This window comes from Benincasa hispida, chromosome 8, assembly GCF_009727055.1.
Source record: "Benincasa hispida cultivar B227 chromosome 8, ASM972705v1, whole genome shotgun sequence".
NCBI classification, from domain to species: domain Eukaryota; kingdom Viridiplantae; phylum Streptophyta; class Magnoliopsida; order Cucurbitales; family Cucurbitaceae; genus Benincasa; species Benincasa hispida.
In genome coordinates, this window is record NC_052356.1 from 15,000,017 (window position 1) to 15,072,105 (window position 72,089).

The 72,089-nt window shown below is 36.6% G+C and overlaps 2 protein-coding genes and 1 long non-coding RNA gene across 7 annotated transcripts in view; 2 read left to right on the top strand and 1 right to left on the bottom strand.

Annotated features, from left to right (window-relative positions):
* The window catches only part of LOC120083892 (28S ribosomal protein S29, mitochondrial), a 5,591-nt gene extending 5,139 nt beyond the window's left edge, over positions 1 to 452 (top strand). Inside the window, exon 7 of the mRNA XM_039039801.1 lies at positions 4 to 452. Coding sequence (XP_038895729.1) covers positions 4 to 115 — 112 coding nt within the window. The 3' untranslated portion in view covers positions 116 to 452. The remainder of the gene's footprint in view (positions 1 to 3) is intronic.
* Positions 453 to 4,226: 3,774 nt separating this feature from the next.
* LOC120083311 lies at positions 4,227 to 6,519 on the top strand. The gene is made up of 2 exons (XR_005483401.1): positions 4,227 to 4,634; positions 6,343 to 6,519. It is a non-coding gene; the product is annotated as an uncharacterized LOC120083311 (long non-coding RNA).
* A 5,892-nt stretch (positions 6,520 to 12,411) lies between these two features.
* Positions 12,412 to 49,220, bottom strand: LOC120083551 (E3 ubiquitin-protein ligase listerin). Of its 5 annotated transcripts, none has more exons than XM_039039354.1 (17): positions 48,826 to 49,220; positions 48,587 to 48,704; positions 48,411 to 48,473; positions 42,011 to 42,088; positions 34,502 to 34,593; positions 33,402 to 33,504; positions 31,530 to 31,682; positions 30,410 to 31,074; positions 29,792 to 30,257; positions 28,788 to 29,314; positions 27,422 to 28,151; positions 26,009 to 26,705; positions 15,892 to 16,937; positions 15,315 to 15,767; positions 13,686 to 13,916; positions 13,306 to 13,347; positions 12,412 to 13,166 (listed from the first exon to the last, which is right to left on the bottom strand). In XM_039039354.1, the coding sequence occupies exons 1-17, from the start codon at positions 48,879 to 48,881 to the stop codon at positions 12,939 to 12,941; spliced, it is 5,748 nt and encodes a 1,915-aa protein (XP_038895282.1). In that variant the 5' UTR covers positions 48,882 to 49,220; the 3' UTR covers positions 12,412 to 12,938. The 5 variants fall into 5 exon arrangements, with proteins under 5 accessions (XP_038895282.1, XP_038895279.1, XP_038895280.1 ...); XM_039039351.1 differs by having other exon boundaries at positions 30,347 to 31,074; XM_039039352.1 differs by lacking the exon at positions 13,306 to 13,347 and having other exon boundaries at positions 30,347 to 31,074; positions 48,826 to 49,219.
* Between the last annotated feature and the right edge of the window lie 22,869 nt (positions 49,221 to 72,089).

Below are 72,089 nucleotides of genomic sequence, written 5' to 3' on the forward strand. Positions count from 1 at the left end.
CAGACAAAGACTGATACGCCGTGAAGCCTTCTCGGAGGATGGCTGGAAAAAGATATACTATTTGTCGAATGGAAATGGAGCGGAAATGCGGTGGTTGGTACCATTGATGCGGTGACACCAATGACGCCGATTTCCTCTTGCCTGCTCGATTGTGGACTCGGTACCGGAGCTCAGTTCTCATGCAGATTCCTTCCCTCAGAATTGGATTTCCCTTACCCTCTCACTCAAGATTCTACATATCATAGGTTTGCTGCCCTCAAATATGGAGTCCACTGTTTGTATTTGTAGTTTTAGGGCCACTTCGGAGAATTAACCTTTTGTAAGGCATTATTTTTATACTCTATTTGGTTACACTTGTGCTCTTTCTTGTTTTTTAATAATATATTTTTATATACATTCTTCAATAAGCTGTCATCTTTAAAGGAACAACTTAAGATACTTGCCCATTTGGCCATTCATTTTGCAATTTATATTCATATTCTTCGGCACTTTCCTTTTTTGTTTTGTTTTCTTTTGTTTTTTAATTATTGGTTTAAATACCATTTTATCCTTTAAAGTTCTAATTTTATTCTATTTTGGGTGTGTATCTTTGACCAAAATGTTAAGGTTTAAAATTTTCACTCACATGTGGTTGAAGTTGAACTAAAAGCAAAAAAATCATATTGCCCAAAGGGGCTTCTACCTAAAAGACCTTAAAAATAAGTCCATATTATGTTAATGTCTTGAATATTTTATTTTATATATATATTTTTAATAAAAAAAAATTATTGGTTTCCCTATTTTCACTAATATCAGTAGCGATTTACAATTTAGTCCTCACCTACGTTATATACATGTTATTTTCTCTCCCTTATGCATATTATCTCTCATGCATATATTCTCTCCCTCTTCAATGCCATTTCTTCCTCCTCCCTCCCTCTCTTTTTTCCTTCTGACAATGTGAGTTACAAGCGGGAGACAAATGGCGTGGGGTGAGCACGGGACGGCAAGAACGGTGATGAAGAACTTGGAGCGGTCGAACGACAATGATGGATTCACGCAAATGAACGGCGGCGGCAGACTCAGAGTAAATGAGCGGCAACAGCGGACTGAACAATAGACCCGATTCAACTTTTAGTTTTAATTTTTTCCTATTTTTATATTTACTGTGATATATTTGTACCCTTTTTAGCTTCTATAGGAAATTTGATATATATTGTAATATATGTATTCGTTTATTTGATATAAAAGAAAGTGTTCTTTTTATATTTAAACTTCATATTTTATGATATAAATACTGCGATGTAAATGAAATTTATGAAAATTTATATACTGTGATATATTTTATATATTGGTTTATACTGTGATTTATGTCAAACATTGAGTCCGTCTCTAATTTGTAAATTGTAGTATATTTCATATATTTGTAGAACATTTTCAAATATCTAACAAAATGTTCTAAAATATATTTAAAATAACCATGAATCCGTAAAAAAATATTCTAAGGTATATTTAAAATAATTATTAATTTGTAAAAAAAGTCAATAAGTTGATACGTGAAAACCAACGTAAATAGAAAATAAATTTTCATTAAATGCATTTTTTTTTTCAAATTGGAAAATGGAAAAAAAATATAATAAATATAATTTATCTCTCCAATTGAGAAATGATAAAAATTATATTAACTACATTTTCTCTCTCTATAATAAATGTATTTTTTTCTCCTCATCATTAAAGTAGCTTCGAAAATAAGAATAAATGAAAAAGGGTATAATTATCCAAAATTAACCCAAAAAACCATATTTGAAAAAAACAAATTTAAATTTTAAAATATTTATGAAATATAAGGTTTTCTGTAGGTTTTCTATGTAGAAACCCATTGTCCAAAAGATTCATTTTAAAGGTCCAAAATGTCAAATGACCCAAATTTTGAAAAAAAAAGTCAACTTACCCTTTGATGATGTCATGATCATGTGAAATTACAACAATGCCCTTGCTTTCTTGTTTTCTTCTCCATGTTTTTCCCCTTTTTTTCTTTTTCCTCTTCCTTTCTCTCGACTTCTTTATCGACTTCTTCCGCTGCATCTTCTTCTTCGTTGTGTCTTCTTCTTCTCAGACACGGTGAGTTCACATGAACAGCTCCGAGGAGAGTGATTATTGATGTTAGGTGCTTGACAAGACTGTGTGAAGAAAGGAAAAGCGAAATCAGTGGGGAAAGGAAGAGCGAGACCAACAAGAGTGAGACCGATGAGAAGGAAAAGAAAAATGGGTCTTTTCCACGTGCGAGCGAGAGGAAGAGGGAGAGCGAGATGAGCAAAAGCGAGATTGCTTTTCTGCGTGCGTGCAAGTATATTTTGGTAATTTCACCCCAATTGGACGTTAGCAAAGGGTCATTTGACGGGCATTTCATACCTAATTTTTGGATCATCCATCCGACAGACCCGTCATACAAATTAGGTGAGATGAGTATTATAAGTATACTAGACAACAAGGCATTAGCAATATATGTATAAATTATTTTTTAAAAAATGCTTAGAAACTCAAATAAAGATTAGAAGTTTAATTAAAAAGAAGTTGAGCAACAATCATAATCATTTAAAAAACTTAGGGTTGTTTGGGGCACTGACATGAGTTAGTTGAATTTTTAACTCAACTCAATGTTTGGTCCACCAACTTCACAAGTCGGAGCTAAATAACTCAATTCTTCCTACTTCAATAATGTTTACTATTGAAGTTTGCACATTAATCAAGGAACTCCATCTTTTTCTCTTTCTCTCTCTCTCCCTCAAATGTTTTGAATAAGTCCATCCACTGATCACTGGTAATGACCAACTCCAGCGATAACCATCATTGGTGAGATGCTCTAGCGATCACCTCTAACGTCCAACTCTGATAACGACCACTATTGACAATATGCTTCGACGGTCCCTCCTGCAACCAAATTCGGACAATTACTTCTGACGACGACCACCTTCAGCAAAGATCACACTCGACAATTATCTCTAGCGATCACCTTCGACTTCCAACTCCACGCAACTACCACCTTTAGTGATCAACTTTGACGATCACCTCCGATGACCAACTCTATCGATCTTCTCCAAGGACTAACTTTTACAACCAACTCAACCAATTATATACTAAAAAAACAAAAACTAAAACAAAAAATACTTGGTCGGTGAAAAAGTTTTTAAATAAAAAATTAAAACTATTAGTTTATGTTGTTTAACAGTCGTCTTATATAGTAGTTTATACCTTCATGACTTTACTTCTGGTATGACCCAAAATGCCTCATACAATTGATGATAGTTGATTGCATTCTCAACATCAACATACATGCATATAAACCCTAAGCTACAATTGACATAAGAAGCAATAAAAAGCTTTAAACACCTTGATGACTTTTTTTTTTTTTTTTTTTCATGTGCGTGCACAGGTGGGTGTATATTACACTCATACGTTCCACTAATGTGAAAGTATATTATATTTTTTTTATTTGTATAAGACAAGAGTATTTTGTTCACCTCAAATACAATGGTTACATGTAAAAAATTATAAAATATATGTGAATAGTTAAGTTGACATCTCAATTGAGTATTAAAATTTTGAAAAAATGTAAACTAACAAGTTAAGAAAACTAAAATAACCACAAGAAAACCATACTTTTATAGATTAAAAAAAGAAAAATTTCATCAGATACCAATTTTGCACCCCAAATATAAACTTCCTAATTTCAAACTAAACAATTCTGCTCTCCGAACACAGGCTTCCTAATTCCACAGACATATTAACTCTGGACTTCGTAACTCATTTTAGCGCCCAAACAATCCCTGGAAAACATATAATATAAGTGGGCCAAAATAAACCTTAAGAGTAATGGTAGTAGATGACTAAGTCGGCCAAAATATTTATAAATATTATAGAAAATATATGCCCATTAGTTGCTCATGCTTAATGTTCATTGGCCATGGGTCATGTAACACTCCGGGTTTTTCATAATTCAAATTCTATAATTTCGTAAAATTTGAGGACAATTTTGTTAATTTCGAAATTCAGTTTTGTTTAAAGGAAAGATTTGGATTTATGTCACATCAATTTAACTTTAAGTTAATATCGAGAAATTATTTTAAATTGAAGAAAAGGGGTTTTAGAAATATATGTTTATTTATATATATGTTTGGGAAGGAAAGAATGAAATAAGGATAAAATAAAATAAAATCTTCTTTTTATTTTATTCTTATTCTTTTTAGTTTTTTTTTATTTAATTATTATTTTATCTCCCCCTCTTCTTCAGCTCGTGCGCACCACAACCAAAAAAAAATAAATAAAAAAAAGAAGAAGAAGAACCCTCGCCGCCGCTCGCCCTGCACGTTCGTCGACTCCAATCACCCCTGATCGCCGCCGTCTGGATCCGCTCAAATATGAGGGCGAACGCGCAGCCCAGCGCCAGTTGTTCGCCTCTTCGCGCCGCCAACCCGTCGTTCGTCTTCCAGCCGTCAGATCTGTGGTGCAGCATTAGATTCGACGTCTAGCTGCCCAGCCACGCAGGCTTCTTCTGGCCACTGCTCGTCGCACTGTCGCTGGAGACCACGCGGTGCCTGACCTCTCTCTTTCGTTCGCCACCATCTTGTCGGTTTTTGAGTGTTGAGACTGGTTGGGTAAGTGTTTTTTTTGAACTTGGAAGATTTATTGTTAACTAGGATTAAGTATGGATTGATTAACCCATAATGTTGGGATTCTAGAATCAAGGTTTGGGAGGATTTTGAGGTGGTCTACCAAGTTTGAAGTTTAAGATCAATTTCGATGGAAAATTTGTTAAGGTTGGTAAGTCTTTGTGAGACTTGAAAATTAACCTTGGACCAAGCCACAATTTCATTATAGATAAAATTGGAGACCTTGAGTAAATTGGTTAATTGGAAAGGACTTAAGGGATTAATTTAAATATTGGATTTATTATAGGTGTCGCTTCAAGGCTTTGCTTGACAAGGAGGGGATAAGCTTGCTTGAATTAATTAAATTTATGATTTATTTTGAGGATTTTAAGACTAATTACAAGGATAATTTTGACTATTTTGAGATTTAATGGACTACTTAGAAAAGATATATGAGCATGTGATAATATGTCTGAAGCGTTTTAATGTATGAGCATGATTTAGAATTTTATGAGACATATTAAAAGTACGATTGAGCATGACCTTAAATTATGAGTTAAGAGGCAATACTACTGGAATGTCTTAAAGCTAGGTGAAAGTTGGAGCATTTGTTGATGTACATATTTATGTGATTTATTATGAAAGTGTGTAAGCTATATGATGTATTATGAAATTTCAAATGTTTGATTGTTTACATAAGTTAGTGCATGAAACTGATGTACTAGAGTTGACCCATTAAAACTAGATTAAAACATGTACGTTGAGGTTAATTAACATGACCTTGATGAGGAGATTTTAGTGGACTCAAGATTATGTGAATGTTATATGTAATATGAAGTTAGATGCAATCTCTTTTCCTTTCCAGATTATGTGACTGCATGAAAGTGATGCATGTCCAAGGGCGCTAGTACATGAAAGAGATGTACTAGGGTTGGTGTATATGAAAGTGATACATACTTCGAGGGTACTGGGGTGTACATAAGAGGTGCACGCTCAGTGTACGAAAGAGGTATGCATCCCTACATTCATAGAGAAGATCTGAGATGTACGAAAGAGGTACACACTCAGTGGGTTGTGTATACGAAAGAGGTGTATACATAACTAGGTGTACGAAAGAGGTACATACTTAGTGGGTTATGTGTATACGAAAGAGGTGTATACATAACCAGGTGTACGAAAGAGGTACACACTCAGTGGGTTATGTGTATACGAAAGAGGTGTATACATAACCAGATGTACGAAAGAGGTACACACTCAGTGAGTTATGTGTATACGAAAGAGGTGTATACTTAACTAGATGTACGAAAGAGGTACACATTCAGTGGGTTATGTGTATACGAAAGAAGTGTATACATAACCATGTGTACGAAAGAGGTACACATTGAGTGAGTTATGTGTGTATGAAAGAGGTGTATGCATAACCATGTGTACGTAAGAGATTGTGTTTCCTTCGGGATTCATCAGAGATTGCGTTTCCTTTGGGATTCACCAGAGGTTGTGAGTCCTACGGGACTTACTAAAGGTAGTGGACATACTTAACTACAGTAGGATAGAAATAAGTTTTTCATGTATGTATGTGTCTTAGGAGGACTAGAGCAGTTTATATGTTTCATCAGAGGTAGGCATCTAGATGACATAAATGCTTAGCCTGCCCCAGTAGTGGGGTTACTTACTGAGTATTTTATACTCATATTTTCTCATGTTGTTGTTTCAGGTAAAGGTAGAGATGCACCAGCGATTGACAAGTGGAATTCATGATCCAGCCACTGGACCAGTGTTATGCTTCCGCTCATGATGTTTAGATTTCTTTCCATGTTTTTTTCAATTTTCAGTTTTGCTGTTTGAAACTTAAACTTACTATTAAGAGTTGTTTTCAGACTTATTATTATCATTTATGATTTATGGGTACCCTATTATTTGTTTTAATATTTGAATTTAATGAAGGACTTTTGAACTTACCTTATTTACTTAGCATTTATTTCATCGTAAAAGGGTGTCATTTTAAGTTCCATGCATGCATGTATTTAGTAACGACCTAACTTAAGTCCTAGGAGTCGGGTCGGGTCGGGTCGATTTTATTTTATTTTATCCTTATTTCATTCTTTTCCTTCCAAATATATATATATAAAATAAACATATATTTCTAAACCCCTCATTTTTTTTTCCAATTTAAAATAATTTCTTGATATTAACTTAAAGTTAAATTAATGTGACAAATCCAAATCTTTCCTTTAAACAAAACCGAATTTCGAAATTAACAAAATTGTCCTCAAATTTTACGAAATTATAGAATTTGAATTATGAAAAACTCGGGCATTACATGTCATGTCCCCCATTTTCCAAAGTGTTATCTATGTGTCTTGTAAATACTCATTTTTAGTGGTCATGTAATCCACCTCCTATTTGTCAAATTGTCTATAGTGAAATTTGGTAGATTTTGAAAGACATGCATGGGGCAAATTCCAAAAAGGTTTGGAAAAAGTGGAGAAATCCATAATTTGTGTATTTTATTTGCTTTTGTTATTTTATTTATTTTATATATTTATATATATTATGTTTAATTTATTTTATTATTTATTTATTCCATATATTTATATATATTTATTTATTTTAATATTATATTTTATTGACATCTTTTTTCTCGTTGTGCTTCTTAAATTCACAAAAACAATTACAATAAATATTCTAAGGATATTGCAAACATGGTAGACTAGTTTTCCTTTATATTTAAAATTTTCTCAATTCCAATTTAAACTCATATATAGTTTAATTAGTGATGGATTAATAATATTAACATGTGATATTAGTAGAAATTTCCAAAAAATCCATAGGGTCGGGGTCCCACGGGGACCCATCCCGAACGGGACGGAAAATCTTGAATACAAGGGGAATGGGGGAGGGAGTGGGGAATTTCTTTTTCCGCATTTTGTAGTTTGAGACCGGATGGGGAATATATTTCCCCGCCCCCATCCCTGTCCCGCCCCGATTTTATATGTATGTTATAAATTTATAATAATATATATATATTATATATTAATATTAATATTGTAGACTTTGTTAAGATAATTATGGAGGTTTTAATTATTTAAGTTTAAGATTTTATTATTTTAATTCTTTAGATGTTGTAATATTTAAGATAGAATGTTCTAATTATTGAATTTTAATTTATAAAAATTATGAGAATTTAACATTTTAATTATATCTTTTTAAATTGAATGTGTATTATTAGTTTTATTACCAAAATTGATAATATTTTATTTAAATGAAAGTTGTATTGGATATGTTTAAGGAATTTTTAAAAATATATATTTAATTAAAAAAAATTGTTAGAAAAAAAATGAAGGTGGAGAAATTTTCCCTACGCGCGATCCCCGCAAAATCCCCGCCTCATTCCCCGTGAAAAAATTCGTGGGGATGAGAAATTCTATCCGTAAACTTTTATCATGTTACTAGTTGACTTACCCTTAGATGTATCACTGGTTCCCTTGTCATAATTAACTTGCATAATGATTATGATATTCCCTTGTCATAATTAACTTGCATAATAATTATGATATTAACTTGCATAATGATTTTTTTCTTTCAAACATTTTTTTGTAGTGATTTGAAATTATGGTTAATCTTCCCCCCTTTTTTGTGTGTATGAGTGCTAGACTACAGTCATAATTTTTAGGATTAAGAAACCAAATGTAGGGGGTTAAAATTGAAGGAACTCTTATACAAGAGTACCTACGAGCGAAAGCAGATCTTTCCAATTCATTGTGACAAAATTTTCACATATACATTCAAACATATAGATATGCATTCATAACACTAAATTACTGGCATGCTAAAAGGATAAATAAACAAAAGACCGAGAGAACATACCAGTTGAAGACTTTCTTCACTTGAAAACTCGTTCTCTCCACAAACGAACTTCTTTCGCTAGAATGTTAAACTAGCAAGTAATCGTCTAGCAACACCCCAGTCTTCTATACAAACATCTTTGCACGAACACAAGGAAACGGGGACGACACCACCACTCAGAGCCCTCAGTATTCTCGGAGTGAGAATCCAAAGGGTGGACTTTGAAGGAATTGGTAGATGTGAGGAAAGGCTATCGTGTACTAAGATCAAGCAAGTGGGAGAATGGAAAGATTATTGTATAGTCGAGTGCTTGATCGTTTAGTGCGCGATACACGATCGTGTAGTCAAAGTTGGGCAATCGTCTATACGACCATTTAAAGTAGCTCAATCGCTAAGAGATCATTTAGTGAACGGTAAGCGGTCATTTAGGAAAGTGCGGGTGCGAGTGTGTGATCGTTTAGTGAACAGTAGGCTATCATATAGGCTCTCAAACACTATGCGATCAAATGCTTAACACACCGTGAACAATTATGTGTATATCTTATAAAAATGAAAACCATTTTCATTTTATTCTTCATTTACTACAATTGAATTGAACTTCCCATTAACGCACGAATTCAAAGAAAAAGTCGGTCAATTATCTTATAACCGTCCAATTAATAAAATAATATATATAATCATATTATATTCATCACCTATAGTTTGATATCATATATCAATTATAATGTTTTCTCCTCTACTTGATATAAATCATATTTATATCCAATTTCCTCCAAAATAATGAATCTCATACATTTAGTCAATCATATCATATATAATTAACCAGTTCAATTATATCATATATAATTAACCAGTTCAATTATATCATATATAATCAAACTCCCTCTTGTCAATTTGAACATTTCAAACTGACCCAAAAACTGATTCTCAACTTGTATCCAAACTACCAAGGGGACCTTATATTGACCTATGGCTCGAAGCTCCAACGGTACATGAATAGCTGACTAAACTCTTTAGCCACGAGATCTACCATCCATTAACCGCCAGACATTCCACTAAAGATTGACAACTAAACTTTTCTTACCACAAATATATTTCTGTGTCCATCGGATATAACCAATCATGAGTACGATAACCCTTCACAAATGCTCGTAAGTACAACAGGACCAATTTACCGTTTTGCCTCTATAGTTACATCTCACTTCTTAAGTACCACTGATCCCTCTAATGAACAATACAAATAGTCCAACTATGTGTGAACACCTCTCGGGCCATGAGAAGGTGTGTGGCACCACATCGTTCAAGCCCTGGGATCAGCCCTTAAGGGAGCTATCTATCTATTTACCCCTGCTTCAGGGAAGGAGTGAATTCTATCGTGTATAGCTGAGTTCCCAGCTCCCAAATCAGACGAATCCCTAAAGTGGTAAGTTTGAGTTGGCGGCCTGGCCACTCACACCCATGAAAATCAAAGGACCGCCCTCAATGGTAGGAGTTCCTAACTCACTCAGGATTGAGGTCATGTTACCTATGGTCATCCTAGTGAAGTGAAGTCTCTGTCATGAATGGTGTTATATAACGAGACGTTAGCACTTCGTGGTCAGGTCTTATACAGACTCTTTGTATAGGACGCCCCCGCTTGCATGTCTCCAACACGAATGATTAGGATCAGACCATCTACGACAAGTCACAACACTTATAACTATTCCACAAAGCGGTCCGCATCAGTAACGTTACCAGGATAAAGTTTCCCTCCTATATCCATATACTATAGATCATTTTGGTTATCACTAAAGACATGATCTACTTTATATCACCACATACATGCTTAAGTTACATAAAGACAATCAGAGATTTTAGTTTATTGGCTTGTGTTAAAGTAAATAAAACATTTAAATGTGCAAAGTCAAGAAGTGAAGTAAATATCATATATTAAACATTACAAGCATTTGTAGAAATTGTTTACAAACTACAGGACACGAGACTTTAGGGCATCAACCCCAACAAAAATAGATTATTTTTTTTAATGAATGTAATAGGTTTGAGAAAAATTTCCCTTCATTTCCTACCTCTTATCAATGCTAGCTAATGACTATTAGCAATAACTGTCGATCGATCGCTTGTAACCTCTAGATTGATTGTTGATCATCAGTAACCTTCTTTCTTGACCGTCGATGACCAACCACCAAGAACCTTAATCGTCTTGTGATTGTTAGCCACTGACCACCATGACCGTTGGCCAGTCGTCATAACTACCGCTGATCGATCATGGTGATTGTACTGTAACAGTTGACTACTGGTCACCATGACCGTCAATGGCTGATGACTAACCATTTGTGATCGTTGTCAAATGATTGTCAATGACAGATTGCTCGCCACTCATAACCGTCAGCTACTAACCACCATGACTGTCAACAATGGACAGTTGGATGTTTGTAATCGTCAGGAACTGATTGTTGTAAGCATTGACGACCGACGTTTGGTCGCCTGTGTTCATTGACAACCGTCATTAGCCAACCACCCGTTATCGTTGGTTTGTTGGTGACTTTTTTTTCCCTCTTACCTCCTTCGTCATTTTCCCTTTCTTCCTCCCCTTCTCTTGGATTTTTCATTCTTATACATTTCTTCATTATAACAAAATTAAAATAACAAAAACAAACTCCTTTTCCCTTTCTTCCTTCCCTTCTATTGAGTTTAAAGCAAAATTAAATTTGTTATAACTAAATTTCAAAGTTATGTTATTTTGTTACCAAAAACTAAATTTATTATATAAATAACCAAATCATTGTCATTCCTGCACTAAACACACACTTTAGAAACATAGGCTTCCAAACCTTGCACTCCAAACACAGATCTTTGAGATTCCCAAAGTTCATAACCCCCTCAAATAAGTCCTTAGACATTTGATTCCCAGACATTTGATTTCAAACCCTACATACATTTTGATTGAACTCTATAAATGATTGAGCCATTATTGATAGATTTCAATTAAAACACATGTAGTCTATCCATGATAAAATATGCTATTGTTGATAAATTGTCACTATTCTATAACAACTCACCAGTATTATTGGACATGAAAAACTTTCATGACAAGTCAACTATATGCACAAAGTATGTTGTGTGATAAACTATATTCACAAGAAATATTTTCATGGCAAGTCAACTACATATACAATGGATGCACAAAGGATGATATGTTATCAATTATGTTATCAACATGCCCACGAGACTGATAGGCTTCTATTAATGATAGAAGTGTTTATTAGTGATGAAAACATATCACCGATAGATGTAGACCACAAGTTTAAGTGAGAGACAATTAAAGTCTCATTTGATAACTTTAATTTTTAAAAATTAAGTTTTTAAACACTATTTTCATCTATGATTTTCTTCATTTTGTTATCTACCCTTTAAAGTTAGTTTTAAAAACCAAGTTAAGATTTGAAAACTAAAAAAATAGTTTTAAAAACTTGTTTTCATTTTTAGAATTGGACTAATAATCAAGAAAGATGAAAACCATGAGAAACCAATTAAAAACAAGCATAATTTTCAAAAAATTAAAATAAAAATCAAATAGTTATTAAATTTATTTTAAATTTGGCTACATTTGCCATATTATGGTCACGGCCATGTTGGATACACTAATTTGAGGTGTAACCCCTATGAATTTTAAATATTCGATCGCAAAATTATTTAAAATTTCTGACTGTCAATATGAACATAACACAACTGCACGATGTGCCATCTACCATAAACCTAAAAGAGAAGAAATATATATAGATATCTAACGGCATTTTAAGGTGTCAATACACAATACAGTTATCTCAAATAAATTGCCAATATTGAATTCCCAAATTTGGATCCGAAAAAATCCTTTTAATCCATGACCAACGTTTGAGACAGGTGCTCCCCGTCGGCCGTCACCATCAGAGCAATGAAACACAATTACAGATATTATCATTTTAGTGTAAAAATGGATCACATGAACTACTGGAATTGGTAAAACATATAAAACTCTGGCATTCAGACTTCAAAGTTCTGAATTCTTGCACTTCCATGGAGTTGGTTAGCTCGAGAAAAAGTCCGAACAAAAACCTATATGATAACTTATATACAAATCCAGTAAATTACAAAAGCAAACTTTACCCAGCCTGTATATTACACTTGGGTTGGGTAAAATAAATACAAATAGAAAGTAAGTTAAGAACAGTATCATCGTCTGTCTTGATCCCCTATGTCTATATTGTCCAAAACTGGAGAGAGTTGGTAGTTCTGTTCTTCCCCACATTCATTTCTTATTTCCTTCTTTCTAGGATGGGGACAGAGGCCTCTTTGCAAGAGAATACAAGAATTAACGCTTCGAGTTTCTGATTGTGTGTACCTCTCAGCTCAGCTTCACCATTATTTCAGCGCGGATGCAAGAATTATCCTCAAAACTGGTCGTCCCGCTGGAAGGAATCCAGGTTAGAACGGAGACTGGCACAGAGGACAGGTGGATTTATGTGAAGTCGAAAACCATTTATAAAGGCAGGCTGAATGGAACTTGTGCTTGCAGGTCTTGCATGCCAAGCGGGGAATGCTGTGGTTGACTGTGTGGATTACACTGTAACAAATGGGACACTCTTCAACTCCTTCAAACTCCTTGTCAAAATTACGCTTCCATATCCTTATTGCTTCAGCTAAAGCACCATTCTGCATAACACGAGAGAAACCTATATCATCCACTATTGCCCCAAATGCCCCTATATACATAACCCTAATCATGCAGGTTCACTCATTTGCCTTAACAAGCAATCTTATTATTCTGTTGCCACTTGTCAGAGCTATCTACCTCTGACCATCTATTGGTCTCTCCACACAGCATTGCCTTCGCCTAGCAAATTTTGTGAAACAGAAACAAAACTTTTCATTGATGAAATGAAAAGAGACTAATGCTCAAAGTACATGAAGCATAAGAGTAAAGATACAACAAATCAAAGAGTCCTTAGCAATTCATCATTCACATCTTTCACACCTAACCTAATAAATGAAATATCTGATCTGGAGCTTCATATTTTAGTATAGATCTATCAGTCTGTCTATCTATATATAATTACTTACCTTTTTTTGTTTTAAGATTTAAGATGACAGAGCTAAGATTTTGAATCCTTTCAGCAAACCAAAAAGAAAAGAAAAGAAAAGAAAAGAAAATACAGATACAAATACAAATACCTGATTACGGACAAATGACATCATGGATAATAACCACTTCCGCTGCTTAACTTCACTGATTCCCAAGCTCCTCATACAATCAACATCAACATGCCTTAGTGGATATGATGAAGGAAGGCGAATTACTAGGTCCATCCCCGTCTCATCTTTGGTATATGTAGCAATTACCTCATTGGCTGATTTACTTACAACAACTGAGAAATTTTCATCAGCAAATTCTGCTTTTTTTATCTGCCAAAGAAAATATTATTGTAAAAGAATGATAGCATTGAACTTTAATCCTACAAAATAATATCCACATGAAGGTTATAGTTTTATCCCTTTATGCGACTCTGCGTTAGCATTTAAGCACGGTGCTTTGGTTGATTGACCAATTTCATGCAAGGGTATAAGCATATGTTGAGCCTTTACATTTTACATTACAAGCTAAGAAAAAATTGCACCAATGGCCCATTTGACAAGGCCTAAAATAAAATTTGACCCTCCTAAAACTTAAGTTCCATAACTTGTTGTTTGTGTCATCAGAAGTTAAATTACAGAATTAACTTATGTATGCGTGTTGATACTCGATGCTCGTGTTACTCATTCTCGTTACTCATTGAATTTTACTCTTTTTGACTTTTTTTCGAGTTCCCCTTCCTTCAAATGTATGGTATAGCGAGAGTAGATAGCGAGTAATGAGAATTCAAAAAAAAGAAAAAGAAATATATAATAATAAAAAAAGAGAAACGATAATTACCTTAATAAATCGCGAAGGGGGGATAGAATTTTTTAAAATAGGAGTGAGTAACGAGAATCGAGAGCGAGAGCAAAGTACCAACATACATACATAATAAGACAATTCCTTAATTGCACTTCATGATGACATAAATAAAATGTTATAAAACTTATGTTTTTAGAAAATGAGACGAATTTTATTTGGACCGTGTACAAGTACAAAGGGTCATCAGTACCCCCAAAAAAAAAAAAAACCCACAAGCTAAGGCCCCGTTTGGTAACCATTTGATTTTTAGTTTTTGTTTTTGAAAATTAAGCCTATTTCATCCACATATCTTACCATAATTTACATTTTTCTTAAGTATAATAGTTGAATTCTTAGCCAAATTCTAAAAACAAAAACAACTTTTTGGAAGCTACTTTTGTTAGTTCTCAAAATTTAGCTTGATTTTTTAAACCATTAGTGAAAAGTAGATAACAAAGGAAGAAATTTGGAGGTGGAAGTAGTATCCATAGACTTGATTTTAAAAAATAAAATGGCTACCAAATGGGATTTAAGTAATTAGTCGGTAAAGGGTATTGGCATGTCTTGCATGTGCTACTGACATTGATAAAGGAGGCAACGGTGCAGACTTAGAACAAGTATCTAAAGACTTTTATGATGTGTTTTGGATTATCCACCGGGCCCACCCCCATCTCTAGTCATACTTTTGCAAAATAATTCTGAGCACCACTCAAATGAAGCCTTCTAATTGAGCGACTAAATTCAAGGAGCTTAATTTCACCTATCTTAGATAAGTTTAAAAAGTAAAAATATTTATACTGTCAAAAAAATTAGCTTCACCACAAGACTTCCAGAAACAGAAAATAACCTGCCTTGGTCACGCAAAAGAGAGTGAAGAGAGCACATACCTGGGACAATTCATTTGCAATAAGAGAAGGACTGCACCATGCTTTTGTAAAGGATTCAATTGCAGTAGACTTTGAACGGTCACGCAAATCACTAAACCACCCTCGAACATAAGCAGGAAGAACACGGAGCATCAAGCCAAATATTGCTCCAGCAAACAATGACAGTTTCACTGGTTCAATGGGCCAAAGAAATTCCACAGAAAACAATAATGAACCTGTGGTAATGGCTTGGTTTGCTGCAGTTGCGGCTTCTGATAGCCCTGCTGGAAGTTCTGTATCTTTCTTCTTCTGAAGAGCCATGCCTTCGACAGGTATATGCTGGAAAAGGCAGTCTAATATCCTTGAACTAGCAGAGTTCTGAATGTATTGGACTAATCTTTCCCTTGCAGATGAGGATGGGGGCAATGACCATAAGTGTGACAGCAACAAAGACCAAGCAAGATATATATTCACCTATGAAGATTAAATCGTTTGTATCAGAAGTTCCTATTAAAGAAACAACTATCAACAGAAATTAGATTGTGCTACAGCTTTTGGCATTTCAATGGCAAGTAAATATTGGAGACAATGTGCTCACCCTTTCTTGGGCAATCAACTCCATGTCAAAAACATCATCAGGGAGTTTCTCGATCAATAATAATATTTCCTCCTTCAAGAGCACATTATATTCTGATGAAAAATCAACTTGAGTTGACCCCTGTTCGGTTGTGATATCATAATCCAGGTAGCAAGAAGTATTTTCATGAATAATTGCGGAGTAAGAAATTGGTTCAGTTGAGAGCATAACATAGGCAGCATATTGTAATGAAGGAAGCGGTTTAAGGGAAAAAAGGATGCCATATAAAGAACTAACAGCCCCTTTACAGAGTCCCCAAAATTCAATTGATTTCACGGCTCTCTCTCTAGCATCTTTTGAGGATTTAGTAACACTTGAAGCTATCAAGTCCCAGAAATAAGGAAGTTCAAGTCTTGAGGATGATATAATGGATGCAGCCTTATCACTGCAGGAGCATGCAATGGCCTCAGAAATTCCAGTGCAAAAGAACATGCGAAGAATACCTTCAACAATGCGATCATTGACATGGTTCAATTTATCTAATCTCTGGGGGCTTGAACTTTCCACATCTTTCAGGCCTTGTAGCCCAAGGGAACCATTAAACAAAGAAAATGATAAAAGGGCATTTCTTGAAACGCAAAAAGGGATTGGGTCCGAAATCTGAACACTTCGCTCAAGCTTTTCTAAAATTTCATTTAAATTCATAGCAGTAGAGCTTTTGACAATAATATCATTCACGCTTTCAGCAATTTCCTCCATTATTACAACGGCTGATTGGATCCAACTCATTAACTGGACCAACAGAAACTCCCAATCTTCATCATTGAATAGCTTCCAGCAGTAACCGACAGAAACAACCATAAGCTCTGACAATAACATTTGTACCCATGGCGCATGATTAACTGCAGGTGATCTACCTGATGTTTTCCTCTGTTTCCGAAATAATTCCAATAAGAGGCTGCCTTCCTCAGTGCTTATGTTTCTGTCCAGCTTCAACGTTTGTAAACCTCCCATGGAACTACTGAAGGGATAGCAAGATATCACCAACAAAAGCCAATCTTCCATATCTGCCAGAAGAGATCGAAATCCATTACGGATAACAAATAATGTCCACGCAACAATAAATAGACCACAAATCACAAAAATGATAAAGCAGGTTAAATGTATATTATATATAGACCCGAAGATTTTTGGCCTTTTTTTTCAATTTAGTTCCAATTGTTTAAAAGTTTTCAATATGGTTCTTTAGTTTTAATATTTTTCAATTAGTTTCTCACTATTGGCGAATCTTAAAATGGATTGATAATAAACTTATGTGACATAATATATAGTGAATTTATGAAAATTTTAAATAAAAAAAGATGCCCAATAGAAGGAAGATAAGTTCCAATTTCCCCAAATTTTAAAAGAAGTTTCAGGTTCTCTCATCTTAGATGAGCTTTTTCCTCGTTGAGAATTTTGTGAAATCATTAAACATTTAAGTCAAAGAAAGTTTATCATCAATCAATTTTAACATTTACCAACGATGGACTAAATTTGAAAATATTAATACATGAAGGACTAAATGGAAACTTTTTAAACAATAGAGACTAGATTGCAAAACTACACAAATATTAGGGACCAACACACATATTCATCCATAAATTATTAAAAGAAATATCCATATTCCATAAATATAAAATGAAAGCTGTAATTATCAATAAGCATTCATAGCAAACATTGCACCCATCACTCCAGATAAAGAGCAAGGACTAAAAGAAGAGTACAATCAGCACCGACATATCAAACTGCCGACTTTTGCAATTTCATGTCATTAAAGAAATTATTGGTTTCATACACATACACACGTATAAAGAAAACTGCTGCACTTGAGCCTTATATATTTGATGAAAAAAATGAAAGTCATCAAGATAAATTAGAATATTCATTTAGTAGAAAAAGGATGCTCCCTCTTTTCATTTTTCCATTTATTCACAGGTCATCAAATATTGTATAGATTTCTATTAGGATACCATGTTGGAATAAATGGTATGTGACCATTTGTGTAGAGTTGCATTGTTTCATGAACGAATATGTTCTTTAAAAAATAACTAACTTTAAGAAACAACATGACAATTCGAATGGCCACGAATAGTCTACAAATATACCTCCAAATTGCATTAAAAAAAACTATTTTATAATCACTTTTCTCCCATGAAACTTTCTGCCGTTTTATCAAGTTTTTTAAGTTCGGTTTATTTCCACAAAGCATAGTTCGTTGGATCTTGTAGATGAGGTGCTGCTTCCATAAAAAAGTTAATCTGTTCTACCATGAGAGACAATTACTCAAGAAACTCAGGCACTAGAGTGAGTACAATTGTCTTAAGGAGACAACGTGAAGTCGTTGGGCTTAAATTCTCTGTGTTTACAAGGTTATATACTTTCTCATATTTTTGGTTAAATTATTCATATAACATACCAAACACAGAAAATATATCAAAACACTAAAGATATTGCAATGTTAGATGATATAATATTAGGTTCGTCTCCACCCATTCGCTTAAGATTTTGTTGTGATAGTGTATGATGATGATATTATTCTTACAGAAAATGATGAAACAGGGCTGATTATTTTAAAGACAAACCTAGCTAATGATTTCCAAATAAAGGACTTGGGAACTTTGAAGTATTTCCTAGGGATGGAATTTGCTAGGTCCAAAAATGGCATTCTTGTCAACCAAAGGAATTATATTTGGGATAGTATTTCCCAAAGATGGAATTTGCTAGGTCCAAAAGTGGCATCCTTGTCAAACAAAGGAATTAGTATTTGGGATAGTATTTCCCAAGGATAAAATTTGCTAGGTCCAAAAGTGGCATCCTTATCAATCAAAGGAATTATATTTGGGATCTACTTGAAGAGACATGATTACTTGATGTATGGCAGCAGAAATCCCTATTGAGCAGAACTTAAAATTGCAAGTTGCAACAAAGAAAGAGGTAAAAAAACAAGGAAAAGTACCAAAGACTTACGGGGATACCTATATACCTCTCTCACACAGGCCCAAACACTGCTTCGCTGTTAGTGTGGTAAGTCAATTCATGCATGCTCTTGAGTCAGCTCATTTTGAAACTTTTTATAGGATCCTGAGCTATTTGAAAGGTACTTCGAGAAAGGACACATTGTTTAAAAAGCATGGCCACTTACATGTCGAAGTTTACACCGATGCTGATTGGGCAGGTAGCACCACAATAGAAGATCTACTTCTGCTAACTGCTCCTTTGTTGGAGGAGAATGCGTTACTTGGCAAAGTAAAAAAACAAAGTGCAATGACCACGAGTAGTACTGAAGAAGAATTTAGGGTGTTAGCCCATGGTATTTTTTAGGGCATATGGATAAGAAGACTATTGGAGGAATTGAAATTCTCTCAAATGATGGCTATGCGCACTTATTGTGACAACAAGGCAATCTCCATTGCTCATAATCCAGTCTTTCATGATAGGACAAAACATATTAAAGTTGACAAACACTTCATAAAAGAGAAGATTGATGCTAGAGTAATATGCATTCCCTACTTTCCTACGATAGAACAAATTGTTGATGTGTTAGCTAAAGATCCCCAGCTAAAGATCCCCAAAGTGACAATTCAACAAGTTAATTGACAAGTTGGCAATGAATGATATCTTCACACTAACTTAAGGGGGAGTGTTGATTGTTTCCTTTTGTTTTAAATATTTTCTTTGCATTTATTATATTATATTTGTTGTTTCTGTATTTTCCTTATTTGTAATGGATATTTCTTTTATTCAAGAAACTCTCTCTCGGAAAATATGAGAGAGTATTATTTTCAGCATATTTCTTATTTCTTATGTATCATGATACATCTTACATTGACTGAAATATCTGTGATTTAACATGCAACATCAAATTATTAATGCAGAAATTATAATATCAATAGCTTTTCAAATCGCGGACAAGCCCCAACTTGCATAGGTCCTTGGTTTGACCTCCTGTTGTGGTCCTTGCTTTTAATAAAGCCAAGGGGGATTACATCTCTCTACAAGAACTAGGAAAATTCAGATAGAAAAATGTTCTTTCCTCTCTCCTCTACACCCCTATCTTTCCTTAATTAACTCAGGCCACCATGTCTCGTCTGTCGCCCACTACGTCCTCTGCCATCACCCAGTCATATGGAAAAATTCTCTCTCTCCCCAATTGTGCCGATCAATGGGAAGCATTTCAAATTAACTGAGGAAAGCCGATCAAACACCCATTCCATCTTTGTTTCATGGAAGAACTCTTGAATGACTTGCCCCTCATCTTTCTTCTACGAACCATGTAACCATAAGTTTTTTTAGAAAATTGAATGATGAAGGCGACACCCTTTGGCTTGAAAAACACAGCAATAAGAATGGATACTTTGAGCTCACTCTCTTGGAATACTCTGGCCATTGCACCAACATCCTTATTCCGTCTATGGAAAATAAATTGGGATGGCTGTCCTTTTTCACACTGGTCTTGAAATACCCTAGGAAGCCCTGCCAAAACAACATTTCAGCAGTAACCTCCAAACCACATACAAAGCTGCTATTCAAACAACCTCCATCCAACCAATGCTACTCAAACAGGCCACAACACCTCTAATACGAGCCAGCACCTCCACAATTCCAGCCCTGATTTATCCGCAATTTGATTGGGATGCAATGGTGATTGTTCAACGATATAAACTTGGTGACTCATGGCCGTCTATTTGTGATTCAATTCAATCATCCCTCTTGATTCGCTGCACCATTAACCCAATTTCTGATGACAAAACACTGCTGCTAGTTTATAAGAAAACCTCCAAAAGTCTTTGCAAAAATACTGACTAGGTAACAATGGCCACCAAGGAGACTTTAACTTAAGTTTCTCTCACTTCCTTCTATATCATTCAAGCAGCTTATGGTTGCCTCACATGGAGAATGGATTGATATCTACGACATTCCTCCAACATTGTGGTTAGAAGATATCTTCAAGTGCATAGGTGATTTATGTGGTGGTTATCTCCATCCATCCATTCAAGTCGAGAGAGGCCTTAATCTCTCTTTTGCACACTTGAATATCAAAGAAACAATAGGGGCTTCATACCATGCGAGGTGCATCTTCCAAAAGAGTTGGTTGGCAGTGACCTTATGGTCAGAATTTAGGCCATGGATGTTGGATCAAGGAGCCGCTGGAGGGGTCAGCAACCGTCAACGGAATTGCATTGATGAAGATGATGTGCTTGGGAATCTACTTGATTCCAGGGTTGTTGAAAAAGGTAAATCTCATGCTATTAAATCCTTGCAATCGGATTCTCCTTCTCTCTCCCCATATTTGGAGCACACCAAATCTCCTAATTTTAAGGAGATGCCAAACTAACAACCTCTCCTCTCTCTCTTGGACAACCAACCAGTGACCCCACCATTTTTTCCTAAAATAGTTGAGCCCCTTCCTACCCTAATCCATCTGAATCTTTAAACCATCATAAATTAACCAAGCCAACAAATCTCCCCCTCCATCTGAGCCATCCAACTCTTCATTATTATCCGATCCAACAACACGCCTTAATTCTACCAACCCAACCAACTCATCGTCCTCTTTCAGCTTCCAACCCCAAAATCCTAGCCCTACCAATTCCACCTCTCCATCCTTCTCACAATCTCTCTCTCCACAGTAATTTCCATGAGGGCCCACCTCCCTACATGCTGGCACTACTTTTTCCACCTCAGCCAATAATTCCAATCTCCCTTTTGCTGGATCTGATACAGAAGGATACCTCTCCAGCCTTGCCAATGAAACAGATTTTACCAAACTGCCCTTCGAAGTGACCGTCTTTGGAGACCATCCGGATGAATCAAACCAACTACAACTATACTCCCTACCCCACCTCTGACCTTAGCCCTGCCCATGAATCCTCATCTCCAAATGATGTAATATTGAACTCTTCCACCCCGACTATTGGTCCACCTTCTCCTATCTCTCCTCCATTTCTCCAACAACAATCTCAAGCCTCATCTCCCCTCCACTGTTGTCAAAACATGGCCTATGTGTTATGGCAATCCCAACCACTCCTAATAAAACCAAGAAGCCATCTGCCACTATTAGCAAAAAACCCAAACTTTAGAGAAAATTACTTGGCCTCTATTCATCAATCCACTAAGACAAATCAACAACCTTGGCCATTAGGGAGGGTACTTTGGACCATCAATGAAATTCCTATCTTGGTCTAAATTCTTGGAGGAAGAGAACCTTGGTTATAAAGCTTATAAAACAGCATAATCCTAGTATTGTTCTCCTCCAAGAAACAAAACTACCATCAGTTGATTCCTTTTTTTATTAAATCTATATGGAGCACCTCATACATTTGTCGGACTGCTTCAGACGCCACTGATACATCAGGGGGTATTCTTATTTTTTGGAGTGAACCTAACTCTTTTGTCCTTGAGGTCATCCAAGGCCATTTCACTGTCTCTGTTCATGTTTCTTTGGTAGATGGTTATTGCTTTTGGCTTACAACGGTTTATAGCCCATCTGATAAAGTTTATCGAGCTGATTTTTGGCAAGAACTTGATGATCTGGCTGGCTTGGGAGGTGCAAATTGGGTTATTGGTGATAATTTCAATCTCACAAGGGGGTCATTGGAAAAATCTCACGATAACACAATCTCCTCCAATATGCGTGCATTTAACTAATGGATTTCTAATTACCAATTGCGAGATATTCTTTTGATGAATGGTTGCTTTACATGGTCTAGTTCTGGTCCCACTCAATATCTCTCTTCTTGATCGATTCTTTCTCACAGAGAACTGTCTTCATAGATTTAGGACTGTTACACTCAAACATCTGGATCAAACTACCTCTGACCACTTTCCATTTGCTTTATTTAAAAATGGGCTTAAAACTTAGTTCATAAGATGCACAAAGGTACTAGGAGGACAAGCCAAAGGGCATTACAAACTATTCAAATAGTCCCCCATTTGTTTTAAAAGCTGTTTTCCATTCATCCTTAGGGTTTATCCTAATTTGATGGTAAACACTCTTAAGGTCAACCTTAGAAAATATTGTTGCTCCACTAAGTTGGTCTAAAAGGTCGGGTAATCTAGGTATTGGGAACCTATATTTGATAGTTATTTTATTAATGGCCCTACAATCCACACAAAGGCGCCAAGAACCATCTTTTTTAGGGGCTAAAAAGGCGGGAACCGCATATGGACTTAAACAAGGTTGAATGTGACCTTTATTAAATAATTCAGTAATTTTTTTGTGCCAAATTTGGTATTCCTTAGGACTCGTTCTATAATGTGGTAAGTTCGGGAGGGTATGACCGGGGACCAAGTCAATATGATGTTGTATGTTTCTTAAAGGTGGTAGAGAGTCTGGACTAACAGTGATGCTGGGAAATTCATTTAAGAGTTGAACTATGGGTGGAGGAAAAGGTTCTGATTTTTCAACTATGGTGTCACCTTTAACAATGAAGGCTACTATGTCATCTTTGTTGGCAGTGAACATATCAAGGCCGTGTGTGATAGTAAATAATTGATGACTAGAGCTTTCTTTTTTGGATGATTTTGTGGTTTCTTTTTTCTTATCCTCCGTTTTATCTAAAGGTAAAAGAACCACTGTTTTGCCCATCCATGTGAAGGAGTAAGTATTGTCTCTTCCTCTATGAATTGTTTGTTATCAAACTGCCAAGGGTGGCCTAGGAGTATATGACAAGCATCCATATCTAAAATATCACACACTAGTTGGTCCTTATAATGTTGTCCTATTGAAAGAGGTATGGTGCAAATTTCATTAACTTGGGTTTCACCTCCTTTTTTAATCCAACTAACTCTATAAGGGTGAGGCTCAGGTTTGAGATTCAAAGATTGTACCAGTTTTTTGGAGAAAATATTTTCAGAGATACCACTATCAATAATAACTTGACAGATTTTATAGTGAACTGTACACCTTGTACGGAATAATTTGTGCCATTGAGGATTGGAGTCCGACTTTGGAGTGAGGAGTATCCTTTGGAGAATACAAGAGAGGTGATCACCATCTGAATCTGCAGCCGTGTATGCAAGATCATCATCCGATTGAGTGCATTCCTCTAAGTTATCTTCATCTTGAGTCGTTAACGTACGTCTTTGTGGACATTCATCAAAAGATGACCATTTTGTTCACACCTGAAACATTTTCCCAAGGAAGGACGATTATAAGGATTGAACTTTTTCTTAAAAGAATTACCTACCTTCTTGGTTCTTGCTGGTAGGATTCTTGATGGCATTTTCATCTTTCTTGGTTTACTGGTTTGAAGTAGATGAACGACTTTACTTTGGTCATAAGAATTCTTCCTTGTTTGTTGCTGTCTGTCCCAACTGCCTTTTCTTTGAAATGTTCTTGCTGGTTTATTTTCCTCATTTTCTTCCACCCCAGTAGCTAAAGTAACCGCATCTGCAAGATAAGCTAAGGGTGAAGATTAACCACTTCCTTTATATCATCACGAAGTCCATTTACAAACTGAGAGATCTGTTGTTGGTCGATCTCAAGGAGATTATTTCAGGCTCCTAATCAATGAAATTCTTCCGTGTAATCAAGAACCAAATGAGTGCCTTGCTTGCAATGTTGGTACTGATTATACGAGATTTGTTAGTAGTTTAAAGGAAGAAACCTTTTCTTCATTAGCCTTAACATTTTCGGCCAACTTTTGATAGGCAGTTTGCCATAATAGTGTCGGTTGTTTTGTAATTGCTCCCACCAAGCTGATGCACCTCGAGTTAGTTTTGAAGGCCACTAATTTTACCTTTTTGTCTCCTGGGGCGTTAGCAAAATAAAAAAAAATTTCAACATTCTTGGCCCATTCCAAAAATTGTTCAATGTCCATCCTTCCTCCAAAGGTTGGTAAATCAATTTTCATTTTGTAGTCTTGACTTTCTTGGACATTTCTTTCAAACTCCATTCTTCTTGGTTGTCTTGGTCCATGAGCTTGCTGTCCAATGTAACCAAAATCGCCTTCATCAGATGACTCCGAATCTTCCATCATAAACCCTGGTCTCAAGTTGCCAGGAAGTCTTCCCAAATTCTGGTTTTCTTCAATTCGTCACAGATTGTTGTGTGGCAGCCGTACTCTTTGAACTTCTTGGCGTTCTTGATTGTTTGCTTGGTCTTCACACACGATTGCCGCTTCTCTTGGATGATTTTGATTATGAATGAGGAGCACTTGATTCATTTGCAAGGTCAGTTGGGCGACAAAACCCTCAATCGACTGCAAGCGACGACCGAGGGAGGAGGCTTCCCCTTCCATGATGATGTGATGAACTTAATCCAGCTGTGAACAATGTTCCCCTTCCAGCTAGGATCAATGCTCTGATACCACTTGATGCAAATCAAGATATCTCCAAGAACTTCTTTTATTGAATATTGAATAATGAGTTTAACAACAAAGCTCAAGCCATATATATAGGCCGAGGGTTTAAGTGAAGGGAATTCAAGTGGGCCTCAAGCCCAATAAGGATGGGGTTTGATAAAACTAAGTAAAAGAGTATTTACATTGGGTAAAAATGCTATTAGTTTAAAACAAAAACAACCTAAGAAATACAAGAAACAGACCAAGAAATACAAGAAATTCCAAGATTAATGAGATTCTGCATCAGACACTACCTAAAATCCTTCACAGCCTTGTGAAGTCCTCAACAACCTCTATTTATAACCAAGGCACGGCTAGCTAATTACTACTATGCCCTTACTGATATCATACCAATCTTACCCATGTACCCCTAACAAGTGCTCTCACAATTTCACAATGCTCTCTCTTTACAAAATACATTTTTCTAGTTGGTCGCAGATGCACCTCTTTCAAAAAGATGATGACGTGGCATCCACTTTGGATGCTACTTCAAATGCAAAGTAAAAAGAGAGATGAGAAAAAATGAAGTGCTATGTTTTACTTGTTACCCAATGACGTGGTTAACAGAAAAAAGCATTTTTTAGATTTTTAGGAAATATACTTGCAACTGCAGCAAGCCTGATTTCTACAACCATCCCCAAGACAAGAAAAAAGAAACAATTCAACAAAAAGAAACACATGTAAAATTTAAATGTAATCAAAACATTCCTGTCCATGGTCCATCAGTTAATGTCAATTACTTCGACACATACCTTGTCCAAGCTGCCATTCATTCAATGATGGGAATAAAAGGACTCTCTGGAGCCAACCCTCGGCAGCATTTTGAATAATATTTTCCTTCAAAGAGCCCTCTCCAGGGCATGAACCAGAATCATCAAATGTAAAGTTTGTTTCACACATCGGGTGGACAAGATAACTCACAATCAGTGGAAGAATCCTTAAACAGTCGATATTCACTGCTTCACCAATGAAAAGTCTACTAACAGCCAACTCAAACAGTGAACTAGCTTTGTCTTTCCCCCATATGTTCTCTTTTAATAAACTGAAAAGAAAAGATGTAAGAGCTCTCAAGAATGGTTCTTGAATATCTTCTAGCAAGGAAACTGGATAAGGCCAAATATTGACGATGCTTTGAGCAGCTCTGCTACTGTAGAGAAGAGCCCCATCCAATAACATGTTGAAGGTGGAATCCAACAAGCTTTCATGTGAACAGCTCCTTTTAACATAAGCACAAAATAAAGGAAGGAAAGAGCCTCTAGCATTACCTCCTGGCCACTTCCATGTGCATAATATTTCAGCCACCAGCCAAGCACGAGAAGTAACCTCATTCTTTGTCGTCTTGCCAAGGCAAGAAGAAGAATTTTCAACTTGACCAGATAAAAGTTTCTCAAGTCCAATCTTTGACATAAGCATGCTTACTAAAGAAACAAGCTTGTGATTTCCAGATTTCTGCATATCAAACATTGATATATTTAACGTTCAATGCTAAACATCTCATTTCAGCTTTTACAACAGAAAATACGGTTTTGATCAGAGATTTGATAATCAATTATCAATCACTTAATTACTTAAATGGAGGGAAAGAAAATGCATTAAAGAAGAAATGCTTGACAGGATGTTGCCTAGGCAGTGTATGACTTGGTACTCCTAGAAGGACCAGGATTGAGTAGAGGGGATGTGTCCATACCTTGTTTGAATTTCTCACTAAATCATAAAATGAAAAAATGTGCATCTTTCACTTTCATATTCGAGCTAATGGTGAAAGTGAAAAGTGATTGCTATTTTATTGACATAGTGCGTCTACCAAGCAAAATAGAAGGAAAACAATGGATGATCACATATCCTATGTTTAATACGGGTAATCAGCCCAATAACACACAAGGGGGACCTATACACGCAGTTATACATGCAAATAGTTTTTTTTCTTTCGTTTTTTTTTTTTTTTTTTTAAAAAAATAATAAAATCTAAAAACTGGTATATATTTAAATTGTTATAGAAAAATATAGAAAGAAATGGTCAAACTTAAATGAAATGCTAAAAAATTAATCAACCTTGATTGTTACCAAGCTTCAGACCATGAGCTTCACATCCAATATCCACAATAGTTTTAACTGTCAATTGTCATGAAGAAAGAAATGGTATAAAATAAACAAAGTCCACTCACGTGAATATCCAAGCCAACGTTTTTCATATTTGAAGCAGCCAATTCATTTGGAGCCATGAAGTCGGGAGCAATCCAGAAAGGCCACGTATCATCCTTGATCAAAAGCTGATCTAACATATATTGTTCTTCTAAGTGATCCTGAGAGATTTGATCCAGAATTTCAAGCATCCACTGGCAGCACAAAGACACAATTTCTTCACTATCTTCACTGAAGATGGCAGACCGAATAAACTGAATCAAGATACTTCCATATTGTTTTCTGTCGTGTGCTCTACAGCTCTTCCAAAACTGTTTTGTTATCTTTTGGCGTAGAGCACGCACACATTCACCAAAATGCAACCTTGCTTTCCTTTCTTCCTTATATTTGTCATCAAGCATATCATCCTGTTTTCCTTCTATACTACAATTCCAGTCAATAGCATATATAGTAGCTAAAATACTAGGAAGTGGATAATTCTCTTCACCTAGGTTGTATAAGCAAAAGATGCAGCGGTCAAGTACTTCTAGAGCAAAATGTGCCATCGCAACAACCTCTGAAGAACTTGTGGACTTGGGGAAAGAGTTTCCAGGCCTAGATATAAATAAAGAACTAGAATTTCTTGCCCAAATTAAAGGAGAGTGCAATAAGAAACTAACTAACTTCTGAAATACCGCCTCAAATATAGCAATCAAAGCATCTCTTGACACAAAAGAAGAGCAATCATTCCATAGAGAACCACCCAAAACAGAACTGCACATAAGAGAGACGGTTAGGATTAAAACATAATAATCATAATTGTGGAGGACTCTACTAAGGATAAGACTTATTTTGCAAGAGTTATTTCATTTCCCAAAAACAAGCAACCTCCTATTGATCTTCAGAAGCACGCAAAAAAGAAAGTTGGAAATTGTTTAGCCATTTCATGTGTGTGCACACCCGAATATACATACATTTCCATACATAAATACACACGAAAAGCCTTTTCGAGAAACATGGCCCTATCAATCCTGAGAAGATGGAAAATTAAACCTCCAATATTATCATCTGAATCATGAGATTTAATTCCCACTCAAGGAGGTAATGTATCCAGCACTCTAGCCCATGGTTGTACGACTATGCAGTTAATAAGAGAAGGGGGACGAGAAAAAACTGAGAGTAAACTGTACAGTTTCTTATATATAAAAACCAGTTTTAAGAAACAAGTGAAACGGAGATGCTTTTTTCCATGGGCCCAACCAACTGAGATAAAAGATTAAATCAAAGTTAACTAGTAGCTATGAAATGGTTCAAAATGTGCACCATGCCATTTCTGAATCTGTAAAGGTATTTGTTTTTTAAACATATTTAGGTATAACGATTATAAGAAGAGATCTGTAGTTTACATACCATAAAAAATCTGTAAATGAGCTTCTGAACGGAGCATGGGATTGAGCTATGGCAACAGCGGCAGATTCCAAATGCTCATGATGCCAGTCCCCAAGATTAGCCTTCTGCCAAGTACGGGTCTTTCTTGTATCACTATTTGTAATTTTTACTCTTGCTCTGTCTAAAAGCTTTGCCAAGACAGCTAGACTTTCGGAGTTCATGGACTCAACCACAACTTCAGTATGATCTAGATTAGTCGAGTAACTGATCACAGAATGCCATTGATCAGAGAAATGTTCATCATCAATTAGTGCAAGCAAGAGATCTAATCGAGCACTAGCAGAGCTATTATTTCCTTGCAAACACCAAGGAACGAAAACTTCATTAAATAATTGCATGAATTGCCTTGCCTCCACATCTTGGGCCTCAACGCCAGAAAACTGACTAGAGGACATTCCATGATTATGAATAAATAATTCTTGAACAACCTTGCGAGGTCCAAAAACAGACACCGCAGCAGATAGAAGTCTCACACCATCTGAAGAGTCCTGGTGTCAACAAAACAAGAATAATATAGTTTGAGTAATATATACTTAAAAGTTCAATTGTGGAAAAAGGCATACGATATTAAAGCCTTTTATGCTTCAAGTGTGATTTTATGTGGGACCAAAAAGGCAGTCACAGAAACTGTGAGGTACACACCATCCGCATTACATCTAGGCATAAGTAAGATAACTGATAATTAGGTAAAAAAAAGTTCAAAATAAAACTTCTTAAAGAATTCTGGAACAAGAGTTCGATAAAATCAAATCAGCAAACTAGAATGAAAAATTCATATGCTAGGGTTTTCCTTTAGAATAATGTTTCGACTAAAATTTGATCCAATGTAACTATACTATCTAGACGTATAAAACATTCGCAATCTGAAGTATTTTAACTACCACATCCAAACATAACAAAGGTGTGAGTGCAAAGAACAAATACTTTGAAAAATACCTCCAAAAAGTATGAGGTATTTAACTTACAAGTGATCGAATGATGGGGAAAGTATTTGCCAGTGTTGGTCCTACCAAGAGAACCAAGGGCCAGGTATCATCCTTGTCCATAGAAAGTTGCTCCAATTCTAATATAAATCCTATAATCTGTTCTACAGTTTCCGAGGCTACTCCTATACTTTCTGTCAACTGGAACATACTAATACAGTTCTTTTGAAATTCCATAGCAAAGACGGAAAGTAGATCATGGTTCACTAAGTGGATGCCGGATAGAATTTCAACAATGCATTTTCTCAGATCTTGTAAATAGCTCATCGGATACTTTATACTTGGTATTTCCTCTGCCATCTTGTTATTGAAGGGTGCATCTTTAGAGACAGCCCTGTCTTGATTCTTTAGACATTGAACATGTAAGTAATCCTTCCATAAAAGCTTAACAAGAATGACATCAACGAGGGTGACTTGAAAGTGAGCCAAGTCATCTCCATTGCAGAAGCTGGGAGAAAAAAACAAAACAAATTATGAATCAAAGGTTAAAGCTTAATTCAAATACATCCAGTTCTGAATAAAGTGGCTGTAAAGAACCTTGTACAAGGAAAGAAATGATCTCCCATTCTAAAGTAGCAAGGTGAAGAAACTACCACCCACCTTGATGCATTCCGAATCCCCCTAAGAAAACATTCTTTAAACGACTGGAAAAACGCGAGCCTTTCTGCACTTGAGGAATGTAATGGGTTCCTTCCAACCCATAAGTTCTCAAAAAAATCGAGAAGAAATTTCTCCCCTCCTACAGCACGAGGTGGAACTGTGTCCAAAAATAAAATTAAAGCTGGGTAAGAAATCTGCTGGGATCCAAAGCACCCATTTCTAAGAAAATTCCAAAATCTATTCAGTACAGTTTTCTGAACATTCACATATGTCCAACAGTTGGGCAGCCTTTTAGAAAAAAGTAACACTGTGTCCCACATTGATGAATGGCAAGAAGGATCTTTCTCCTGAAAAGCACCGAGGATAGAACCGGCAATAGTTTTCATGTTCTGTTCCTTAAAAGCATGAGGAATATTTTTGACAAGGCTCCTTAAGACTGTATAGGTAGCAGAACGGACAATGGTACTTTTGGACTTCAACAGGTCTATAAAGTATTTGTGCTCAGTGAACAATTTTTCAGCAAACGAAATAGCAGTCTCCCTAGACCTAGACTTGGAAGCATGTTTTGTTTCACCACTGCTTTTCCCAGTTCCTGATCTTTCAAACCGCACACTCACTAAGACATCAATTAATGTGGCTAGAGCAAGCAATGTTGAAGAGATAACCTGCATTAAAAGACAGAAGACAGCAACAAACAGCATAAGGGCACAACTTAAAACAAAACTAAAATCACCAAGCAGAAGTTAGCAGCATTTCCAATTACGCAACAGGAAACTTGATATAAAACAAAAGGGAAACTTGATATAAAACAATAAAAAGAGAAAACACAACCAAACGAGAGTATCTAACATGAAATCAAAATATTAGGAATGATCTTTGTTCCAGAAGCTATGACTTTGAGGTGGTAAAGCCCCATCAATCCAGTAGCACTATTACTAGGCAATACCACAATGCAGACAGATATTTAATTAAAAATAATATGGAAACAAAGGAAGGAGAAAATAATTCATATGCATGCCTGTGCTATGACAAATAGGATATGATCCGTTGATATATAGTCAACTCTTGTAATAGACAAACATGGAGCAGAACCAAAGAGAGGGAGATGTTGAAAGCATACCTGCTGGTGCATCTCTTCTAATTCATCTTTAGCAACTGCCTTATCCGACAAAGTATCTGGTGTGAGCTTCAAGTTTTCCTCCAGGTACATAAATATCTCAGTTGTACATAAAATTAAAGCATCTACTCTCTTTTCCTGAGCAGGAAATGCTGCCTGCAGTTCACAATTGGTTTAAAGCTAAGACTATCAAAAGGTTTCATAAAGAAATGAATTGAATTCCCCCCCCCCCCCCCCCCCCCCCCTCCAAAAAAAAAAACAAAACAAAACAAAATTGTTACTTCCACACATAGTTGGAAATTGCATCATTCCACTGGGTATTTTTTAGTCAGTATTGATGCTTTATCTATTAATTATAAATTCCTTGTTTGATTAGATAGAAATCAAGCTGTTCATAGATTGAAAGAAAAATGGTTTAAATCCTATTTTGCTCCCAAACTAATTTATTATATTTTGGTCCATAAACTTTCAAAATATTTATTTTAGTCCTTGAATTTTCAAGTATCTTCAATTTGGACCTCCAAACTTTTAAGATGTCTATCTAGTCCTTAATCTTTAAAAAAAAAAAAACAACTATTTTTGTCCTTATTTTTATTTTTAATTTAACGACATAGCTTTGAGTATGTGAGTATGTTAATAGGAGCATGAATTCACGCCAAATAAGTGAGTTGGACAAATTGGATTTAAGGTAAAAATTAACATAACAAGGACCAAATTCAAATAGAATAAACTTTGGACTAAAAGAATGAGATTTAAACAAAGGAAAAAAAGATAGATCAAAGAATATTTAGCGTTCAATGGGAATTAAAGGTAATCATCAGTCCACACACTGCAGTATGCCGCCAACTCAGATTAGGGAACAGAGTGGAATCAATTGAGGTCCCAAAGAAAACCACATGAATGCCCAACTACACGCACTATAGTCTCATTCAGTAATGATATTTCCATTTAGCATAACCAAACTAAAAGAAAAGAAGTTTCTGGCAACTGCCTTTTGTAATTCATAAAATTGACCAAGATTTTTTGGCATACAAAACAAAGAATTTGCTAAACTTCCGAATGTTTTAAAGTTAAATGTATGTCAAATGGGCCTACATTTGTGACGTGCATAGTATTTTGCATTTTGTCTAGCAACACAATAGAGGTAGTTAGAGTCTAGACACTAACAAAAAGCATCTAGATCATCTTTTATTATTCTGTATATAAAAGAGCTCTCGTTTCACTTATTTTGAGCATTAGTCTCTTTTCATTTCTTCAATGAAAGGTCTTGTTTCCTTTCAAAAAAAAAAAAAAGTTCTCTTTAAAAAAGCTAGAGCCAAAAATTCTGAAACTGCATGGTGCTTGCACATACATTATGCATTTGATTGATCAAAGTACCCAATTTGGAATTGTGAACCCAAATCTTTGGAGGTTCAAGTGTGAACCTTGCTCTATCCATGCACCCTCCCTCTAAAATCATCACTAGTACTATAAAAGAAAATGCTAATTGGTGACAGCAGTGTTTTCTAAAGCTCAAGGCAATAAATTGCAATAGCCTTCTTGGGCTTAAGCGCAAGGCGCAAAAAAAAAAAAGCACGGACTTTTTTTTGTGAGATGCACTATATATAGAAGTAATACATGAAGAGAAAGCATAGTTGAAGTGGAAATATGAAAAAAAAAAAAAAAAAAAAAAAAAAAAAAAAAAGACCCCTAGATACAAGAAAATTTGTATTTAGCCTTAATAAATTTGATTTTTTTTTATTTAATAAAGAAGGAAAAACCTCAATTATCACTATATTTTAAAAATAATGAAAAAGCCCCAAGGGCTTAAAGCCTTAGGGCACGCATCTGAGAGGGCTTTTTAAAACACTGGGTAACAGTACGTTAATAACAAACCTGCAATGACTGCATTGCACTTTGAGAGACTTCAGAAACTGAATCAAATTGAGAAAACCACCATGGCCCCATCAAAGATTTCAGATGTGGAGCTATCTCTCTCCTGAGGAATAAAAGAAATCCCACAAGCTAAGTTAGAGCCTAAGCCTAATGGCTGAATGAATTGATTAGCTATACTACATTAATCAGATCTGTCAAACTAACCATTGAACATGTTACATAATTGAGTTCTGCCAACCCACCATTGAAAGTGTAAATATCCAAATCCAACAAGCATAAGTCACAAGGTATTAAACAAGAAGATTTGGTGCATGTTAAAGGCATTTCTTTATCAGCAATCATAGGAATGAGGAGCAAATTAGTCCATATCAGATTCTACTTATATTAGAATACTTATCTATGATCTTCCTAGCTAAAGGCAACTTTGGAGCCTTTTCTCTTCCAGTGGCCTCAAGTTGGTGTGAGGCTTCACTTTACAAAATCCTAAATTAGCATGACCAAGAATTGCTAATATACTAGTCTTAGTAAAGTATAACAAAATAAAATCACCCCTATCAATTACCATTTGAACAAAAAATGTAAAAAAGATATCCTTAACATCGCTACTATAACTATTAATAAGATGACTTACACTATAAAGTTTTGTCTTCTAATCATTAGACGAAGCATAAAGACTTTAAGCCCCATTAGTCAATGCGCTTTCACAGAGATGCAAACCTCTTCCATGAGAGGTGCATGCCTATTACAGTTCAAAGGAGGCGTAGGTCTCAAAGCAAAAATTTAGGCGCTACCGGAAGCCTCAATAGCTTTTCTAATCATCATTCGTAACTCATAAGTGTCTTTACATTCAACAAATGCATTTCAAACAAAAAGTAGTTTATGTTGTGAAGCTCACCTACTACTTGTGATTAAGTGTCTTTACATTCAACAAATGCATTTCAAACAAAAAGTAGTTTATGTTGTGAAGCTCACCATTACTCTACTTGTGATCTAGAAGCTTAACATCAAACTACACAAAGGTTCTGAGATCAACATTTTACTCGTGCAGAAGTGGAGGTGATATAAATCTGGGAAGGGGCCCAAGGAAAGGAAGTACATACCCAGCAGCCATGACAAGATTGGTCATTGTGTCATGTGTAGCACGTCGAACATCCCTATTATAATCCATCAACAGTTTCTTGTATTCAAATACCTTAAAAAGAAATGGAGAAAACCTTGTTAAAAAACAAAAAAGGTTTCAGAAATGACAACAAATTAAAATTGGCTGGTGGATAAAATAAGTTACTTTTCTCCACACAATGAAGACTATTTTTTTGTCAAATCTAAGAGCTCTTTTTTTCTTTCTTTCTTTCATTCTTTTTTTTTTTTTTTTCCTTTTCTTCTAACAAAACTGAAGACTTCCATTTAGGGATATAAAAGTACAAACAGTTGCATCCGAATGAGGGAGAGGGGGGAAAAAGCAACAATAAAGTAATCCTGAAGACACAGTTCAACCTAAAAAGAAAAATTAACTGGAAGTTATATTATCACAAGGAACTTCAATGAAATTATTTCTAAACAAAAATATATTATCTCAAGAAATTCCGTACTCCTCACTACTCAATTTCCCCTTCACCTCTGATTTCTATTCTATCAAATCACCTCCCACACCCTCATGATAAGAGTCTAATAACACATTAAAGGACAATTGCTAATGTATGCAACCTAAACACTAAATCAAAATTAAATAAGAAAATGAATGAATACACTGTGTCGTCAATACAAAACCAAGCTTAGTTGAACATATAGAAGTAGGGGGCTGAAGGGTAAAGTTAAAGGGAGAATAGGTAAGGATTTTCTTTCTAAAGAGAGTCCTGACGTTGTAGTGTTGTTGGAGACAAAGAGAAGTTTTTTTGTCGCAAGTGGATCAGTAGTATTTGGAAGAGTAGGCGGATTGATGGGAGAGTCTTGATTCATTTGGTTCTTCTGGGGGCATTTTGATTATGTGGAAGAATTCTTGTTGCATTCTCGAAAAGTGGCTGGAGGAGATTTCTCTCTCACTATTTCCTTTTATGACCCAGGGGGCGAGAAGTTCTGAGTGTCTGAGGTTTATGGTCCTCCAAGAATTAGAGGAAGATTATCCTTCTGGGATGAGTTGGGGAACCTTTTTGGTTACTGTGGTTCGAGATGGTGTGTGGCTGGTGACTTAGCAGTAGGATTACAAGTTCCATGGACAGTTCAATAGTTTCATGGATGAGAGTAAGTTGTTTGATCCACCTTTGCTAAATGGAAAGTTTACATGGGCCAATGGTAGGGCTGCTACCAGAGTTGGTTGATTTCTTCTTTATGAAGGTTGGATTGAGAGGCTTGGTAATCCCGGACATTCGAGGGAGCCAAGAGTTATATCAGACTATTGGCCTATAATTTTGTCTTCGGGTTCCCATAATCAGGGTGCGAGCCATTTCCACTTTGAGAACATGTGGCTTGAGCACCCTTCTTTCAAATCCAATATTTCTTCTTGGTGGAGGACACCGGTCCCTAGTAAATAGGAAGGTTACTGGTTTATGGGTAAATTGAGAGCTTTGAAAAGGATTCTTAATTCATGGAATAGAGACGTTTGTGGGGATATTAAGCTTAAGAAGTAGGAGATTCTTACAAGGATTGAGGAGATTGACACATAAGAGCTGGAGAGCCCATTGGATCCCGACATGAAAGGGATTCTCTAAAAGGGAGTTTGCTGAGGTTATTAGAAAAGAGACTATAAGCTGGAGTCAGAAGGCTAAAAGCCTTTTTCTCTCCCTAGTTCCCCTTAGAGTCAAAAAAAGGATTACTAGGAGTGACTCATAGTGATCATTTATCAAAGAATGACTCTGGTTATCAACACAAGCTTCTTCTACAAGGTTGCTAGTGGAAGATGAAATAAGAATCACATAGGTCCTTTACTTTTGGACAATGGGGTGTTGACTAGTAAGGATGAAGAGATGTAGAGGAGGTCCTTTCCATTTTCTCCAACCTTTTGAGCCCTCCAGTGCTCCCCAAGCCGTTTGTGCAGGGAATTAATTGGTTTACCATTTGAAACAGGAATGGTGAGGATTTAGTGGCCCCTTTTACTCTGGAAGAAATTAAGAATGTGGTTTTTTGGGAGTGATAGAAGTAAATCGTCGAGCCTGGATGGCTTCTTGAAGGTATTTTATCAAGATAATTGGGAGCTTCTCAAGGATGAGTTGAAGGTGTATTTAAAAAATTCTTTGAGAGCAGCATTTTGAATTGATCTATTTCTGAAACGTTTGTGTGCCTCATTCTGAAGAAAGAAAATGCAGAGAGGGTTAAGGACTTCAGACCTATTAGTGTTAATACAAGTATTTATAAGATTATAGCCAAAGTCCTTGCAAATCGTCTTAGGAAAGTGCTCTCTTGACTATTTTTTATTCTCAAGGTGCTTTTATATCCGAGAGACAGATCCTTGATCAGGCTTTTATTGTCAATGAGGCTATTGAGGATTATAGAGCTAATAAGAAGCAAGAAGTGATTTTTAAAATTGACTTCGAAAAGGTGTATGACCATGTTGATTGAGACTTTTTTAGACAAGGTGTTGGATAAGAAAGGTTTTGAGTATAAATGAAGAACGTAGAGGTGGAATTGTGTCAGGAGTGTGAACTACTTGATCCTTGTTAATGGAACTCCAAAGGCGTCAATTACGGCTTATAGGGGTCTGAGACAAGGAGATCCTCTTTCTCCCTATTTGTTCTTGCTTGTTGTGGACATTCTGAGCAAACTCATTCTGAGGGGGTGGAAGGTAACAACATCCATCCCTTTAAGGTCAATTCGAAGGAGGTGGCTTTATCTCACCTTTAGTTTGTGGATGACACCATGCTATTTTGTTCTGGCAAAGAGGAATCCTTTAGAATTCTTAATCACTTGTTGGGGTTCTTTGAGGCTATGTCTGGGCTTAAAATCAACAGGAACAAGTGTTAGATTTTGGGCATCAATTGTGATCAAGAGAAACTTAGGACCGGGGCAGGTGCTATTGGTTGTGAAGTAGGATCCTTTCCTTCTTCCCCTTGGTCTTCCCCTTGGAGGGAATCCGAGAACTATCCCTTTTCCGGATTCTCCGGTTGAGAAGATTGGGAAGAGGTAGTTTCGTGGAAGAAGGCCTTCTTTACCAAAGCTGGTAAACTTACTGATGTAATAGGATTTGGGTAAAGTAGTAAATTCAAAATTAATCTTGGTTAACCCTAGATTAGTTACATTTTAATTCCCTTTTAGTTATCCTATCTTACCTATAAATAGGAATCATTCTCTTGTATTTTCACAACTTTGATCATTGAATAAAATTCCTACTTGGTGATACATCAAATATAATGTAATAGGATTTGGGTAAAATAATAAGTTCAAAATTAATCTTGGTTAATCCTAGATTAATTACATTTTAATTCCCTTTTAGTTATCCTATCTTACCTATAAATAGGAATCACTCTCTTGTATTTTCATAACTTTGATCATTGAATAAAATTCCTACTTGATGATACATCAAATTGGTAAAATCAAAGCTCCACGATTTTGGGGACTCCAACGATGGGTAAGAGCAATGCCAACCCCAGCAAAGGGAAGGATGCAAAAACCCTCCCCGAGCAGATCGAAACCCTTTCTCCAAGATCAACTACTGCCCAATTGTTGGTTGTAGAAGAGTCAACGGGAGAAATGAAATCAAGCATCAATGAAATGAATGTAGCAATGGCCAGAATGTCAAGACAGATGGATTTAGTCTTGGCTAACCTTCCTCAACGAGCAGAGGAAAACAGAGGGGATGAACGAAGAAGACCTACCCAAATAGCTGTGGGAAGAAGTCTTAGAGAAAATATCAGAGGCAATTGGAACTCACAGGAGAGGAATCACTTAGTTTTTCGAGCTCTAAGATTCCAAGAACCCATCTAAGAAGTTCAAGACTCTGAATTTCCATCATTCGAAAGCAAAGGCGGTAAACCAGTCTGAGCAAGAAGGCGAGATTTTCAGAAATATTATGACCATGTTCAAGAAGAAAGACAACAAGACAACGAGATGAAAATCGACATACCTTCGTTCAGTGGCAACTTGGATTTAAAAACCTTCCTCGACTGGATAATGAGTGTTGAGAAGTCTTTCGATTATATGAACACACTAGAACACAAAAAGGTAAAATTAGTTGCCTTCAAGTTGAAATCAAGGGCATCGGCTTGGTGGAATCAAATTCAGTTGAATAGAAAACTGATTGGCAAAAGTCCAATTAGAAGTTGGCCACCGATGTTGAAGATGATGAATACCAGATTCTTGCCACCAGATTATGAACAGATTCTTTATCAACAATATCAGAAAAATGAACGAAAGAACCAAACAGTGGCTGACGTAGAGAGAGATTTCATAGGTTGGGTGCACGAACAAGGATAAATGAAAGCGAGAATTATCAAATAGCACGGTTTGTTGATGGTCTAAAAGAAGAAATACAAATTCAAAATGATCTTCAGCCAATTGATTCTCTAGATAAAGCCATCACGATAGCCACTTAAACTGAACAGAAAATGGAAAAAAAGGCTGCAAAAGCAGAGGAAAACCATCTGGGGAAAACCTTTCAACAATTATCCACGAAGAAATACAGAGGCTAGCAAGCAATTCCAATTTGGCAGCACTTCAAGAACAAAAAATAAAGAAGATGAGCCGAGTGAAAATGGTCAAATGTGCGAGGAAGAGCTCATTTTGGAAGAAGAAAAAATTAAAGAAAAAGAAAATGAAACTATTTTCAAATTGGAGAGTGTGCAACTAATTCAGGGGAGAAATTGACGTCAAAAATTGAGGAAAATTGGGAAACCCACACAAATTTTCATTTGGGTACTTTGGCGATATTGCCAACAAGGCAAAAGTGGCCGAACATAAATACCCAAAGAAAAAGTAAGAAGAAGATCGTAGGCTAAAGAAGGAGATAACCGAAAGCTTGTTGACACCTCATTCGTAATCATTCATGAGAAAGAAGAAGGTGAAGTAGCTTTGTCGGAGGAGAACGTTCACGCTGTCGGATAGGAGCACCAGAAGTTGGTCGTCGCAACGTTATCGAATGAAGAAGAGATCGTCACAGCCTCATTGGAGCCGCTCGTGGTCGTCGTCGATTCGTTGAGTCTTGCAGAGGAAAACAATTTGGAGACTACTGACGCTAACACCAATTCGAATTCGGCTGTCCATGCCTCATCGGAGAAGGATTTGTCCATAAACATTGAAGCAAAAAAGAAATGGGTGGCAGCTCTTCAATTTCACAATGAAGAAGAAAGGATCATAAAATCAGGGGCATTTTTTATATTTTCCACCAAAACCCTAATGGACCTAGTGGGCCATTCAAATCAGAAGTTTCAATTTCAATCTATTTACAGAATTGAAAAATTGATGGTTAATTTCCATTCCATTTGGACGAGATTTTCATGGAGAATTATTTTAATTCCCACTTGGATTTGGGAAATTTTACGTTGAGAATTTTCAGTTGGAGTCTATCACACTCAAAAGCAATTTTCATTTTAAAACTCGAGGATGAGTTTTTTTTGGGAGGGGTAGAATATGATGTAATAGGATTTGGGTAAAATAGTAAATTCAAAATTAATCTTGGTTAATCCTAGATTAGTTACATTTTAATTCGTTTTTAGTTATCTTTATTTTAAAAAGGAAACAAGCCTCTTCATTAATAAAATTAAATGAGACTAATGCTCAAAGTACAAGAGAGTTATACAAAGAGCATAAAACATAAGACCTATGGATCAGGAGGCGAATCTGGACATCTCAACTAGGTTGACACCCCCTTAGCGCCCTCATCATTTCCTACAATCTAATCTCAATATACAAGTATTCAAGGCAAAAGCACTTCTCTTACAATGGTCGAATAAAGATACCAAGAAAGACAGTTTCCATCCAACAAAAACTACAACAGAACAACAAAGAAAAGCAAAACAGACTGAAGCAAGAGCAAACTATACAGTAAAGATAAATGCTCGCCAGCTTAAGCAAAATTCTTGAATGGATTAAGCCTTGAATTGCTTGGATTGAATGCACCACAAGAAGCATTCCGACGGGCAGCTTCAAAGCGATCTGACCAGCCAAAGAATTTATCATGAAACACTCTTTGATTTCTCTCAAACCACAATTTAGCCAACAAAGCCTTGACCACATTGATCCACAGTTCCCTTTCCTATCTTACCTATAAATGGGAATCATTCTCTTGTATTTTCACAACTTTGATCATTGAATAAAATTCCTACTTGGTGATTCATCACTTGCTTCAGCCAAATTGATGTTGAGTGGTATTCCCATTCATTATCTTTCCCTTTTTCAGTCCCCTAGTTCGGTGTGCAAGAATATGGAAAAGCTCATGAGAGACTTCGGGGTGGATGAAGGGAGAGGTTCTCATTTAGTTGGTTGGGAGGTGATTAGGAGATCTATCAGCAAGGGGGGCTTGAGTTCGGAAATCTAAGGTTACACAACAAAAGTCTATTGGTTAAATGACTTTGGTGCTTTTTCTATGTGGCACAGGGTTATTATTAGTAAGCACGGTCGCCATCCGTTTGAATGGTTGTTTAAAGGGGTTAGAGGTGCATCTCGAAATCTGTGGAAAGATATTTCTCTTAAGCTCCCTTCTTTCTCCCTTCACGTTCTTTGTGTTGTTGGGGAAGGCAACGTAATTTTGGAAAGATCAGTGGTGGGGGATAGACCCCTCTATTCTGTGTTTCCTCATTTATATCATCTCTTCCTACAAAATTTGCCATGTTTCTGATTTCTTGGTTTGGTCTGGGAGCTTGATGTCTTTCTCCTTTGGTTTTCGTCATCCTTTGTCCAATAGGGAAACGACAGAGGTAGCCTATTTGTTGATTTATTTTTAGGTTGGGAAGAAAGGATTTTCACGTTTGGAGTCCTAATCCTATAGAGGGTTTTTCTTGTAAATCCTTTTTTTGGTTGTTGTTGTTGGATCCCTCTCCCAGTAGAGAGTCGTTTTTTTAAAGGCTTTAGAGGATTAAGGTACCTAAGAAGGTTAAGTTCTTTACCTAGCCGTGTGAATACTACTAATAGGCTTTTGAGGAGGAAGTCTTCGATTACGGGGCCTTTTTGTTGTATTCTCTGTCGAAAGGTGGAGGAACACATGGATCACATTCTTTAGAAGTGTTAGTTTGCGAGATTCGTGTAGAACTGTTTCTTCCAAGAGTTTGACTTTGAGTTAGCTCGCCAAAGAGATATTCAGGAGTCGATTGAGGAGTTCCTTCTCCATCCACCTTTCAAGGAGAAAGATCGGTTTTTATGGCTAGCCGGGGTGTGCACTATTTTGTAGGACATTTGGAGAGAGAGTAACAACAAAGTTTTTAGTGGAGTGGTGAGGGGCTATGGTGATGTGTGGTCCTTGGTGAGGTTTCATGCTTCTCCTTGGACTTTGGCTTCGAAGACTTTTTGTAATTATCCTCTAGGTAGCATCTTATTTAGTTGGAAACCCTTTCTTTAAAGGGGCTTCTTGGGCTCTTTTTTTATGGCCCTAGTATTCTTTCATTTTTTCCTCGATAAAAGTAGTTGTTTCTCTAAAATAAATAAATAACAATAATAAAAAAGAAACATATAGAAGGGAAGAGACATACCCATTGTGGAATAACTGATGCAGCGTCTTTCCCAGATTTCTGCTTAAGATGTTCAGACAAAGAGGCCAATGCTTTAAGCTGTTGAAAATCTAAAAGCAAATTAGTTCTCAATAAAGAACCCTTATAATTTTAATAATAAAAATAAAGAAAGATGAATGTGAACATCAATCACACAAAGAAGCTCAACAGGTTTCCTCTACAACATGTATGGTCAGTGAAAATTTGATGCCAAGGACCTAGCCAAACTCTATTCATAGTGGTGCTTTCAAATGCATGAGTGTCACGACTAACTTTGAACTTAAAAGATTCCTACACTCTACCTCACCTTTCACATGCTAAAAGTACTCATTGCAATTGGTCCATTATTCCTATCACTATGCTCCCATACTAAATTCAGGGGAAAATGGAATGTGGTCATAGAATCCCGTTCCAAGAAGCAATCACTTTCTCTAAACAACAAGTGGTACAAGTGTAATACTGCATTTATGTGCAATCGTTGAGATAGCAAAGCAAAAAATTACCTTAACCATGTTTTTTTCCTTTTATTTCCATTAAGAAGATAACAACTAATATTTTGAACGCACAACAGTAGTAATGTAGTTCGGTTATAGCATTTTGTTGATTTATGCAAATATGTTATTTTATTTGGTTTTATTTGCTGTAATTATTCTTCAGGATTCTTTCCTTCTCTATCAATATTTTCCTTATTTCATTAAATCTGCATTCTATTTAAATTAGGGCTTTGTACCCTTGTAATAATAAGAAAAAGTGAAATAATTTCACATGGTATCATAGCCTCAAACAAAAAATCCTAACCCTAATTTTAGTATTGCCACCATTGCACTCAGCCCCTGCTGCCGTCGTCACGAGCCGTCACCATCAATCCGCTCGTTTTCCATTGTCATCAACTTGTGAACGTCAATTTCGCTCAGATCTTACGTGATTTCGCTCCTTCAAATCTTCATCATCGTCGTCTCTGATTTCGCTCCTTCAAATCTGTCGCTGATTTCGTGTGTTTCTGCGCTGTTTTCGCCTACCACCTTGGATCTGACGCGAGTGGAGGTTTTTCTCCCACGATTTCATCTCAGATCTGCTCGCTGGCACCACCAAACGACTACCTTTCCTCTTCTATCATCGTCAATCAGTTTTTCGACCATCGATATTTGATCTATCGCAAGTATTCTTGTTCTCTTCTGGTGAGGCTATTGTTTTTGTGAGTTNCCGTCACCATCAATCCGCTCGTTTTCCATTGTCATCAACTTGTGAACGTCAATTTCGCTCAGATCTTACGTGATTTCGCTCCTTCAAATCTTCATTGATTGTTATGCCATCGAGATCTAATATGTCGCGAGTATTCTTGTTCTCTTCTGGAGATGCTGTTGTTTTTGTTTTTTTTTTTAATTTTTTAACTCTATTTTTGGTTAGTGGTGTTGTTAAGATCCAATAGCACATAACATGTCCTTCGAAAAATCATCAATGGCCAAAGTTTCCTACACTTGTCAACTTCCAAATGTCCAAATTACCACAATTCGACTTAATGGAGACAACTTCCTTCGTTGATCCCAAAGCATTCAAATGTATATTCGTGGACAAGGGAAGATTGGGTATCTTACCGGTGAAAACAAGGCACCGGCCAAGGCGGATCCATTGTTTGCTACTTGGGATGCTGAAAATTCCATGGTCATGATGTGGTTGGTCAATTCCATGAATGAGAAAATATGTTCTAACTACATATGTTATTCTACTGCAAAGGACTTATGGGACAATGTCAACCAAATGTATTCAAACCTTGACAATCAATCACGAGTACTAGAGTTGAATCTCATGATAGATGATATCCGACAAGGAGGAGATACAGTTACATAGTATTTTCACAAGCTGACAAGAATTTGGCAAGACTTGGACCTTTTTGAAAGTTGTGAATAGGAATCGACTAAGGATCAAGTACATTACAAGAAGGTGGTGGAGGACGATCGTGTTTACAAATTTCTCACTAGAATCAATGATCAATTCGATGAGGTTAGAAGTAGAGTTACTAGTAGAAAACCTCTCCCTTCCATCAATGAAGTTTTGTCTAAGGTTCGCAGGGAGGAAAGTCATCGAAGTGTTATGTTGGGCAAGAAAAGCAGACTTTGTTGAGAAATCTGCTATGATGATTGAAACCAAACCAATAAGGCTTCCCTGCCACCAAACAAACCTTGAATATGGTGTGATCATTGTAACAAACCCCGCCATACTCATGAGACTTGTTGGAAAATCCATGGAAAGCCTGCAAACTGGAAGAACAACAAGCCTGCAAACTGCACCTCCCATTGCTAATAGTGTCGACTCCAATCCATTTAGTAAAGAGCAAGTTGATCAACTACTGAAGTTGTTAAAGGTCAATTCGCCATCGGTTAATCCTAGTACTTCCTTGGCACAAACAGGTAACTGTCCTCGAGCTTTCTCTTGTCTTAATTCATCTCCTTGGATCATAGATTCCGGAGCTTCAGACCATATGAGTAGTACATCTCACTTTTTTTTTATTCATATTCCCCTTTGTATAGCACTAAGAAAATTCGACTTGCAAATGGTAGTTTCAATTCTATTGCAAGAAAAGGAACTATTCGTTTGACAGAAAAAAATTACATTACACTCTATGCTCCATGTCCCTAAATTAACCTGTAATTTATTATCTGTGAGTAAACTTTCTAAAGACACTAACTGTCATATTATTTTCTCTATAACTCACTGTTGGTTTCAAGACCAGGACTCGGGGGAGATGATTGGACGTGCTAGTCTACTTGATGGTCTTTACTACTTTGATGACTCTCTGACTAGTGATAAAAAAGTTCAGGGCTTAAGTTGTGTTAGTTCTCCCTTTGTTCAGGAATCAATTATGTTATGACATTTTAGACTAGGACATCCCAGTTTTTTCTATTTGAAGTTTTTGTTCCAAACTTATCTAAAAGAATTGATTGTTCAAATTTTCAATGTGAAAGTTGCATCTTTGCTGAAAATCATCGAGTCCCATATTTACCAAAATCTTACAAGGCCTCTAAACCATTTTACTTAATCCATAGTGATGTTTGGGTTCCCTCAAAAGTTTTGACACATAGCGGAAAACGTTGGTTTGTTACATTTATTGATGATCACACTCGATTAACGTGGGTTTACTTGTTTACAAAAAAGTCTAAGGTCAAATATATCTTTGTTCGTTTTTATAACATGGTTGAAAATCAATTTCAAACTAAAGTAAGCATTCTACACTTTGATAATGAAATTGAATACTTCAATGAATTTTTTTTATTGATTTCTTTAAGGAAAAGGGTATTTCTCATCAGTCCACCTATCGTGATACTCCCCAACAAAATGGTATTGTTGAATAGAAAAATAGGTATTTACATGATGTTGCTCGTACTACTATGTTTTATATGCACGTTACTCAGTATTTGTGGAGTGATGTAGTTCTCACGACTGCCTACCTTATAAATCGAATGCCTACTAAAATCTTGGATTTTAAAACACCTTTAAATCATTTTAAGGATTTTTTCCCTATTATCCGTATGTGGTCTAATTTACCGCTTAATGTCTTTAGGTGTACTACTTATGTTCATATCCCTAGTTTTTCTCGGTCTAAACTTGATCCTAGAGCCTTAAAATGTATTTTCCTTGGATATGCCTCTAATAGAAAGGGATAAGTGCTTTGACCCTCTCACTAGAAAATACATTGAAAGTATGGATGTGGTGTTTTTGGAAAACAAGCCTTTTTTGACAAAAATTATTTTCAGGGGGAGATATCCAACTTAGAAGATAATTTTTGGGATACATCTCCACTTCCTGTTGTCATCTATCTCGAAAGTAGTAGTCCCGTAATGCCAAACATGGGAAATTCAACTTCAAGGGGAGAAACACTTCAAAGAGATCTCACTGATCGACATCCTGAACTTCAGGTTTATACTAGAAGGGCATTAAATCAAAATAATCAAGATCAAAGAGGCGACATGCCACGATCCCAATCAGATGCCTTGATGAATGATGCTGAAAAATCAGGTAATCCTCCTGGCTCCTTCTATTCCCATTTCCTCATCCTCTCAAAATCCCATGTCTGATCTTGACATTCCAATAGCCCATAGGAAAGGTATTCGTCGGTGTACTAAATACCCTATTGCAAACTACCTCTCTTATCATAGATTGTCTGATAATTATAGAGCTTTCACCTCTAGGATAATAAATCTATTTGTGCCAAGGAATATAAAGGAAGTCTTGAATGATCCGAATTGGAACTTAGCAATTATGGAAGGGAGGAGTGTTCTAGAAGAAAATGGCACGTGTTGAGCTTCCAAAAGATAAGAAAACGGAGATGTAAATGGGTGTTCACTATAAAGTGCAAAGCTGATGGGAGCATTGAAAGATACAAAGTGTGGCTGGTTGCTACAGGCTTTACACAAACCTATGGGACTGATTATCATGAAACATTTACCCATGTTGCAAAAATCAATTCCATTAAAGTGTTGTTATCTATAGCAGTTAATTTTGATTGGCAACTTTATCAGCTTGATGTTAAAAAAGTCTTCCTTAATGGTGAGCTTGAAGATGAGATATTCATGAACTTACCACTAGGTTTTGAAGCCAACCTTGGAACCAACAAAGTGTGCAAGTTAAAGAAATCCCTCTATGACCTTAAGCAATCTCCTAGAGCGTGGTTTGGATGTTTTGAAAAGCAGTGATAGGTTATGGGTTCCGTCAAAGTCAAGCAGATCACACCATCTTCTACAGACATACTAGTCATGATAAGATGGTTATTTTAATAGTTTATGTTGATGATATCATTCTCACAGGTAACGATGAAACTGAGATGAACAACTTGAAGGGAACTAGCTAATGAATTCCAAAATAAAGACCTGGGAACCTTGAAATACTTCCTAGGGATGGAATTTGCTAGGTCAAAACAAGGTATCCTTGTTAATCAAAGAAAATATGTCGTTGATTTACTTGACGAGACGGGCTTACTTGGTTGTCATACAACAGAAACCCCTATTGAGCCAAACTTAAAATTGCAAGTTGCAAAGGATATAGAGATAAAAAACGAGAAATACCAGAGACTCGTGGAAAGACTTATTTATCTATCTCATACTCGTCCAAATATTCATATTGCTTTTGCTATCAGTATGGTGAGCCAATTCATGCATGCCCCAAGGCCAACCCATTTTGAAGCTGTCTACATAATTCTAAGATATTTGAAAGGTACTCCAGGAAAAGGGATACTATTTAAGAAGAATGGTCATTTACACATGGAAATCTACACTGACGCTAATTGGGCAGGTAGTACCACAGATAGGAGATCAACTTCTAGCTATTGTTCCTTTGTTGGAGGCAATCTAGTTACATGGCGAAGCAAAAAACAAAGTGTGGTAGCCATGGGTAGTGTTGAAGCAGAATTCAAGGCTTTAGCACATAGCATTTGTGAGGGTATATGGATAAAAAGATTATTGAAAGAATTGAAATTTATCCAGGTAATGCCTATACGAGTTTATTGTGACAATAAGGCCGCCATCTCCATAACACACGACTTAGTCGATAGAACAAAACATATAGAGGTTGATAAACACTTTATAAAGAAGAAGATTGATACTAGAGCGATGTGCACTACCTATCTCCCTACAACAGAGCAAATTGAATGATGTACGGACAAAAGGGCTTCCAAAATTACAATTCGACAAATTAATTAGAAAGCTGGCAATGGAAGACATATTTAAACCAGCTTGAGGGGGAGTGTTGATTTATGCAAATATTTTATTTTATTTGATTTTATTTGCTGTAATTATTCCGTAGGATTCTTTCCTTCTCTGTCAATATTTTCCTTATTTCAGTAGATTTGTATTATATTTAAATTAAGGCTTTGTGCCCTTGTAATAATAAGAAAAAGTGAAATAATTTCACATATTTAATTGGTCAGGGAGACTCTGAAGTGATGTTGTACATTGGAAGAGAAATGTGAACCAGCTCTCAACAAAAGACAACGCATTTTCACTTAAAGAGTAATTTATTAGTCATGGACTCATGCGTTAGAAACTCTAGCTACTTATTTCCTCGTGAAGAGCCTTGCTTTTTTTTTTTTTTTTTTTATGAGAAACATTCAACACAATTTCATTGATGAAATGAAATTACAAAAGGCTGTGGAAGCCATGTGTATTACAGGATGCTATTCCAATGTGCAATAAGAGAAGACTATAATCACAAGTATGGAGTGAATTTACACTAGGATATAGAAATATAGATAAGATATTCCAAAAAGATAGGGAATTTGGTTGCTTTGCAGTGGCTTCATTCAAGCTAAATGAGCCATTGGAAAGCTTTAATAGAGAAGAGCCTTGCTTCATTGTAGAGGAAAGACAACAGATAACTATATGAAAATTACCTTGGTAGTTGGGTCTTTCCTTGAAAGCCTCTTCAAATGTTGCGCAACTTCACTGTCAATATCCTGCGTACTCACAACAATCAACAAAAAGCACACCCCTTAACGAATACAAATTCATCAATCAAGTAGCTTTCTTTACGATAATGTGATGTCTCAACTCCCCTAAACAGCCATACCGAAAAAGGTGCTGCATCATCCCCAGTGAGAGAAGAATCGAGCCGGTGACTACCAAGAAAGCCGCCGAATCCGGCAGTATTAGCGGCAGAATCCGATGGCAGAAGCGACGCAGCCAAACTGGATGCAAAAGAAAAGTTGAATTTCTCAAGGAAACATGAACAAAAATGAGAGAAATGCAGTTACTGGAATAACTGAAAGCAGTGATCGTCGTCGAATATAAAGGAGAGAAGTTAAGCACCTGCTGCTTGAAGGTCGAGCCTTGCTTCGAGCTCCGTCTCCCTTGGGCTTACCCATTCAATTAGATGAAAAATAAAGAGGGACTGAAAATTTTGAGGAGAGAGGTGGAAACCCGGAGAATGTTCGCAGTCCGGCAATAGGAAGGGGGAAGTTCTGCGAAAAGCGATGAGGTCCAGAGGTTGGGTTATGGACTAATGCTATTCCGCCGCCGCCTTCCCCCTGAAATCAGAAGATTGAAATTGTTGTTACGGCGCCTCCTTGCAGGACGCTCATAGGTAAAGAAGTTGTATCGCGTAAGCAAATGGTTTCTATTCTTGTAATTCTTGCGCTCACAAACCGCGAATGCAATTTCAATTTATAGGTTTCAACCCTCTGCCTCTGACTCACTACCAAGTTCTTAAGTGCAGCTGCGAGCTCCGTCTGTGGACTCTTCGTATTTCCCTTCCGGTAATTTATTGAAAAATTTGTACGGATGATCTATTTTTTTAATCCAAAATATCAAATGATCCATGTTTAAAAAATAATGTCAATTGAACCTCTGCTGACATGATCGTCAGATTACGTAAATTGCTCTCACAAGTGTCTCACATTATAAATTTCGCTCTCATTTAGTCAAACACTCTCGCTCTCGCTTTAAATTCTCTGGTTTGATATGATTGCTCGTCAGTGTACGAATGGTTTGACAATTTTCATGACTGAAGCCTCAAATCAATAATACCTAAACATAATATAATGATGATTTCTTTAAACTCTAAACTTCATTTCAACGGTGATTACTTCCCTGATTTTAGACGGTATTTTGTTGAACAGAGTTTTTTCGAATGGGAATTTCCAAGACGAGGCTTTTTTAGAACAACACGGGTTTTTCATAACGGTGTTTCATTATTTAGGTGTCTATTTCATTATTTTTGTTGTGTTATTTCTAGAAAGGTAGGAATTGAACATTACGAAATTTTGTATTATGAGAGAGAGAGCGAGAGATAGAACGAGAGTGAGAGAGAGCGAGATTAAGAGAGAACAAGATTAAGAGAGAGAGCAAGAGTAAGAGGGAGCTCAGTATACTTCAATTGCTTGTACAACTTAATGACAAATGTTCTCTTGTTTTGTAGGATGATAAAAAGTGTTTACTTATTCAATATGGAGGTGATTGGGATGAGAATGAAAGTTCGTATGTTGGGGGCGAGCTGACAGGAGTCATCATGCCTATTACATTGAAGTATGAAGAACTTAAATCTCACATTTATAGTGTTACAAATGTCAGTTCTTCAGAGTTTGATCTTATGATGAGAGTTAAATATAGGCTTGAATACGAAGCCCCTCCGCAATACATAAGAAACGATGATGATGTTCGCTTTCTTCTTTTCCGGGAAGAGCTTAGTAGACTTCAGTTATCTATAATGCTAAAATTGAATTAGGACAAAAATATTAGAATGGGGTTCGAAAATATGAGTTATGACGATATAACTGTGGACAGACAATACGAGGAATCATATGAGTTTCATCGGGAAAAGGATGATATTTCATTGTCTACCAACACTATACCATCAACATTATCACTAGAGAACGACCACACTAATCCAACAAGATTGAATTCAATGAATTATGGTGATACAGAATTAGGCGGTATTTCAGTTGTTGGTAATAAGAGATCATCTAGACTAGATTATATGGATTGTGGTCATCCAGAGCAACGTTGTTGTCCTTCAGTAGATGGTAATGAGCAACCAACATGATTGAATGAAATGGATCATGATCATAGAAATATGTATTGTTCTACAGTAGCTTCATTGATTCTACCATCTTTGTCTTCAATGTTGGGGATGATGCCCTGAACTCTTGTGTCCTGTAGTTTGTAAACACAGTTTTGAACAAACGCTTGTGATGTACAATATATAATATTTTCTTCACTTATTGTCTATAAACATTTGATGTTTTATTTACTTTACCACAAACCAATAAACTAATATCCCTGGTTATCATTTGTAACTTAAGCATGTATGTGGAGACATACAAGTGGATCATGTCTTAAGTGATAACCAAAATGGTTTGTAATATATGGATATAGGAGGAAAACCTTATCCTGGTAACCCTATGAATGCGGCCCGCTTTGTAGAATAGTTATAAGTGTTATGACTTGATACATATGGTCTGATCCTGATCATTCATGTGGGGACATGCGAGCGGAGGCGTCTTATACAAAGGAGTTTGTATAAGACCGGATCACGAAGTGTTATAGTCTCGTTATATAACGTCGTTCATGTCAGAGATTTCACTTTACTAGGATGACCATAAGTAACATGACCTCAATCTTGACATTATGTATGAGATACATTATTTGGAGGAAAATGATATAAATATGATTTATATCTAGTGGAGGAGAAAAGACTATGGTTAATGTATTGCATATGATGTGATATTAAACTATAGGTTAATGAATATAATATGGTTATATTTATTATTATTTTTAATTGGACAATTATAGGATAATTGTGCTGGCTTTTTCTCCGTAATCGTGTGATAGTGGGAGGTTTCATTCAGCTTTTGTAACTGAAGAATAAAATGAAAGTCGTTTTAATTTTGCAAAAGATCAGCAAATTCGCTCACGAGTTGTATACTTCCTATTGCACAACAAACCGAGAGCCTACACTATAGCTCAACGTTTCTACACGATCGTATACACACACGCTTCTTTTTAAACGATCACATAGGATTTGCTAAACGATCGTCTAGCTTGTTCCTACACGATCGCGCACCCGAGCGTTTACTAAACGATTGTAGCCTATTTACTAAACAATCATGTACCTTCTTCTAAACGATCAAGCATCGTCTATACGATAGACCCCGCCTTCTCACACTTGTTTGGTCGTGGTATACGATCTTCCTTTCCTCCTTCCCTCTGCCAAATCCAACAAAGCCCACACCTTTTGGATTCTCACGCCGAGAATACCGAGGGTTCTAAGTAATGGTGTCCTCCCCGTTGCTGCGGTGTTCATGTGGAGTCCGTTCGTGGGTAGACGACGGGTGATTTGGTGGACGATTACTTGGACGTTTCAGCGAGAGCGAGAGGAGCAGTCCGTTGGACAAGAGGAAGTTTTTGGTGAAGAAGAGTTCTTCAACTGGTACGTATTTCGTTCTCTTGTCGTTTAAGTTTCAAAGCACAAGTCATTGGGGAGAGTTGATTATGCCTGGTACCTCTTTATCTAGTACAGACGTTGAAGTTGGTAAACTATTTTTGAGTAAAAAGGACTTAAAAATGCGATTATCTATTTTGTCCATCAACAAAAATTTTGAATTTAGGGTTAGGAAGCCAACCAAATCTTTGTTCACTGTCAAATGTATTAGGGAGACTTTGTAAGTGGAGCCTTCGTGTAGTGAAAATGAAAGGGTGTGGTATATTCAAGATAAAAAAAATACTCATGTTCGCACATATGTTCCATCAGAATTTTAAATCACGACCATAGACAAACAATTGCTACGGTTGTTATTCAGTTGATTAAAGATAAGTTTACAGGCATAGGACATATTTATAAACCTCGTCATATTGTTAAGGATATAAGGAGAGATTATAGCGTGAACATAAGTTACGATAAAGTGTGGTGTGCAAGGGAAGCTACATATGATCTCACTAGAGGTACTCTAGAATACTCATACGCCATACTACATGCTTATGGGGAAGTGTTAAAAATAGAGAATTCGGCTACATTGTTTGAGATCAAACTTGAAGATGATGTGCATTTCAAGTATATGTTTATGGTATTATGGCCTTGTATTAGAGGTTTCGCAAGTTGTCGGCCTGTGATAATTGTTGATGGGTTGCACTTGAAAGGAAACTACAAAGGGATCATGTTGGTTGTAGTTTCTATGGACGGGAACAATCAATTATACCCACTAGCATATGCAAAGTGGACAATGAAACCGATCGATCATGGAAATGATTTTTGTTGAATTTGAAATGCACTATCGGAGAACCCAATAATCTGGTATTTGTGTCCGATCAGATGGTATCTATTAGCAATGCTATTCCTGCATTTTTCCCACGAAATTTCATGGATTATACATGTGGCACATGGAACAAAATCTTATTACAAACTTTAAGGATAGTATGGTAGTTGGGATATTTAAAGATGCAGCAAGGGCATTTCGCATGACAAAGTTCCAGACAAAATGGGATGAACTTCATAGTTTTCGAGACGGTGTTGTCACGAAATATCTGAAAGACATCGGTCTTTAAAGGTGGGCATGAGTTTACCAAATAGAACGAAGATATGACAGCATGACGTCAACAGTAGAGTGTTTCAATTCGTTAACTAAAGAGTATCGGGTATTGCCCATAGTATACTTGATTGAACATGTTAGAGGAATGCTCCAATCGTGATTCTACGAACGGAGGAATTATCAGGCATCTCGAACAACATTGCTCTCTAAATACTGTGAAACCCAATTGGCAAGTGAGGCTAATAAGGGCAAACGATATCGGGTTGAGCCTATTAATTGTTATCGGGTCCACGTGTGAGATAATTAATTGGATGGTATTGTGAATCTTCACACAAAATAATGCACGTGTAAGGAATTTGACTCACTTGATATCCCGTGTTCGCATGCAATTGTGGCCGCTAGGGAATGAAGCATACACATCTAGAGTCTTTGTAGTTGATTTTATACAGTGGACTCTTTAATGACTACGTATGCAGAGCCTATAAATCCACTCGGGCACATATCTGAATGGAAGAGACCTCCTGGATATGTAGAAAAGACTATCATTCCTTCAAAGTTTGTCGCACAAGTCGGGCGACGGAGAGTGAGAAAAATACCATCTAGAGGAGAATTTTGCAAACAAATAAAATGTGGTAGGTGTGGGAATTATGGGTATAACCGAAAAAACTGTAGCGAACCACTCACAACTGTGCGGCGTACTGAAAATGGCAGAACTGACTCAAATGTTGGTCGACGTTTATTGTCTAAATATAAACCCAATTGGCACTTTAATTATCTCAATGTACTCACCTGTATGTCTCGATCTCTCAAAATATCACTCATGCTTATATATAGACTCTTATGAATACCATTAGAATGTGAATACCATCAAAATGTAAGTCTCACTCTCTCTCAAAGTCTCACTCTCTCAATGTATCGCTCTCTCCATAAATGTTACTCTCCCTAAAAGTCTTGCTCTCTCCTAAGTGTTGCTCTCCTTGAAAGCCTCGCTTTCTCAATGTATCACTCTCTCCATAAGTGTCGCTCTCCTTGAAAGTCTCACTCTCTCTATCTCGCTCTCTCTCAAAGTCTTGCACTTTAAATGTATATAATCAGAATAAATAATAGATTCCAATGAAGTTTTATATACATAAAAAGATACATGTTTTACATACATAAAAAAATACATGTTTTATACACATAAAAAATACGGAGTCTTCGCTCACAACTAACATGCTAACTGCATCTTATATTCACTCATTCTCTCCTGAGTGATTACGGAAGGATCAGCACCAGTCACCAAATGTTCTAGTAATTTTACTGCAAAGATGCCACAACCAAGCAACCCGTGTTGTATGTTGGCATTGATAGATCGGGTGATTTTCCAATAGGATGTGGATAGGTCCAGTTTTGAACGTTTCACATCATGGTAATGAAGTAGGGATGGTACTGTGACGGTCTATGGCTCCAACCAAGTCCCCAGCTTCGTCATTGGTGTGTGTGACTGTGAAACCCAGATTTCAAATTTTCCTACTTAAGCAGGTAATTAAGGGAATTAACTAAGTATGAGTTAAATCCTATGTTGAAGAGAAGGAAATTTCTGAGTGTTGAATAGATTTTCCTTGAGTACTTTGGAGATAATCCTTTACTAGTGGAATTTGGCTTAGTTTGAAGTCAAAAGGAACCATGCGTTTGGTGTTAAAGCATGAGATGAGGCTAAGTGTAGTATAAAGCCGAAGGCAACCATGTGAGAGCTTGTGAGGTTGAACGCATGATGGGCTGAAGCATTGGCAAGAGGCATTACCCAAGTTGCTCATGCATTGAGGTTGCGTGAGCGAGATGTTGAGCGCAAGGCGCTAGGCAGACGATCGTGTAGCAAATGAGTAGCACTACGCGATGAGGTAGGTGATCGTGTAACAAATGCACGAAGCTCAGTGATGCGGTAGGCGATTGTGTAACAACACACGACGTTAAGCGATGTGAAGAGATGTGCTACACGATCGGGCTATACGATAGACATTAACCACTACAATCGATTAGTGCGACTAAAGATGATAAGCGTAGAAGCTGAACGATAGTGCTAGACGATAACACTAAACGATAGTGTTAAGCATTGAGCGGGCGTTAGACGATGAGCGTAGACGTTAGACGATGCGCGGGCACTGGGCGATAAACTACACGATGGCGCTGCACGATGGGCAGACGTGCTACACGATAGGCAGAATACTAAACGATGGCCGTTGTGCGATAGATGCAGGCACTGGGCAATGACGCTAAGCGATGGGCAGATGCATTAGACGATAAGGTGTCGGTGCTAAACAATAAAGCTAAATGATGGGCATGACAACTAAGCGATAGGCTATGCGCGAGATCGTTGAGAGCAAGATCGTTTACTTAACAATTGAGCTATTTGATGGGGCGTTGGTGCTAAGCGATGGATGCAAGAACTGCATAATGGAGCGGTGCTGAGGCTTACGTTACGCAAGACTGATGAGCTCATCCGGACAAATGGCTATGCCAAGAGAAGGTTGAAGCTTGAGTTAGTAGAAGCTAGACGAATTAAGTTTCATGCAAAGGAAGTCTTATGCATGAGGAAAATACCACAAGTAGGTGTGTGGCATGAGAGTAGGTGAATGTCAAGGGAGTAGGTGGTGGCAAAACATGGTGCAAACACTCCAAAGTAGGAGGTTTCTTGTGTTGAGACTTGGTAAAGATGATAAGGATTGTTTCCTTTGGGCTATAAATACCACCATAGATTGTCTCTTCAAATCATAAGCCAAAACCTCTTCAAAGAGTGCAAGGAAGAGTGTTAAAAAGTGGATTTAAAGGAGACCATGCGTTGGGAGTAAGATCATGTGTTGATCATGAAGTTCTAAGAGGAGGAGATATTGTCGGACAGTGAAGTCTGGAAGTAGCATCAACTTGGGATGAAGATTTCTCCCAAAATGCTCGTGCGTTTTGAGTGATTCTAAAGCCACCTGAAAGCTCGAAGATTCTAGTTTTCAGGATAGGGCTACTGAAGAAGAAGATCCGAGGAATTGGGCTGGAGAGTGAGGAAAGGACAGAAGGGTCGAGCTGTCAGATAAGCTTGAGCAAGTCTTGATGTTTTGATGATTACGGCCAAACCACAAAGAGTTTTGAGCTAAATTTTAAGGTAAGCTTTCTGAGACATTTTACAGCATGTTTGTAGAAGGAATTATCTTGAAATAAGGCTTAGAACTATGAGTAATCTGAGCTTTAATTTGAATCTGGATTTTTGGGTTTAAAAAGGGAGCCCGAGGTGATCGATGAACTTCTAGAAAGGAAGATTCCTACCTTACCAAGATGAATGGTACTTTCCTTTAAGTCTTAAAGCATATATTTTTGAGTAAATTGTATATGCTAATGTTATGAATGAGTATCTCATATGAGAATGAGATTATGTGATCGAGATGGTCAGGGGGTCAATAGACCTAGTTTCTGAGCCCAAAAGTGGAACCAGAGGGATGGTTAGGGGACCAAGAGGTCTAGTTCCTGAACTTGTGGGAGGAACCTCGTATGGGATGGTCAGAGGGCTGACGGGCCTAGCTTCTGAGCCCATGAGCGTGGAGCTACGTGCACATAGAGAACAAAGGGAAACGCAAGGGAGTAAGATTTTATGATTAGTAACAGTTAATTATCTACCGTGTGTATAGATAGGAGTTGAGACCTGACTCATTCAAAGCTGAGGTTTGAGTATTAACCTCGTATATATGATATGCTTGTTATTATGAGTTGAAATAGTCTTTAGAAGTGCTTACCACTCACTGAGCTTTATGAAGCTCATTCTTTTCTTTCATGTTTTTCTTCCTAGGTAGCGAAGGGTGAGGAGTTCCAGGGTGTTGCTAAGGCTAAAGTCTGCTACAAACCACAGTCACACTTCCGGGGTTTTAGAGTCATTGATGTAAACTTTGTAGTTAAGTCTTGGAATTGTATAAACATTACATTGTTGTAATAAATAGGGCCTACTTAATCAGTTGTTGTTTATCTCTTTGACTTAAAGTTTACTGAGTGTAGTAAGGAAAAGTTGGGCAGTAGGTATCACAAAAGAGTAATATCTGCGATCCCTCATGCCTCTCCTCGGGTCCAGGAGGTGGGCTCGGGGCGGGGTGTGACAATGACAGAAGTGAATCGAACATGAACCTATGGCCTCTGTTAATGTCCATTGCAAGGACCATTTAGTGCTCACTGATGTTCATTGTCGAATACATAAAATCCACATCTGCCCATTTGACATCAAATTTACCAATGATGTAGTCCTTGTACGTGCCTTCATCCTCCCATACTAGGGCAACCTCCAGTATTTGCTTATTCTTTATCTGTTTAAATACCCTACTACGAGCATTAAGACGACTTTACAAAATAAAATGAGAAGTTAAGTAATAAAATATATCATAGTAAAACGACTCTGCACAACAAAATATATCAAAGTTTTGTTACTTCAATTAGCAAGATGATGAACTTGTGCATGCATATGTCAGGTCGATTATAAAACTTTTCTTTCATAAAAAGAAATAAAGTATTTAAGGTCTGCACAAAAAAATACTTTGTCAGTCAAATTACAAGATATCCAATTATAAAGAAGTCAAGACTAGGAAACTTACATCGCACTCAACCCACGAACTCGGTTCAATCAATTCCTTGAAAAATTGCTTTGATAGTGGCTTAAAGGAATTCTCTCGAACATCGTTAGCTATATTCTCATCGATGATCCAACCCATCATTTCTGTAAAGATAGTAAGTGGAATGTCATGTGCTACGTTGTACCCGACAATCGCTCTAAATAGTGACGTAGGCACACCCGAGAGAGGATACTTAACCTTTTGACTTTCAGGCGGAAGGTATACCCTAGTTTTGTCATCTTTTGTTATTTTCATCTTTAGTTGAGCTAGAGATGTATATTTATCAACACCTTTCCTCTTACGACTAGTTATTCGAGATTCCTACGTAAACAAATAATAAAAAATTACTCATCAAGAAATATTAAAAAAAAGTATAATTTCAAATCATGAAATATAAACAAAGATTACTGATCAATAAATTACTCACCAGTGCAACTCCTTACGTGGTCGTAACAATATTAGAAGTGTTGGCCTCTGGGATGTCAGACGTGTCGGCCTCTATATGTTGCATGGTGAGTAAGTCAGACGTGTCGGCCTCTGGATGTGGGATGTCAGTGGGTGAAGTAGACACGTCAGGCTGTGTATGTGGGACATTGGCCTCTATAGGTTAGACGTCAGTAGGTGATGTTTTAGTATCGGGCTCTAAAGGGGGGATGAAAGTAGGTGTAGTGATGGTATTTGGAGGCTCTAGAGGGAGGACAAGAGTATGAAAGGCAGTCACATTAGTGGTATCGGGATCAATAGGTGAGATGAGCGACATTGTGGCATCGTCACCTATATATGGGATGGGTGACATTATCGTCTCCTCAATCACCATGGATCCCTTCAATTAGTAAACACAAAATTATGAGTTTAGGAACACGTAAAAACTAAATATAAAGCAACGATAGTAAATGCAAACCTTGTACATAGACTGTAACAGTGATTGGATGGCCAAAAATTGTGCTTTCATGTCTATCATGTTTTCCTCGATCTTGGATACACACTATCTAAACTCAATATACAGCCATCCAACCTTGATAATGAGTTGTCAATGCCCCGTAGGTACGAATAAACATAATCGTTGGGATTGACTCCCTCCCTATGGGCAACACACTCAGGACACTCCTCATCCATAGATCGCTCTCTATGGGAATTCGCAGGATGGACATCAGGTGGGTTCAACTCATCCTCATCGCGTACTTCCCCCCCACATCATGGAACATATCATCACTAGGTGTGTATGTCCCTCCCTCCACCCTTCCACATTCAGCATCCTCGTGCCCAGCATGCTTATATTCATCATTGTTACCTCCACGATGATCATCACTATCGCTTTCAGAACTACCTCAACTACTCGACCTACTGCCACTTACAGCACTATCATCCTAGTAAAATGGTTAGTGTTAATTTAACAACCAAATAAACATATTATGCATAGAGTACACTTACATTGTTAGACTCGAATATGTCTCTCTCGAGTACTTTGAAGGACACTGAGTGGGAGCATGACCATCGTAATATATGAGGCAAAGCCACCTTGCTCCTTCGCTCAGTAATGTTCCCAGCTATCGATGCTGCTAGGATCTCGTACGTTCATACCTAAATAAAATTTAACATATTAAGAATAGTAGTAATGTTAAATCAAATTACACGATATTATGTTAAGCAAATTTACCTAGAACACCTGTGGCAATCCATGCAAAGTGTACTTCACGACATAATTTTTATTTCCTTTCACCTTCATCTTGTATAAACTAATCTTATCATTCAATACAGTCTTTAGGGCACCGAGTTTCCTCTCCTAAATAATGGTACCCTAGCTAGACTGTTGTAATACTCTATGTTCGGAACGTCCTAGAATTGTTTAAGTTCCACTGTACTTTTCTGCTTGTTCTTTCCCATCATTGCAACCTCTATGTAGTACACTAAGGTGATCTTCACAACATCCTCATCATCTTCGAACTCCAACTCCTTGTATCCTTCTTCTAGTAGACTGATATGTAATTTATCCTTTGTCACTCGATTACCAAAATACTTGATTGTAAGTTCATATGAGGACTCCTCATTCTGATCAACTCGCATAGGGGATTGCCATAAACCAGTAAAAAATCATCCTTCGAAAATGTAACAACCTTTCCGCCAACAGAAAATCTCATTAAGTCAACTCTCGTGCTCTTCACTTATCTTAACAACATATGGTGGATAATTGGGTTGTTGAACACCATGTCAATGTCTACAAATCGCCCAAAAACTGTTCTCTTGAATATCTCTAACCATGCGTTCCTATCACAAGTTTTCTTACGCTCACGCCAAGTATAATGCGAACGCAAGTTTCTCGGGTAATCCGAGGTCGAACACAAGGACTTGTCACTCAATAATGCTCGTGAAGCAATGCGTTCGAGGCGATGAATAAAAATAAAAAGAAGAAGTTCAATGTATTTACATACTACTCCTACTCCTAACTAAACAGATTGAGCAATAGAAGACTTGCGATGAGAATCGGTAGATGCACAACAACCATTAACGCATAGTAATGTTTATTATCTTAAATCACTCGAGTAATCCCAGCTCGTCACACTAACGCATCGCACACCTCTCGGTGGTCAGTTGCATAACTATATCTCTATAGCGCATGGTTGCGTTGAGCATGAGATTGTGCCTATCTCTAGGAACAATGCATACTTTGCTTTATTGCGTTCCATCTCTTACATTTTTCAGGCAGTTAGATGCGGCTATTTAACTTATAGATAAACATTGCAACATCTCATAGACAAGCGTTGCTACAGCCTTTCACCAAGCAAAGAGGATTAACTCACTATACTCGCACAACGCACACCTCTCGGTGGGTTGCTACATGCGTTCTATCTCTAGGCTACACGATTAAGTATGCGATCGCCTTTGATAAATAAACGCTGAAGATAAACAATGATTGAGATAAAGATGATGAAGAAGACGACAATGAAGGAATCAAGATATGCATTGATTACAAAATGTCTTAATATCTTAAACCAAAATGTAATACAATACAGAGGTTAGAAGAGAGATGAAGAACTCTGCGTCAAGGCTGCCGGTGGTGCCATGGATGAATGGTGGAGATGTCTCTCTCGAGCTTTATCTTCGGCGAAAGCTCCGGTTGTCACTCGGTCTGGTTCGGGGAGGTGAAGAATTCTCACTGAAAATCTTGCTCAAGCTCTCATCTGTGATCGCAAACCTTTACCTTGAGGTAGAAGTTCGGATATCTTGAAATGAAGGTTCAAAGGGCTATTTATAGAGTTTAAACGCCGACAGCTATCATGATTGCGTTATGTCTCACTGTTGCCTTTGTCGCGGTATGGGTAATGTCACATCGTCTTATCTTGTTGATTACTTCCAAGGTATGCGTCCGAGCTTGATTCAGCTGAAGTATCAACGCATTTCACCCATCTTGCGATCGTCCTTCTATTATAGTTGTCACTCCGTGGCCGCAATTTCCAATTGATCACTGCATTCGCTTGATCACTGCAACTTTCATGCGATGGGAGCATTCGATCACTGCAACTTCCATGCGATGGATGCATTCGATCACCGTAACTTCCATGCGATAGATGCATTTGATCACTGCAACTTCCATGTGATGGATGCATTTGATCACTGCAACTTCCATGCGATGGACGCATGCGATCCAACTTTCAGCGCATGCGTTTGTCTTTGCGATCGTCTGGCTTCAGTGCATGCGTTTGTCTGCGATTGTTTATTTCAAACGCATGCGTTTGATTCCTGCGATAGCTACAAAAATAGACACTTTGGCATGGAGTAACGCATAATATGGGGTCAGTGAGGATTTAGGTGCTAATCGACGCAAAACTTAATTTTTCGCAAATTCTAAGTATTATCACTGTATTTTCTACTTATTAGTCCTCATGATTCTAAATAAAAGGCTTATAATAACTGGCATTTTTGCTAGTTATCACACCCCAAACTTAGAATCATGATTGTCCTCAAGCATGCATTATACTCAAGAAATTCTAACTCACCTTCCGGCGTCTTCTTTGCGATGGACCATCTTCTCAGAACATAATTTACTTGTGCCTCTAACCATGTACGCAATGCTCTCCTCCACTTCGGCTGCTTCTTCAAGAAATCTTTTCTAAGTTAAATTCGGCAAGCCTTTGTTAAAAAACTTTTATTCATTCACCGCAACTTTGCGTTCAGCTCTTGAGAATGCGTTTGTTCAAAATAATCCAGATTATGCAATTACTTATTCGAATGTGGCGTGAAACCTGTTACGCTCTTTGTTTGGCTTACCCCCACGTGTGTCATGCGGGAATCCAACCTCGGTTGTGTTTCCATACTCAACTTAACTCATGTCTTACTTGATTTGGCTGTGCCAGACAGAGGAGGTGCACTTATGCGTTGATCCTAGCGACTTACCTTCGTTTTGGCTTGCCCCTACGGGTGTCATGCGGACATCCAACTACGGGTAAATGCCTTTCACAACTAACTCTTATCAACATGGGTTTCCCCATTGCGTTGACAGTGGAGCTGTTATTTTTAATTTTTTTTTTAAGGGAAAGACCACAATATAATGAGCGCAATTTTCCGAGATCGCTGCCACCCCCAAACTTAGAGGGTGGCAGCGTTCTCACTGCAAGCTAAAAACAAAATCAACAAGAATGTGATAACAAATGTTTGAGCAAGGGTTTATACACAATAAAACTATAGACTTTCATAATTTGAAGAAGCTATTAAAAGTATGGAGACCTTTGCGACACTAGTTAGAGGATGCGGTGAATTATTTGTACCATTATAGATGCATCGCAAAGAACCGCAATCAGACAAGGAGAATTTTAAAAGGATAATGCGTAAAAGATAACAAGAACAGAACCTTAATTAGAATAACGCATGCGACAATGCATTGGAATTCATGCGATTGAAGCCATGCATTGAAGGATGCGGAGGATTCTTCCACTATAACTGCGCATCGAGGAGAGTTATTGTTGCACCTACAAGGAGAAAACGTACCACAACCAAGGAAGCAACTGCATATCCAAAATAACAATAAATAAAAATAATAAACTAAACTAAGAAAGCAACGTAAAGATAGAGTAGAAGACATCCCTCGAGAAATTGGAGTGTTGTCACTGCAAGGAGTCTTCTATGCAGGAGATGGCTCTCAACTGCTTGGGTCAAGGGGCTCGCCTTGACCATTGGAGCTTCCAGCAATTGTTGGACGCATGATGGTTGACATACGCCTAAGATTGCTTCCAGCTCATGCGATAGATGGCCTTTCTATCTCGGGGTTAATATTTGACTTTCAACGCATCGTCTATACTTCAAATATTGTTTGCAGATTGGTCGCACAATCTACAATACGCCTGAGATTGAAAGGGTGCCTGTGAAAACACAAAACTTCACGAAACATTAGCTGCCAAGTCCTCGGCAACGACGCCAAAAACTTGTTGGAAGGAAAAATTAGGGAGGGATGGGATTGTATATGCAATCATGCGTTAGACATGGCTTAAGCTATGTGTTTATGTCCATGTGTCTGAGGTCATGCATCGGAATGAAAATGCGTTAATCTAGTATGCAATGACCATGCATTCCTATCACAAGTTTTCTTACACTCGTGCCAAGTATAACGCGAACGCAAGTTTCTCAGGTAATCCGAGGTCGAACATAGGGACTTGTCACTCAATAATGCTCGTGAAGCAATGCATTTGAGATGATGAATAAAAATAAAAAGAATAAGTTTAATGGACTTACACACTACTCTTACTTCTAATTAAACAGATTGGGCAATAGAAGACTTACGATGAGAATCGGTAGATGCACAACAACCATTAACGCATAGTAATGTTTATTATCTTAAATCACCCGAGTAATTCCAGCTCCTCACACTAACGCATCGCACACCTCTCGGTGGTTAGCTGTATGATTATATCTCTATAGCACATGGTTGTGTCGAGCATGAGATTGTGCCTATCTCTAGGAACAATGCAGACTTTGTTTTAGTGCGTTCCATCTCTTACCTTTTCAGGCAGTTAGGCGCGACTATTTAACTTATAGACAAGTATTGCAACATCCCATAGACAAGCATTGCTACAGCCTTTCACCAAGCAAAGAGGATTAACTCACTATACTCGCACAACACACACCTCTCGATGGGTTGCTACATGCGTCCTATCTCTAGGCTACATGATTAAGTATGCGATCGCCTTTGATAAATAAACAATGATAGAGATAAAGATGATAAAGAAGACGACAATAAAGGAATCAAGATATGCATTGATTACAAAATGTCTTAATATCTTAAACCAAAATGTAATACAATACAGAGGTTAGAAGAGAGATGAAGGACTCTGCGTCAAGGCTGTCGGTGGTGCCATGGATGAATGGTGGAGATGTCTCTCTCGAGCTTTATCTCCGGCAAAAGCTCCGGTTGTCACTCGGTCTGGTTCGGGGAGGTGAAGAATTCTCACTGAAAATCTTGCTCAAGCTCTCATCTGTGATCGCAAACCTCTACCTTGAGGTAGAAGTTCAGATATCTTGAAATGAAGGTTCAAAAGGCTATTTATAGAGTTTAAACGCCGACAGCTATCATGATTGCGTTATATCTCACTGCTGCTTTTGTCGCGGTATGGGCAATGTCACATTGTCTTATCTTGTTGATACTCCCAAGGTATGCGTCCGAGCTTGAATCACCGCAACTTCCATGCGATGGACGCATTCGATCACCGCAACTTCCATGCGATGGACGCATTCGATCACCGCAACTTCCATGCGATGGACGCATGCGATCCAACTTTCAGCGCATGCGTTTGTCTTTGCGTTCACCTGGCTTTAGTGTATGCGTTTGTCTGTGATTGCTTATTTCAAACGCATGCGTTTGATTCCTGCGATAGCTACAAAAATAGACACTTTGGCATGGAGTAACGCATAATATCTGTCTCTTATACACATCTAGATGTGTATAAGAGACAGACTTTCAGCGCATGCGTTTGTCTTTGCGTTCACCTGGCTTTAGTGTATGCGTTTGTCTGTGATTGCTTATTTCAAACGCATGCGTTTGATTCCTGCGATAGCTACAAAAATAGACACTTTGGCATGGAGTAACGCATAATATTGGGGTCAGTGAGGATTTAGGTGCTAATCGATGCAAAACTCAATTTTTCGCAAATTCTAAGTATTATCACCGCATTTTCTACTTATTAGCCCTCATGATTCTAAATAAAAAGCATGTAATAACTGGCATTTCTACCAGTTATCATAATTCCTTCAGAAAAAAATTGTAAACACAACATTCTATTTAAGTCTCGCTAGACATTGTCTCGTTAGTGTCGCTCTCTCTGGTATCGCTCTCTTTGGTGTTGCTCTCTCTAGTATCGCTCTCGTCGATTTCACTCTCACTTATCTTGCTCACATTCTCTCTTTTTACTCGTCTTCAACCTTAGAACACATCAAAAACCAAAAAATAAACAAAAAAATCATTGGTTCACAGTATTTCTAACCCTAGAACGACCTACCCTTTCTGGTGTCGCTCTCTCTAGTATCGCTCTCACTGATTTCACTCTCACTTATCTCGCTCACATTATATCTTTTTACTCATCTTCAACATCAGAACACATCGAAAACCAAAAAAACAAACAAAAAAAATCATAGGTTCACAATATTTCTAAACCTCAGAACGACCCACTCTTTCCCCATTATCGATCAGTTGAAGATATAATCGGCACAGATTGAATCACTTACCTATCAGATTTGATTTGTCAACGGCAATGGAAGATTTTGCAAGCCTAAATGATGGATTTCAAACGCAGTGAGACCATCCAAAGCTTATGAGTGATACGAAGCTGTTACCTTTGAAGAGTTTTTAGTTTTGGTTGGTTTTCAGTAAAAGGGTAAGAAGACAAATAGGTGAGGGCATTTACGTAATCTGGTATGGTGATGATATCAGCAGAGGGTCAACTGACATTATTTTTAAAAAATGGGTCAATTGACATTTTGGGCCTAAAAAATGGTTCATTCGTACAAATTTCCCTAATTTATTGGGTGCATGTCAAGATGTATTTAACATGTTTATCAATCCTATCACTAATAATAATAAAAAAAAATAATATATTTTTAGTCCTTAGATTTTGGATGTAGTTTCTATTTAGTCCATAAATTTTAGAATGTTACACATTTAGTCTTTAAGTTTTGAGTTTGATTTTAATTTAGTTCTTAGGTTTCAAAATGCTACAATTTTACCCTTGACATTTGAATTTTACTTCAATTTGGTTTCTATGTTTCGAGGTTTACACTTTTAATTTCAATTTTCACTAAGTACTCACTTTTCATCTTTTGGAATTAATTTATGTTAATAAATTAAAAATTGTTAAAAGAATTATAATTAATTAAGTTTTAGTATTTTTATCACTTTTAAAATTTCACATCTAATTATTTGTAATTAAGTAATAGAAATTGATGTCAATGATTAAGTATTTAATGAAAATTGAGGTTAAAAATGTAATCTCAAAGGTAAAATTATAATATTTTGAAACTTAGAAACTAAATTGAAACAAAGTCCAAAACTTAAAGACTAAATGTATAACATTTTAAAACCTAGAGACCTTATAGAAACTAGAGCCAAAACATAGAGACCAAAAAGGTATTATTTCCTAAAAAAAATAATTAAAATATTTTAAAAAATAAATAAGAATAGTTTGTCACATGTCTGATAAGACAATTTTAGTGCTACCCAAGATGCATCTAAGTATTTTTCGTATAAAAACACTTATCTCTGCATTCAATAATGTTTAAGAAATTATTTTAAATCTTGTGATTTGATGTTCGAGAAATGTTATGAAATTAAAAGAAAGGAGATTTTCAAATATAGAAAAATAAGGAAAATTATTTATACAAAATAGCAACATTTTTTTTTTATAGAGGTTGACTGATAGACGCTGATAGAAGTCTATCACCGATAGACGCTGATAGAAGTCTATCAATATCTACCCGTGTTTTTTTACTATTTCTGTAAATAGTTTGATATTTTTTCTATCTGTGAAAATTTCCATTAAAAGAAAAGAAAGATAAGAATTTAGAATAGGAAAAGGTTAAATAAGTAATTTACTTTTTAAATCCTATGAAATCCCACAAAATTCGACCATTTTTTAAAAAGTAACACAATATATGAAATAACTTTGTATTTCACAACAAAATTCATTTGAAATTCGTTAAATTGAAATTTCTCAAAATCATAAGGTTCCAAACACATCATTAGCCATAATTTTTCATGTGCATGTAATTATCTTATTAATATTTGTCACATGCCAAGATTTTTTGTTTTTGTTTTTTTTTTTAATTTTTAAAGCAAAAAATATGGACTCTTTTTTTTTTTTTTTTTTACATTGTAATTAAGAAAGGGTCACATCCAAGTATTGCTTAGTTTACATTGCCAAATGTGCAAAAATGAGCCTAACTCAACTTTCATCGAGTATGTACAATTGCCTTCGAGGTTAGAGGTTCAAACACTCACCCCACACATTGTTAAAAAAAATGTAATGCCAAAAGATTTTCTCTTTCTTTGTTCGTTAAATTATCAAGAATAGTAGGTTTCAAATATACAAGTTTCATCTTAAAAGTTTGAAGTTTGTTTCTGCAGGGATAAAAGCCCTAACACAGTAGAAGAACCAAGACCAAACTCAAAATTAACTTAGAATCCAAAATACCAGTACATTAGCAAAACATACATAATAAAATAGAGATATAAAAACATCAACCTACTGTATAAATTAGGTTAAACATGCTTTACCTTTTTGGGATTTAATCTTATAGAGAATGAAAAATGTCACTTACTCTCGTTGACGACTCGATGAAAATATCAATTCTTCTTGGGATGGAATTTAAGAACATCACCACTTGGAAACCTCCAAATTCTATGAAAAATTGGGGTTATTGGTTTGTGGGAACCAATCTCAAATTGGAAAAAAATCACAAGAACAGTGTAATTTTTATTGAGGGAATTTTAGAGAGAGTCCTTTCACCAAAAAATTTATGTGATCAATTTGTGATCTCATCTCTTTTTTCATCTTCCATCTTCAGGTCTATTTAGGCGTGAAAGACTATAAGAGAGAGTTAAACGTGGGAAGTGTTCCACATTTTCTGATAACTTTCATACGTGGGAGTTATATTTTAAATTTATTTAATTTAATGAATTAAATTAAATAATTAATTTAATCAATTAATTAAACAATTAATAATTAATCAAATAACTAATTAAATCTAATTTAATTAATAATTTTATTTAAATCATATTTAAATGAACAACTCTCACATAACCTATACTTTTAATTCCATTAATTAAATTAAATTAGGTTAAATAATTAATCAATCTTCCAATTAATTAATTACTAAGTTAAATATCATATATTTAATTTAATCTACATTTGAAACAAATTCAATTGTATTTCTCTCATAACCTATAGTTTTAACGTGCATTTAATACACATTAATTTTAACCTATAGTTTTCATATGAATCCAATTCATATTAAATTAGTATTTGAACTCCTTCAAATATTTAATTCTCTTATAAATTAATTTTGAATCATATCCAAAATTAAATTTATATTATAAAGTTTAATTAAAATATAAACTTTATATTATTTAATACATATTATATATTATATTATTTTCCTAAGTGAATTTGAACATTTCAAACTCTATTCAAGACATAATTATCTCAATACCCTTTACGAGCTAGGAAGGGAACCTAATGGAGCTACAATCAGAAGCTTCCAACGATATGAGATTAATTGGCTAAACTCATTAACCACATTAATCAATATTCGTTAACTGTGGGTACACTCCACTAAAAACCCAAAGTTGCATTCTTCTCATTGTAGATATATTTACGTATCCATGGATATAGACTAATAACAGCAAATTAGTCATTCACGAGTGTTCATAACATCAGCTGGGTCAAAATAACCGTTTTACCGTGGGTTACTTCTATATCCTTAAGTACTAGTGCTCCTTCAATGAACAACCTGTTTATGGTCCAATCATTAAATAGAAAACATTCTCGAACCAGCGAGAGGGTAGGGCCCTTTGTTCAGGTCCCGGATGTTGGGGTTGATGCCCTAAACTCTCATTGGGTCTTGTAGTTTGTAAACATCTGTATTGAACAAACACTTGTGATGATAAAAATATGAGATATTTTCTTCACTATTGTTCTATGAAAAATGAGACGTTTTAATTGCTTTACCACAAACTAATAAACAAAGATCCATGGTTGTCGCTGTAACTTAAGCATGTATGTGGAGACATATAAGTGGATCATGCCTTAAGTGATAACCAAAATGGTCTGTAGTATATGGATAAAGGAGGGAAACCTTATCTTTGGTGACACTACGAATGCGACCCACTTTGATATAACAAATATTGTGACGTGCTACAGATGGTCTGATCCTGATCTTCATGTGAAGACATGCGAGTGGAGTGTCCTATACAAAGAAGTTTGTATAAGACGGGACCACAAAGTATTTAGTCTCGTTTATAACGTCATTCATGACAGAGACTTCACTTCACTAGGATGTCCATAGGTAACATGACCTTAATTCTGAGTGAGTTAGGAACTCCTGCCTTTAAGGGCAGTCTTTTGATTTGTATGGATGCGAGTTACCAAATCGCCGACTCAACCTACCACTTTGAGGATTCGTCTAATTGGGGAGTTGGGAACTCAGCTACACAAGATGGAATTCACTCATTCCCCGAAGTAGGGGCAAGTAGATAGATTGCTCCCTTAAGGCCTGATTCTGGGGCTTGAACGATGTGGCGCTATACACCTTTTCATGGCTCGAGAGGTGTCCACTCATAGTAGGACTATGATCTATTGTTTATTAGAGGGATCAGTGGTACTTAAAGAGTTAGATGTAACTATATGGGCAAAACGGTAAATTAGCCCAACTGTACTTACAAGCATTTGTGAAGGATTATCGTACTATTGATTGGTTATATACGATGGACACATAAATATATCTGTAATGAGAAGAGTGCAGTTGTCAGTCTTTAGCGGAGTGCCCGATAGTTAACAGATGGTGGATCTCGTGACTAAAGAGTTTAGTCAGTTATGCACGTACCGTTGGAGCTTCAAGCTATAGGTCCATAAGGTCCCCTTGGTAGCTCAATGGATTCAAGTTGCAAATAAGTTTTTAGGTCAGATTGAAGTGTTCAAATTAACAAAATGGAGTTTGATTATATATTATATGATTAAACTGATTCAATTATATATGATATAGTTGACATGATGTATGAGATACATTAATTGGAGGAATTTGATGTAAATATGATTTATATCAAATAAAGGAGAAAAGGATTATGGTTTAAATGTTGATAAGTTAATTAATTATTATATTTATTTATAATTAAAACAATTATGAGATAATTGTTGGTGGTTTCTCCTTAACCGTGCGTAAAAATGGGAGGTTTTATTCAGTTTTCATAACTGAAGGATAAAATGAAAAATGTTTTCATTTTGAAAGTGAATCGCAAAATCACTTGATTTCGAGTATACTGCCTATCATTTAGCTCACGAGAGACTACACGACAGTTTCAAGTGTTTGTCTAAACGATCGTGTACATGCGCATTTATCTAAACGGTCGTGTATCTTTTACTAAACGATCGCGTGCCTGAGCGATATTCTCTAAACGATCAAGTTATTTTTCCTAAACGATCGTGTACCTGTTGTCTTTTACTAAATGATCAAGCACAAAGTCTATACGATAGACTTTATACTCTCCCACTTGCTTGGTTGTTAAGTTAGATTGTAGTTTCCTCCTTCCCTCTACCAAATCCAACAGAGCCCACACCTTTTGGATTCTCACTTCGAGAATACCAAGGTCACTGATTGGTGGTGTTCGAAAGGTTGCCTATTCGTGTAGATATTTGTTCGTGATTGGCCAGATGATACACTAGACGATTGGGTTGGTGTTCATACTGACAGCGAGAGGTGTTGGTCCAAGGCTTCATGAGAGTGAGAGAAAGTTAGAAGAAATGTTTTTTAAAGTTATGTCTCTCGTTCCTTTGTATTTATTTTTAAAAGCATGTTGTAGTTTGTTAGAAAATGCATAACTAGTTTGTTTGATAGTGAATTCTTGTAATTATGTCACAATGAATTTGGAACGATCTTACTTCCACTCATAGGTTCTCTTTGATAAGAGTTCCTTCAATTAGTATCAGAGCCAGGTTCTGATATTTCAAATTCATTGATGTATAGAATAACATTTACATTTTTTGTGGGTAAAGCATGTATGCATTCTGTTTAAGTGTTAAATATGTTTGTGGATGTGGATTAATGGAGTTTTCTGGGATGGTTGCCCCTGGTTATTGAGTTCTTTTACATTCAAAGTTAATTGTAAAGGCCCTTGCATTTTTGGGCATATTAACTTGCTATCGAGTCTATAATTCAAAGTGTTTGAGTTAGTGTGATTCGCTCGTGATGAAGCTTCAAGGCAAGAAGTTGCATATTACTTCGAGGAAGAAGAAGACCAAGCGTTGGTTAGGTCGTGTAAACAATAGGGCAAGCGATCGTTGAGTATTGGATACTTGGCAGCAAGGTTGACGCGTGCACACTAAACGATCGTGTAGCTTAGCAAGCTTCATCGCTTAGTCACTAACTACACGATCGTGTAGTAAAAGTTACTTAGCGTTTGTTCTATGGTCGTCTAGACAATCGTGCTTCATAGCAACGTCATCGTCTAAACGATCGTTTAGAATTGCATATTTAATATTAGTGCGCTAAACAATCGAGTAGCCTCATTCTTCATCGCATTGTAAATGGTACTCGACCGTTGCTAAGCGATCGTGATTACTCGCCCGCTTTACTAAATAATCAGGGAGGCTTTTCCCAGGTAGTTCAAGACCCGATTCACTTGTGAACCGGTTTGCTCGATGGTTTTATGTAATAGATAGAATTTAATTTTTGGTTTTGAGGCTAATCATCCTGGTCCATTAGTCTTTGGTGAATGTACATAAGATGTATGTTTTATTATATGTCATATGGTATGCCATATAGTTGAAATCCCATTTTAGGTTATGCATTGGTCATGCATCATCTTTATATTGTAAGAGTTATGATATAGTAGTTTGTATGACTTAAATTACATAAGAGCATTCTCATGCATCATATAATATAAGAGTTATATTTATACATGCATTAAGCATTGACATGCATCATCTTTATATTATAAGTGTTATAGTATAAGGGTGTATGGAAGCATGTTTGCTTAGTTCATTACCAAGTATATAAGAGTTATATATAGTAATGAATGGACATTGCATGAAGCATGACACATAGGTTAAATTTATAAGAGTTATAAATACCTAGTTACGCATGGCAATGTGAATGGTTTTGGTTGTTTCTTTTATAAGTGTTATAAGGGAAATTAGAACGAAAATCAATAAGAAAGACATGCATGCGAACTTAGGCT

Bases quoted from the DNA above. Each gene is read 5' to 3' on its own strand.
- LOC120083551 (XM_039039351.1), bottom strand. From the start codon at position 48,881: ATGGGTAAGCCCAAGGGAGACGGAGCTCGAAGCAAGGCTCGACCTTCA. The intron at 29,315-29,791 runs GTAAGTTAAATA...TGTTGACACCAG, and splicing joins TCCCCATCATTCGATCACTT to GACTCTTCAGATGGTGTGAG. The intron at 26,706-27,421 runs GTGAGTGGACTT...TTTGATATGCAG, and splicing joins ACGTTGGCTTGGATATTCAC to AAATCTGGAAATCACAAGCT.